This window comes from Diabrotica undecimpunctata, chromosome 11 (genome assembly GCF_040954645.1).
Source record: "Diabrotica undecimpunctata isolate CICGRU chromosome 11, icDiaUnde3, whole genome shotgun sequence".
Lineage (NCBI taxonomy): Eukaryota > Metazoa > Arthropoda > Insecta > Coleoptera > Chrysomelidae > Diabrotica > Diabrotica undecimpunctata.
The window spans coordinates 6,765,454-6,837,542 of record NC_092813.1 but is presented as its reverse complement, the minus strand read 5'-3'; the positions used below and the strand labels follow the sequence as shown (position 1 = coordinate 6,837,542).

At 32.0% G+C, this 72,089-nt stretch overlaps 2 protein-coding genes across 2 annotated transcripts; both read left to right on the top strand.

The window, feature by feature from the left end:
• Positions 1–52,898: 52,898 nt before the first annotated feature.
• LOC140452619 (uncharacterized) lies at positions 52,899–54,353 on the top strand. The gene has a single exon (XM_072546938.1). The coding sequence runs from the start codon at positions 52,899–52,901 to the stop codon at positions 54,351–54,353; it is 1,455 nt and encodes a 484-aa protein (XP_072403039.1).
• Positions 54,354–54,453: 100 nt separating this feature from the next.
• LOC140452618 (uncharacterized) lies at positions 54,454–57,148 on the top strand. The gene is made up of 4 exons (XM_072546936.1): positions 54,454–54,714; positions 54,810–56,305; positions 56,488–56,564; positions 56,643–57,148. Exons 1-4 carry the CDS (start codon positions 54,454–54,456, stop codon positions 57,146–57,148), a joined length of 2,340 nt encoding a protein of 779 aa, XP_072403037.1.
• The last annotated feature ends 14,941 nt before the right edge of the window (positions 57,149–72,089 follow it).

Here is a 72,089-nt window from a genome sequence, read left to right as displayed (position 1 = left end):
GGAGTGTCCCAAATATAGTACTGAAAGACTAACTAATAAAATCCCATCAGTTATAAGGGACATTTTTAGTGAGTGTACCAGTGAAAATATTGTGAAATTTTTAAGAGACGTTTGGTTTGATTAATCATTTTTTACAGACATGCGAATTACCTTGTAATTTCAATGGTAAGATTTATTTACATTTTTTATAAAATGATTTTATTGATTTATTGAAAGAATTATTATCAAATTTAAGGAGAAATATGAGGTTTATGCAAAATGGTACACTACCACATTATAGGGAGAGGGCAGTGAGAACATACTTAAATACAAACTTTCCTTAACGTTGGATTTCTCGTGGACTTGTGGTAGTCATATTCTTTGGTCATATGGTGAGATATTAATATAATTAAAATCCGAAAAGAGTACTTAATATTATACGTATAACACCTATAATAAATACTGCAGCAGTTTCTTTAGAATTAATGATGCTCTTTAATTTAAGATGATCTTTTATGCAATGTATTGACAAATGAATTAAAGAAAATTGTAAACATATCGGACACTTACTTTGACAAAAAGTGTAATGTTATTTAGTTTAACCATTTCTTAATTTGGTTTGTAAATAGAATGTTTTGATTATGACTTTAATGTAATATAAAACGTAAAATGTTTGATGTAAAATCCAATTATTCTGTTATTTTGTCAAATCCTTTTACAAATTATCCTGCTGATATATTTATTTTATTTAATATTTTGTTAACTATTAACTTTATTAAAGGTATTGCATACCAAAATTTAGAAGTATTGATGTTTTTTCTTTCGTTGCCTGAAGTAATTGCATTATATCAGAATTATGCAGTTGACGATTATCTCGAAAACTGTTGAGTTTTGAAGTTATTAACAGGTATACCTTTTTTTTGTTAAAATAATGTATCTTTAATATTTTTTGTCACAAATATCGATAACTTGAAGAGAAAAAAGGTTAGGTGCAAATTTATGCTACATATGTAGCATATGTGTCCCGTCTATCAGCTATATCAAAGTATGCATAAAATTATAATTCCTTATATTCAATAGTACCTAGTTCTAAATTTTTATGCATAAATGTTCACAAACCTGAAAGCTCTAGCGAAAAATAAAATTTGTAATTTCCCCTTTAACACCCCGTATCTTTCTTAATACCAACATTTCATTAAAGCAATTTGGCTTAAATCGTAATATTTTAAAGCGTAGAATTACGGTTTCTTTTTTACAATTACTTAAGGACCACCCTGTATAATAATGGTTGTTACGAACATGCTTTTGGCATGGCTCATATAACGGTTACAACTCTAACAAGGCATTAAGAGCATTCGCGATCCATCGAGTGAGAGACAGAACAACAGGTCACGTAGGCGAATTAGAGGTGGGACAACTCCCGAATGTTCTGGAACTTAATACTTTTGGTATATATATGACGCGATGTTAGAAGTAGAGTTTAGTTGATAAGAGAGTACCGAACTGTAAACTATAAATAAATATATTTTTATAAATTCGAACCGCTCGTTTTATTTAATCTCGCTACAGTTGGTGTCAGGTGTGGGGTTTGCAAATAAATTCAGCAGTGACTTTTGAAAAAGACTTTTGAACTTTTGAAAAGTATTGTTCGTCGGGAACATCGTACGTGTGTGCCTGACCAAAGATGCTGCTAGTACAACTTTCAGTAAAACAGTTGCGTGAGCAACTGGAAGAACGCGATGAAGACTGCAGCGGGTCCAAGAAGATACTCCAAGAACGATTGAAGACTGTTCTCAACAAGAATGAAGAAGATCCAGAGACATTCCAGTTCCAGTCAGCAGAAGAAGCAGTTTTAACGAAAATAAAAAATGTGTCGCAAATGATAATTGAAGAAACTTCTAAAAAAATTGAAGAAAATTCTAAAATTATTAAAGAAACAGCTAGACAAAACGACGAGAAATTCGAAAATATGTCTAGAAGATTCGTCGAAGTATGTAATCAAAACAATGAGAAATTTGAAGAAGTCTCAAGAACATTTGATATGATACAGAAAAATGTAAACGACAAGATAAAAAACGAAGAAGAGAAGATCAAACAATTAGAGAGCATGATAACTAACACAAAAGTGCTACCACCAGTTAATACAATAGCCTTAGATCCGGTAGTGAAAGAAGAATCACCTAGAGACGAAACGACACATAATATGAGATTCAAATTGCCACCATTTGATGGAAAGTCCTCTTGGTCCATATACCTTAGACAATTTGAAGCTATTGCGACAGCCAATCATTGGACAGAACAAGAAAAGGCTGTTTTCTTGACTGCTGCTTTACGAGGTGATGCTGCAGATATCCTAAGATCGATTCCTAAGAGCCAAGAAAAATGTTACCAGACCTTGTTCACTCGACTAGACAAACGTTACGGAGATGCCCATCTCCAACAAGTCTACAAGGCGCAACTAAGAAGTAGAATTCAACGAGCAAGTGAAAATTGGCAAGAGTTTGAAGCAGATATTGCTCGTATAGTGCGGTTGGCTTATCCGGAGGTACCAGACAATATTTTGGAAGAAATTGCTGTAGATACCTTCGTCAATGGGTTACGAGAAAGTGAATTACAGAAAGCTTTACTACTAGCAAGACCGAAAGTTCTAGATGAAGCGCTCGCTATTGCCTTGGAACATGAAACAGCTAGTCAAACATCACGGAGCCATCGAGTAAGAACCATTGAAGAAGGCGACGAACCAAACGATGAACGTCTAGAAGAAATGGTACGAAAAGTAGTTCGTAACACGATGCCGAAGAGACGCGAGCCCAGATGTTGGAATTGTGGTGACGTAGGTCACATTCGCCTTCATTGCAAGAAAATGATACAACAGTCGGAAAACTAGAACGGGTCGACACCAAGGGGCAACTGCCGACCTCGAGACACACAGCCCCATAGTAACTGTGAATATTACGTCCTCAGGTGGAATTCATAGCTTGTACATCGAGGGTCGTATCAATAATAAATGTAGATCGTTTTTGGTAGATACAGGTGCAACGAGAACTATTGCACGGCCAGAAGTAGTACGAGGCAATCTTAAATTATTGCCTGCAACAGTAAAGCTTAGAACAGCAACTGGTGAGATAATTAATACATATGGCGAGGCTAATATGTCAGTATCCATTGGCCAGACCACAGTGAAACATAGAGTATTAATTGCAGATATCTCCGACGAGTTCATATTGGGGATGGATTTACAAAGGAAAGTTGGGGCTGTATTGAATGTCAAAGATGGACTTCTCGAGATCAGTGGTGAATAGTTGCCGTTTTATGAAGACAAAGAAAATGTTATCAACTTAATAACTACTTGTGACGTAACAATACCCGGTAATAGTGAGAAAATTTTGATGACCAGACCTGATGGTTACTGCCGAGAGGGAAGTTTAAGGATGGTCGAAGATGTGAATAATGCCGAATTCCTAACGGCAAAAGCTTTGGTGAGAATTCGAGATGTCGTTCCTGTAAGAGTTATGAATTTAAAGGTAACTGCTATTAAGTTAATTAAAAGAACTTTGATCGGACAGTGTGTTCCCGTGGCTTCGATTTGTTCCATGAATACTAATGAGAAAACGTCGGAAGCTAAGTATCCAAAGGAGCTTGTTGAGACGATGATTAAAACGTGCCAAGATCTTGATGATGAACGAACTAAAAAAGTGAAATCTATGCTGATAGAATTTCAAGATGTTTTTGCCTTGGATAAGAAGGATAATAGCAAAACAAGCATAGTAAAGCATAAAATTAATACCGGAGACGCTCAGCCAATCAAACAGCAACCTAGACGACTTCCATTTGCGAAAAGAGATGAAGCCGAAGACACCATCAAAGAATCTAACAGAAGTCTTTCAACGATTGCGGGCAGTGAATTTGAAGTTACGTCCAAAGAAATGTCACTTGTTTCGACGAGAAGTGAAGTACTTGGGACATATTGTAGCAAGTAATGGTGTAACAGCTGATCCTGAAAAACTTGCAGCAATTAAGGATTGGCCTGTACCAAGAGATAAACACGAAATTATAAATTTTCTTGGCCTATCTACATATTACCGACGTTTTGTAAAAGGATTTGCCAACATCTCCAAGCCATTAACAAAGTTGACAGAAGAAGGCAAAGAATCTACATGGAGCGAAAAGTGTTAAAGAGCTTTCGAACACTTACAAATGGCTCTGACCAGCGCACCGATTTTAAGCTACCCTAGGTAGGCAGGAAAATTTGTGTTGGACACCGATGCAAGCAACAGTGCAATAGGAGCTGTTCTCTCCCAAATCCAAGATGGACAGGAGAAAGTCATCGCTTACTTTAGCAAAGTCTTGTCGAAACCAGAAAGAAACTATTGCGTTACGTTACTAGGAGAGAATTGTTAGGCGTAGTAAAGGCTTGCGAGCATTTCCATAAATACTCGTATGGCAGAAAGTTTCTTCTTCGCACGGATCACGCTGCTCTAAAATGGCTCCTACAATTCCGTAATCCAGAGGGCCAGATGGCAAGATAGTTAGAACGATTACAAGAATATGATTACTAGATCGAACACAGGGCTGGCAGAGTTCATTCAAATGCTGATGCCCTTTCGAGACGGCCGTGCAGTGCAAATTGTAATCACTGTCTTAAATTAGAAGAACGCTTTGCCCCGTGAGACGAACCACCGTCATTAATGATCAATGGCAGCCTCAACAGCTACAAGACGCTCAAGCAGATGATCCATGTATAAAAAGAGTATTGGATTGGATGCGTCGAACTGAAAGACCTCTTTGGCAAGACATTAGTGCATGTAGTCCAGAAGTCAAGTGTTACTGGAGCCAATGGAATTGCCTAGTACTGAAAGATGATCTTCTGTATAGAACCTTTGAGAACGATGTTGGTACAGAAACTAAGCTTCAGTTGATTGTACCTAAAAGTAAAGTGTCAGAAGTATTGCGTCAGTTGCATGACGGTGCATCAGGTGGACACTTTGGTATCACGAAGACTCTGCAAAAGGTTCGAGAACGATTCTATCGGGTGAACTGTAAAGATGATGTAAGAAGATGGTGCCGGAAATGTGAACTGTGTGCAACCAGTAATGGTCCGGCTGGTAAAAAGAGGGCACCCATGAGACAGTACAATGTTGGTAGTCCTATGGAAAGAATAGCAATCGACATTGCAGGTCCACTTCCAGAGACAAATGCTGGAAATAAATATATCCTGGTAGCCATGGAATATTTTACGAAATGGACTGAGGCCTATGTGATACCAAATCAAGAAGCTGCTACCATTGCAGAAGTACTTGTTAAAGAATTCTTTAGCCGATTTGGTGTTCCCTTGGAGATCCACTCCGACCAAGGGCGGAACTTCGAGTCAACCCTTTTCCAAAACGTTTGTAAATTCATTGGTGTCAATAAGACCAGAACGACACCCCTGCATCCTCAATCAGATGGAATGGTCAAGGGAATGAACCGAACAATGGGTAAACACCTGTCCAAAGTTGTATCAGAACATCAAAGAGATTGGGACCAGCACATTTATTTATTTCTAATGGCATACCGCTCGGCTGTGAATGAAACTACAGGCCAGACTCCAACCTGCCTGATGTTAGGTCGTGAAGTTCGTTTGCCCTGCGACCTAGAGTTTGGCTGCAGACCTTCCGAAGAACATGTTGCAAGCGAAGATTATATCGACCGCCTGAAGTTAAGAATAAACAACATTCATGAACTTGCCCGACAATACATCCAGTTAGCCAGTGACAGAATGAAAGATCAATACGATTCTCGATGCAAGAATGAAACCTAAGAAGTAGGTGATGAAATATATTTATATAAATTCGAACCGCTCGTTTTATTTAATCTCGCTACATGGTGATAGTATGCAGCCTTGTCTAGTGCCTTTCTTTGTTTTGCAAAGGCATTTGAATATTTTTTGAAATGGATTAAATTTGAAATATGTATTTGAAAGGAAGGTTCTCAGAATGATATTTAGACCTCAAAGAGATGAATTGACAGGAGAATGGAGAAGGCGCCGCAATGCTGAATTGGTGACTATATTCTATGTGAAGTTGTTATGTTCCCTGTACTTCAACTTTGGCTCAGTTATACACATTTATTTTCAGGTTAACTAGGTGGTAATGAATTTCTATATTTCCTATTATACTCCAGATGGGATCCCATTGTACTGAATCGAAAGACTTTGTGTAATCAACGAAACAGAACAGCATTGGAATATTTATTCTCGCGCTTTTCCTATTTTCTTGTCTGGTGTTATATATCTGCTCACGTGTTGATTTCCCTGGTGCGAATCTGTATAATTTTTAATTATCTCTTAATAGAAAACAGATAGATAAATACTAGCTAGATAATAAAAAGATAATAATATTTGTCAATAAAAAAACAAAAAATACTCAATACATACAGTCAAACTTAAAAACTAGGACGCCAATTAGTCTAAATAATATCTTTTATAATTAGAAAAACTGTAAACCAGCAGTACAAAGATTAATTGCAAAACAATTACGTGGGTGACTATTAATCGAATAATGCTAATATTCTGTGAAATGAATGATTCACTTAAGCTTCGAAATTTAATAGCTGCTTAGTTACTGTTTGTCATTTGCTACTGTAGTTCAGTTGAATGCACACCAGAGGACACGACTTTTATTCTCTATAAAATGATATGTGTTCGTTGGAGAATTAAATAACGTAACTCTGAATGAAATGCAAAAATTTATTTAGATGTTAACAGTTTAGGGTATAAGACTATACCAACTTAAGAATTACAAACTATCCTAAAAACCTCTCATAGTTCTTGATAATATCGTAAACACCTCGAGATACTCAGCGTGTATGTTTATCATCTTCTAAGTAGTCTGAATATTGAGATAAAACACACACACAGTGGCGTGCTCGCCATAACACCTCCCTCCTGAAGACCGAAGCTGGGGTGTCCAAGAAGGGCTTCTTTTGCAGCTTCGAAGTTTTGACTTGTAGTGAAGAGCCTCTCATACTCCGTACAGGGCAGGTAGGTCCACATGGAACAAAAAAACCAACCGGCAATAACTTATTCTACTTTTGTTGTTATGAGAAAGCCGTAGATGAAGTGTACCACAAGGTAATCGAATTATATATTACAGTTATTATTGATTAAAATTCCTTTTTAATATGGATAATTAAAGCTCATATCCACTACTTGTCATGTTACACTTCAACTTCGTTTAGTCAATCGCATCATAAAATGGTTTTACATTATTAAAATGAAATTTTCGAAACGATATAAATTTCTGTCATTCTCATCGTATAGATATAAAATATTCTTATTGTTAACGTCTAAGATTTGCTCATTAGAGTAGGAGAAATTATTTAAATTTAAGTTAGTTTTAATATTCTCAAATTCGGTATATTCATTTTGTTTTTGATGGACATGGTTTAATCGAATTCTTGGCAGAGCTTCTAATTGTAGTTTACTTACAATAGTATCGATTTTTTCAGTTACGTCAATAACATTATTACTTCGGACTTGATGTTCGTGTATATTATTTACACTAAGTATATTATGTTCCTGATCAGATTGAAACAATGGGATTTTCTCGCGATTAGCAAATAAAGTATTTAAACCAAAGTCAATAACACATTTATTCTTTTCTAAAAAATCATAACCAAGTATTCCATCAAAAGGAGAATTTATGTCAACTATATAGAATTTTTGAACACCCGAAAATAACTTAAAGTTTACGCTCTTTGTAACTTGAATTGGTTCGTTATTAATACCAAATATTTCAAAATTTTCATGATTAAAGTGATAAGAGTCTAAAATTTTACCTGGTTTCAATATTGATATAGCTGCCCCTGAATCAATTAATAATTTTATATTCAAATTTTTAATATGCGCGTAAAGAAGCGGTTTATTTGCTACTTGGTAAACTGTAACGTTGTCAGCGGCACTTGCTCTAAAAAAATCCTGATCAACTTCGATTTCTATTTCTTTTTCTGAACTATCGTTGTCGCAATAGGTATTATGAACAACATTGTGAGATTGTGGTTTACGATAACATTTTTCTGCTTTTTGTCCATATTTATGACAAACAGTGCACTTTGGAATGGTTAATTTAATTGGTGGATTTATCGATTGATTTGTTGAACCGGGATCAGAAAATGTTTTTTGCGTACCTGCAGTACTTGAAAAAATTTCATTGTCATTATTTATATTTAATTTAGAAAAATTGTCATTTGTTTGTTTGAAATATTGTTGGTTTTCATAATCGTTTAAAATTTGCTTAATTTGAATTAACGAACTAGGATTTAAAGAGCGAAGCATTTGACACAAAGGTTCTTTTATGCCCGTAATAGCGGTCAGAATTGCAGTTTTACTGTGAAAATTATTTAAACATTTTTTCTCAACATTGTTCAAATTTGAATCGTATTTGATAACTTTATTGATTCTTATTAATTGTTTTTCAATTCTATCAACGAAATTTGTAGGCTTTTCATTAGAACGTTGCTTAAAATGACATAACTCAAAATTTAGACACTGCAAATCCAAATTTTCACCAAACTGAGAAAGGAGAGTATTTTTTATCTCTGGCCATGTCGAAAATTCTTTCGAGTCAATGAAATCAAGAGCTTTTCCCTCTAACCTGCTTTTTACAATAAAAGGAAAAATTTGCAATTCCGCTGGGTCAAATTTTGCAAAAATGAAATCAACAGAATCTATAAAATAATGTTTTTTGAAGAGGACCCATCAAAAACATTTATAAGCTTGATAGCTTTGTCACAATTAATATAATTATTAGAAGTGGTAGCGGAAATTATTGGCGTAGTTGCTGTTACGTCGTTAGTTGCCATTGTATTATCAAAAATAAATTAAACAATTAAAAAAAAAATGCAAATACTACATATGATAGCTTAAAAGTTTGAAAATTGCGAAACAGAGTAAATAAAAAAAATGAAAACAAATAAAAAATTAATATAATTCGACTAACCTCAAGTATTTCCGTGAGAACGTGGCTTTACACCAGAACTGGTCGAAAACGTTGCAGCGTCTCAGATCAAGTGGATTTACACTGGAACGGGTAGAGAACGGGTGAAGAACGTTGTACCTTCTGGATCAACTGGGTTTACACTGGAACTGGTCGAAATTCTAAACTGTATGTAGTCGGAATGGTAGCCGAGATGTTGCTTCTTCTGTGGAAATGCTTCACCGTTTCCAGGGTCGAGTGGCTTTTCACTAAAGCTGGTTGAGAAGATTTCACGAAGTTGCTAGTTGCGCCTCCCCAAAACTTCCGAATTACTTTGTGGCTTTACACAACAAGTGGCCTTACACTTGGAATTCTTCGAAGTTGCTTACGGGTTCATTCAGTTTTCCTTCCTCGTGGCCTTACACTCGGAACTCAAATACTAAGTCACTAATTCTCCAATTTTCCAATTAACGATAAAAATCGATTAAAAAAAGGCTTTACTTTTTTTAATTGGAAATTCTACTGACTGCGCTACTTTTATTCTCTATAAAATGATATGTGTTCGTTGGAGAATTAAATAACGTAACTCTGAATGAAATGCACAAATTTATTTAGATGTTAACAGTTTAGGGTATAAGACTATACTAACTTAAGAATTACAAACTATCCTAAAAGCCTCTCATAGTTCTTGATAATATCGTAAACACCTCGAGATACTCAGCGTGGATGTTTATCATCTTCTAAGTAGTCTGAATATTGAGATAAAACACACACACAGTGGCGTGCTCGCCATAACACACGTATATTGTATATTTTACTAGTGTTGAAAAATTTCGTCCAAAATGATGGAAAAAAGTGAAGAAAACGTTGACAGGTGCTTTTATCTTCAACGCAGCAATACGTTACGTTCGACTTGGGCACCAATTCGAACAAAGGAAGAGCCTCTTTACTGTGTAAGCGATAAATCGTTTAATTTACCATTCGATAAAAGTGCTTCTGTCGAAGAGCCACAAAGTATTTCAAATGGAAATTGGAAAAACTATTGTTACATTTTATCACTGCTGTTTGCCATAATAGTCGGAATAGCATTTGTCACTTACCACAAGAACACAAGTGCTTTAAATAAGGTAAAACTTAAAAAAATATATAGTAATTTACTAAAAAATAAATGAAAATCTTTAATGTTGCTGCTATATTATTTTGCATATCATAGGTAATCACTATATATTTTTTTATTTCTTTATTTTATAGAATCAACTTTAGTTTTATAGTTTTTTTTTGTTTATTTAGAAAACCGCATCGACCAAAAAATAGCCATTAGCGAAAAATTAATGGAATACATTAGGTACAATTACTGCCTTACAATTTGGTTTATTAAATATTGTGGTACTTATTAATGTCTTACAAGAAATTCAGAGTGTTGTTAAAGTTGTAGTTTGCACCTAGAGCTTATAGAAGTGCTCCTGGTATCTTGTTGTTACTTCGTTGTTGATTGTAGAGAGGATATTTACTAGGGATGGGAAAAACCTACCGGTTTTAACCGAAAACCGGTTTTTTTACTTCGCAATAACCGGTTTTACCGGTTGTTTTTTTGTCCCGGTTATAACCGGTTTTTTATTTTTAAAGTAAAAACCGGTTATTAGGTTTTTACGGTGATTATGATTAGGTTAGGTATTTTTTTGGATCCCAATCATAATTATTATTTTCAAGTAATTATTCCAAACAAAACCATAATTCAAATTTTATTTTATTTTATAAATACAGGAGCAAACTGAAAGTGCAAACTCTCATCAGCCAGAAACAATTAAGTTTTATTATATTATTTCGTTGAAAAGGTATTTGTAATCATAATATGCCCATATACCAATATGCCCAGATATGCCCATTATGTCTACTTGTGATTTTAATTATTTTTTTTCTTATAATGGTTTAATTTAGGGTAAACTAAAATATATTAGACGAAAATAAAATTTATTTTTTTAATAAATATACAAAATTTTAGGCGTCCTATATGTAGGACGATGGGCACTTAAGGGTACCTACATTAACTATACACTTTTTGTATGGTATACCAAAAAACATTTGACATGGAGTCCTTTGTCGCATTTTGAACATCTGGTGGTTGTTTTTTCATGGCAATGTGCACAGCGTATTTGCCTATTTTGAGGAATTACCAAATGATCCATATGATCAAACCTAATGTCTAAAACTTTGGTGGATGACTTATGACCTTTCGAATGTGTTCATTTTTTTTTTATTTTGCGTTAATAGCGCAGTGGCTACTCGTCTTCGGAATTTTAGCTGATCTAGGGCCCCACCTCTTTGTCTATGCAACTGTCAAGCATTTTGCAGAGCTACATCAATACAGTATGCTGAAAGCGGAAAATACCATTTCTTGCCCATCAGTGAAATTCTATAAAGGCTCAAATTTTGGTCATATCTGTCTACTCGTCCCATGTTTGCATTGTACAAATTTACCAGATGTGGCTGCGACACCTAAAATATGTATTATAAAATGTCTTGAAACTAAGCATGTTGTGGAAAATCAAAACTAAAGGCGTTTGTACTAATAATCTAAAAAACTATAACTTACAATGTGAGTGAAAGTGAGACAAAATATATTTAAATTTATTCTTTGACAAAGCTGCAGAAACCAGTACATTTTGACAGTCTTTTTCGTCTTTCCAGAACATTCTCCGCCTCGGAACTGGCATATATCCACTGAGTAATAACACACCAATGAACGCTTTTATCTCACGTTTTTCCCGTTTTTTTTATCGCAGTTTGCCCTGCATATCGATTTTATTCGACAACTATTAGGTCCAATATTTTGTCATCAAAAAATAAAGAAAACATATCTAAAGGGGTTTGCAGAGGTATTTCTTCTTCATCGTTACTAAATTCTTCACCATCATACACCAAATCTTCGGTTTCCCATTTATAAATCTTTTTTCTCTATTGTTTTCGTTCTCTTTGATGGCGTTTCATTTTCTTCCACTGATGGGACATCTTTGTCATCTTCTGTATTAGAGAAAATGTTTTGCCTTGTATTATATTTATGAAAATTTATTTCAGCAGGCGCTCTAAGCTGTTTAGCAGGTAGATTATTTTTTATGGTAAGTGCGTCTTCGTCACCAGAATCTTCATCAGTTTGAGAATGCGTGGCATTTTGTGGCGGAGAAAAAGTCAATGACCCAACGTTCTCTATCATATCTTCCTCGTCCTCCATCATAGCCAGAGCATCATTTAGAGAAAAACCCCTGGAAGTGTAAATATACATGACATATGCTAAATTGTTAATATATTTTGTATAAAAGCATGTAATTTACGCAAAAATAAAGTTCTGTATGTAGTACTGTTATGTGCCCAACGTCCTACATGTAGGACGCTGTGGAAAAGAGGTTCAAAAATATATCATAACATATTTGTACATTACTGTTAATCCTATACTACTAAATATACTTCTTTTAACGTTAAAATGCACATCCCAAAATATTATTTATATAGTTTTAAAAATAAAAATTTTGCTTACCTTGCGAAGGAAACACCATACTGGCCATTTTCAAATTTACACAATTTTTGATGTTATCTAGACAAATATTATGGTGTAACTAATAGTCGTTTTATATTTTATTACATGGGGTGGTTCCTAGAGATCGATTACCTGTAGTCAGCATTTAGTTACTGGGCAAGAATGAGACAGGATCGGACTTGCTTCAGGCGTTCTATATGTAGGACGTTGGGCATATCTGGGTTAACCGAAAACCGGTTTTTTTACTTCGCAATAACCGGTTTTATCGGTTTTTACCGGTTATTAGGTTTTTACGGTGATTATGATTAGGTTAGGTATTTTTTTGGATCCCAATCATAATTATTATTTTCAAGTAATTATTCCAAACAAAACCATAATTCAAATTTTATTTTATAAATACAGGAGCAAACTGAAAGTGCAAACTATCATCAGCCAGAAATAATTAAGTTTTATTATAATATTTCGTTGAAAAGGTATTTGTAATCATAATATTTACATAAGAAGTGATCTTTTACATCATCTATTTTTCACACTTGACTCTTGACATTGAAAGTGGGTGAATGGTTGTTTCTAGTTGTTTCTGCCAAGTGATCCGTTTTCAGTCATATAATATAACGTATTTGTAACCTTCTAACCTATACTTTTTTACTTAAAATATTACTTCATATTCTTTTATTGTATATTATTGCAATGTATATATTAATCTTACGCCATATTATATTTAATAATAATCACTAAATATATATTAATAATAAAATAATAAATAAATATAATAATTAATAGAATTAAATGGTTTTATTAAAAATTGTGTTTTATTTATATTGATATTGATGTTCTTTCGATAGTACTAATTTTGATCATATTGATATCGAGTCGAATGAAGTTTCGCAAACTAAAGTGCATTGTAAATGTAACTTTGTAACTATTGGATTAAAAAACCGAAAACCGGTTTTTGTCATCTGATATTCAAACAATGATCAGAAGACATGGTGAATTCAATCACCAAGAAGAACTAAACAGGATATACACCAATATGAACCCGAAATACAAGTTGTATATAAAGAGGCAAGACGTATCGTCAACACAGGACATCATCAGACTAGCGGAAGAATATGATATGGTCCAAAAAGAAAAATACAACAGAAACAATACACGGTGTGACTGGACACAGGCAAATAGTCGTAATAACAAAATACAGAATTTCGACAGACAGACTTGTTGTTGGAGATGCGGCCGCAGAGGCCACAATAGAAGAAACTGCAGAGCTATCGCTGTACTCTTCTGCGGCCATTGCGGAACCCGAGGAACAACTTCCAATAACTGCCAATGTAGAAGCCGACCGGAAAACTCCAACAGGACTGGACAAGAAGGAGGCAACCCAGTCAGCATTTAGAGTCCTCCCTAACAACCTCCAGCTACGCACACTATACAGATCAACGACCCCACACAACGATAACGTTCAGCAACGGTAAAAAGTTAAGAGCACTAATAGACACAGGAGCCCAAAATTCGTTTATAGGACAAAAAGGTAAAAAAATATTGGAACAATGTGGAACAAAAAGCGACAGAAAAGCTTTAAAGATCACGTTGGCAGATGGAAAAACCAGCAACATAGAAATCTGTTTTACAGCAAAATGTTCCATAGACAACGTTTGGAGAAAAGCCAAGCTACATTTTTTACCAAACCTAGCTTCAGAAGTAGTACTGGGAATGCATGAAATAACAAGATGGGGCCTTGATTTATCAAACATCTTAAATAGAAATCGCGTAAGAAGGAGAGAACAATACCCAACCAGTACAGAACACGGATCCAGATCGTACAATGCAGAAAATAACCGAATACCGACCAATTCCAGGGTCAACGAAATACCAACCGCAAGATATCCGCTCCAACAGAGAAGCAAAATATATAACAAAACGACCCACCGACTACCGACCGATACCGCGGTCGAAGACCAGACCGAAAATATACCGACTACCGACCCATACCGCGGTCGACAACCAGACAGAAGATATACCGAACTACCGACCGATACCGCGGCCGACGACCAGACCGAAGATATTCCGTCATACATACCGGAATTCACGAACAGTCCGAAACGAGAGCAGCTCGACATCAGTACTACACTAAACAATACCGAAAAAAAAACAATTACAGGAATTGTTACTAACAGAATTGGAGACATTTAAACAAATTAAAGGAACAACACATCTAACCGAACATACAATAAAACTCAAACATAATTCACCGATCAAACAAAGATACAGGCCCCGAAACCCGGCAATGCAGAAGATCATAAACGATGAGATAGATAAGATGCTAGAAGAGAACGTGATAGAAAAATCCAATAGCCCGTACAGTTCCCCCATCGTCCTAGTAAAAAAGAAGGATAACAAAGGATACAGATTTTGCATCGATTTTAAGAAAATCAACGACATCTCAGAAAAAGATGCCTACCCATTACCGTACATCAATCATATCCTAGAAAAGTTAAAATCTGCAAAATATTTTACCACGTTAGATCTAAAAAATGGATATTGGCAAGTACCACTTTCCGAAGCAAGCAAACCCTTGACCGCTTTCATAGCACCAGGAAAAGGACTATTCCAGTTCAAAGTACTTCCATTCGGATTACACGCCGCCTCCGCTACTTTTCAACGATTACTAGATACAGTAATCGGCCCAGTAATGGAACCACATGCATTCGCCTATTTAGACGACATAATAGTACTGGGGAAAACGTTCGAGGAACATATGGAAAACTTAAAAGAAGTACTTCACAGACTACAGCAGGCCAAACTACGAATTAATATAGACAAATGTAAATTCTGCAAAGAAGAGATAAATTATTTAAGCCATGTAGTAAACAAAACGGGAATAAAAGTGGACGACAACAAGACAAAAGCTATAGTCGAATATCCCGCACCAAAAACCATTAAACAACTACGCCGATTTTTGGGCATCATCTCATGGTATAGGAGATTTATAAAAGATTTTTCACGAACTGCAGCCCCTTTAACAAAGCTACTAAAGAAAAAACAACATTGGACTTGGGACAGAGACCAAGAGGAAGCATTTAACAAAATAAAATTACTACTGACACAAGCTCCAATACTGATCTGCCCGGACTTCCAGAAAAGATTTTTTTTACAATCTGACGCTTCGAACCACGGTTTAGGAGTAGCTTTAGTACAAACAAACGACGAAGGACAGGAACAAGTCATCGCTTACGCAAGTCGAACCCTAACAAATGCCGAAAAAAATTACAGCGTTACAGAAAAAGAACTACTAGCGATCATCTTCGGTATAGAAAAGATGAAACCCTACATCGAAGGATACCCATTTTCAATTATCACAGATCATCAAAGTCTACGATACTTACAAACAATGGAAAACCCTACAGGTAGAATAGCTAGATGGGCAATGCTGCTGCAACAATTTGACTTCGATGTAATTTACAGAAAGGGCTCCCAGAACGTCCTGGCCGACGCGCTCTCTAGAGAACCAGTAGATCTGGTTTGCATAATAAACGTAGAAGATGTAGAACCCGACGAATGGTACAATAAAGCTTTAAATAAAATCAAGACAAATCCGCAACTATTTCCAGACTACTCTATCAAAGATGGACTTCTCTATCGACACTTCTGGGACAAATACGATTTAAAAGAGACAGAGGTATCCAACTCCTGGAAACTATGCATCCCAAACCATAAGAGACAACAACTCCTGGCAGAAAACCACGAGCAACCGACCGCAGGACATCTAGGAATAGCCAAAACAATAACCCGCCTAGCTAGAAAATACTACTGGCCAGGGATGTTTAAAGATGCCGCAAAGTTCGTCAGGAACTGCAAGACTGTCAGCAATTTAAGCCGCAACAAAGCTTAACTCCAGGCCGCATGCAATCTACACAAATTCCGCCACATCCATGGCACACCGTTTCAACCGACATCATAGGACCCCTTCCAACATCCAGCAAAGGAAACAAATATATAATGACACTGAAACAAATATATCCAGGACACCTTTTCAAAATGGGTCGAAGCCATACCGATCAGAACAGCAACGGCAAAAATCAGTCTGTCAGAACTTAAAAGATAAAATCATTATGAGATTCGGATCACCCAAAGAGCTAATATCAGACAACGCAAGAACATACGATAACAGGGAAGTACGAAAGTTGCTAGACGAATTCCAGATTTCTAAAAGAAACATTCCGCCATATTCTCCCCAGAATAATCCAGTAGAAAGAACAAACAGAGTAATCAAAACAATGATAGCTCAGTTCTGCGATAATAACCATAAGAAATGGGACACGAGCCTCCCAGAACTACTATTCGCATATAATACAGCTAAACACGATTCAACGGGTTTCTCCCCAGCCTTCCTGAACTTTGGACACGAACTAGAAATTCCAAGTAAAGTCGTAAACACCCCAAACGACACACAACATACCGATCAAAACATAAAATGGCATAAACTACGAGAAACATTCGAACTAGTACGTACAAACCTGGCTAAAGCTTTTACAACTCAAAGCCATTACTACAACTTACGACGAAGAGAGTGGAAACCCACAATAAACGACAAAGTCATGAAAAGGGAATACCAACTCTCAAATGCCGCCAAAAATTTTAACGCCAAATTAGCACCAAAATTTTCAGGCCCATATACTATAACAAAAGTGTGTTCTAATGTAATATTCAAATTAAAACACGACGATAATAACCGTACAATAACAGCTCATATCAAAGACCTAAAACCCGCATTTACCGATTTCCCTACTCCTTAATCAGTCCAAGCACTTACAGTCAACACCAAGTAGTGACAGTATATTTTAATACAGTTTACAGTTACCTTCAAATACAATGTCAGACACGTTAGAAATATATTACAGTGACATAGAAATGGACGGCACAGTTACGCCGCCACCATACACCGTATCAGAATTAATATCACCATTAGGGAACACACCAAAACCTAACACCCCGGGCAAAGGCTGCGAGCCCCTGATAAAGGCTATTTCCAAATTCAAGAACCTTTTCGATGAACCAACCATGGGCATCACAAAAATTCAGAAAGTCCAGTCAATTCCAGTGTCAATCCCGCTGCTCTCACTAGTTCCGCCGCAGCATAAAGGAAAAAAAAACAGACTGAGACTCCCGAACCAGGTGCTGAGGATAAAAACCAATAATTGAAGCCCCACGAAGGAAGACGTTTTTTTTTAGAGAGAGGAAGACGATTTTTTGTTTAAGAAGACGATATTTATATTTTTTTAGGGCGGACATTTTTTATTTCGATGTATTGTAAATTTTTTTAGGGTAACCAAGTACCTGGCAAGGAATAAAAATAAAAAAAATTTTGTTCCAAAATTTTTTTTTCCCAGAAAGAGGGGGTGTAACGATGAGTCCAAGCCATCACCGTTAAACCAGCGTGCGCGCGAACCAACCCATGAAGTAGGAGTGTATCGACAGTAGAAAGGGCAAAGCTCCGCTATATAAACGGCAACATTTCCTCATAGAGAGAGAATCGACAGGTGTTGACTGAAGGTTCTCTTCTTCCCTACCCCGGCTTGTGGACGTGTTGAGTTCACAAGTTGTTTCCTTTCCTTTTACCGCCGCTATCCGAAGTGCCTGTTGAGCTCTTCACTACCCGTACTCTGAAACAGTCGTGTTGAGACTGTCGAGGAGTGTCCTATTAACCCGAATCACTTAAGGGACGTGTTGAGTTCCTTTCCTTTCTTTGTACCTATCGTCCGCTGTTATTAAATCGATACAACGTTACCGTAAAATTTCAAATACACATTCGCTTGCCGATAAGACTGGTTCCATATGACAAGGTCAAACTTAATTTGAATAAATAGGCCAGGTACTGAGAAGATTAAACCAAATTGTAAATATGTACATAAGATTTTTGTCAATTTAATTTAAGGAAGACAATAAAGTTTTATTTTTATTTTGAACTCTGTCTCTGACTGTCTAAAAGCTACCCGGATAGTGACTCCCACGAGAGGACGTCACAAAAGAATAAGGTAAAACTGATAAATGTTTATTTACCTATGTACATAATTTTTCTTTACAGCCTTTAATACTTATCAACGAGGCCGTGCCACAAGAGACTGTAAGTGAATTTAATAATTTTAACAGTAAATAGTAACAGACATTTGTGATGTCTCTTTATATAGACATAATCTATATTTTTAAAGCAATCGTTTGTGTTTTAAATATCTTCTTTGTTAATATTATTTTGCGTATCATATTCACAATATTTTTTAAAATTTTTTATTATTTATGTTAAACTCTAGATATCCCAAACAACAGTTTCTATCTTTCACTCAAAGCTGTTTTGATATTTTTTAATCTTAATTTTAATCTTGTCTTATAATTTATTTCCAGTCCGCTTTTTACGCCGCATCTTTTGACTGCCTTATATACCATTGGGTTAAATTATTATTGATATAGCTAAGACAGTGAGTTCTGTATAAATAATATCTTTGTTTCTTCAATCAGGAATTATTCCTAAACTTTTTTTGGCTTCCTTGTATCGAGTTCTTTTACTATTATTTATATTAAATCCCACGTGTCACTAAGTAAAGTTATTTTTTTACTCAAATTTTTTTGATATTTATGTATATTTTAACAGAACTATATGCCTTTGGCGTCAATAGTCTTACTAGTTTTTCGTACTTTATACGGCCGTCCTTCATACGTTTAATTCTCTCTGTTGTTTCTATTTCTTCTATTTCAGTCTGAACGGCATCAATCCACTTCCTTAGCCTCCCTACTGTTTTCTTCCCTTGTTCTCTGCTTGCAGAACTCTTACAAAGTTGCTTTCTATTGGCGCTTGTAAAACATGTCCCAATCTTCTACCTCTCTGTGCCCCAATTTTCTGTGTTATTTAGGGTCCCTTATAAATCTTTATTAGCTCCTAATTTGTTTTTCGAACCCATTCCTTTATTCTACCGTAAACTCTTCCCACGATTTTCCTTTCCCAAATCTCTAAATTTTCTTTTTTCACATGCATACAACCCTGTTCTCACTACTGTTTTATAATTTTGAATCTTGCCTCCCCTTTACACGTTTTTTGGCTTCAACAGTACGTTTATTATAATTCTCGTTTTTTGCTACCTTTTAATTTTTAATAATTTTTTTTAGTGCTAGCTTAAATAAGTCTATTAACAGGGGGTCTCCCTACTTTAATGATAAGTCTTCTTCCAGTCTTTCATCTCAGTTTAGGTCTGTCTTTGGTTTTTTTACCTAGTGGCATCCAATCCATTATATCTCTTATCAGATTGATCTTCGCTCTTCTCATTATGTGTCTATACCATCTAGTTCTCTGTGCTTTTATTATTCTATATTTTCTTGACTCATTCATTCTTGTATTTCGTGATTAATCCATTGTCTTGCATCCTCTTCGCTTTCACTCTTCGGTCCTAGTATTTTTCTCATAATCTTCTACTTAAAAATTTTCAGTTGACCTTCTTCGTTTGCAGTTATAGTAAATGTCTTTGCAGCACATACCGCTTTTGGTCGTGTGGTCATTTTGGAGATTTTCATTTTTATGTTTTGGTTTATCTTCTCATCTCTAAATATTTTTTTATTTTTATAAGACTCTGTATTTCCCGCTTGAATTCTACTTTTCATATCTTTATTCTTTACACAGTTTACTTTCTTTATTCTTGACACTTTAATTTCTTTTGTTCTAGTACTCCCAAATATTTGACCGTTTCAACCTCTTCGAAATAGTGTTCTTTTGTTCTCGTATTCCCAAATATTTGACCGTTTCAACCTCTTCGAAATAGTGTGTGTCTATTGTCAGTCTTGTCATTTGTGTCTTTTTTTTTCTTGCTTAGGTTTATATATTTTGTTTCATTTTCACTTATTTCCAGTCCTTTCAGTTAGGCTTCGTTTTATATTTCTTGGAAGACTTTCTTCAATGCCCTGTTATGTTGTTAATATGGTTATATCATCCGCATATCCTATTATTTGTACGGCATTCTTCTTTATGGTTCATGCGTTTGACATTTATAGGACATTCCTTAAAAAAAATAAAAGGTAAAAATACGAGTACCTTTTCATCTATTCGTCATCTAGTAACCCCCACCTATATCTTAAAATTTTTTTTAACCAAACTGGGCTATATGTTAAGTACTCTTTTTGTGGAAAATTTTAAGTAATGAACAAATATTTAAATTTTTTTTTCTTTGACCCGGAAAATTGTGCTATGGATCCAAAACAGTACTTTTGAAGTAAATATATTAATCGTTTTTCGTCAATTTGGACTATGGACGTTTTTCTATTAGTTATTATTAGTTATTTCTTGAGATCAATTTTTAGAATGTGTTGGTTCCTGCGTGCAGCATTTAAACTAAAGAAAAATTCGTTGCAGACAGAAATTCTACTCCAATTTCCAATTTTTTTCTATAAGCTAAGCAGTGTAATCTCGTATATAATCCGGTTGCTTTTGCATGCCTTGTAAAAAGCACTTCACATATCGCAAATCAAGGATTATTTGTCACCATAGCTTTAATAGTTAATTTGTGCACAACATATTCTGAAATTATTTTCTTATTGGCGTGAGAAACTTACAACACTATGTTTATATGGTGTTCAGCTGTAATTTAGAAGCTCGTTGGTTATTCCGCCTGGTCCTGGTGACTTTTTATTTTTGTGTGAATTTATGGCTATTTCTTCTTCCTGAAAACTGATTTCTATTTCGTGTCTTAACCTATTTCAACTACAGTTGCGTCATCTCCCTTTGCCAGAAAATTGTCGGAAAAATTGCAACATTTATTGGTTTATTTATCCACCACGAAATAAAAATCAATTGCATTGGTCTCTTTTGGCTACAAATATGGCAACATGAATAGATATGGAACCGAGTTAGAGCAGTGTTGCATGTAGGTGGCAATCCAATCATGTATTTGGTTGGGTTCCTCCATAGCAAGTAGTTTAGATAGGGCAACAACGGTTAATGAATATAGTTGTAGCTCTAATTGTTAAATTGTGGGTATTATTTTAAACCTGTTCCAATTTTTTTATAACTATTTGTAGTACTGTCGCCAATATATTTAAAATCTGATCCAAAACAGTATTTTTGAAGCAATTTTATTTTTTTTTTCATCAGTTTAAGCTAAGTTTTTCTTTTAGTTAATTCTCAAAATCAGTTTTCAGAATATGTTGCTGCACAATATTCATTTTATTTACTCATTTTATAGTTTCAATTTTAGTTTTAGAGTATTTAAGAGTTTTTTTTTTATATGGGGGAGACATACACAAACAGTAAGATAAATATTGTTTTAATATATTATTGATAAATATTATTGTATAAAGACTGTAAGTTTGGCGTTAGTACATTTTTTAAATTGTCACGCGATTCTTTTGTTCTGGTACACTGGACACTCGACAATTAAATGTTTCACTGACAACCGAGTGTTGCACTTGGTACCTATCGGAGCAGCCTCCTGGTTGAAGATATGCTTGTCGGTAAGGAAGTATGTCCTATTCGGAGTAGGTTGATGATGACTTGGTCTTTTCTATTACTTGGTAAAACCAGTTTGGTTCCTACTTGTCTTAGACATTCCTTGAGTTTGTTGGCAGAGTGATCCCAAGTAGTTTGCCATGCTCTGTATATGTGGGCTTTGATATTTACTTTGTGATCAGTCCAAGGCATTCGATTTATAATTGCAATACTTTGGTCGGTTGTTGCATTACTTGCCAGAGAGTCCACTTCCTCATTACCAATTATTTCCATATGGGAAGGTACCCAGATGAAGGAAATATCTTTTTGTTGTCTGTAGATAAGATAACTTCTTTGATTTTAAGATGTATGGCGTGAGTTGTATATAGCTGTGTTATTCCAAGTAATGCGCTTATTGAATCGATGATGATAACAAATTTGCTTTCATTGATAAAACCACATTTTTTCATGGCCTGGTGAATTGCCGTAAGTTCTCCGGTATATATACAACAATTTGTTGTGATTCGTACGGTAGACTTGACGTTTTCGTGGATGTAGGCTGCAGCATGTCTTTCATCACATTTGGAAGCATCAGTGAAGATTTGATGGGTTATTGGTTATTTGGATATTACATTTTTATAAGCTTGCTGTATAAGAAAAGGATGTGTGGAATGTTTCGGCAGTTCTTTTAGAGACGTGTCTATGTTTGGAAATTTAATTATCCAGGGAAAAAATTTACATGAATAGGCATAGTGAGACTGAACTGTTCTAAATTAACACCAATACGTTTTATTCGCTCAGGAAATTGTAGTTTTTTTTATTGCAATGTTTCTGTAAAGATCGGACGATATATTTGTTCTGCAAAGTAATGTTGAGTAGGTTACGTTGCTTTTGTTTGCTGATATTCTGTCAACGTAATTTAGTGATAGGAGTTGCCTTCATTGGCTTAAGGGCAGTTCATTAGCCAGATCTTGTAAGCTACTTACTGGTGTAGTTCTTGTAGCACCTAAAACTAATCTCAAGCATATAATTTGAATGTAGTCAAGTTTTTTTAAAGATGTTTTGTTAGCAGTATCCTAGCATAAACAGCCTTAGTCTAGTTTACTTCGTATTAGTGATCTGTATAGAGTAAGTAAGGTTGTTGTATCTTCCCCCCAAGAGGTATTTTATAGCATTTTTAGTAGATTAGTTCTGGATTGGCAAGAACATTGCAGATTGTTTATGTGGCTTTCCCAGTTTAAGTTACGTTCAAAAGAATCTCTTAAGAAATTTATTTCTTCTGCGTGTTACAGGACAACTCCATTTAGTGTTAATTGAACATTAGGATAATTTTTTCTTCTACCAAAAATTAAATAACGTGTCTTTTCACTAGAGAATATAAAACACGTGTTTTGCGACCAGCTTTCAATTGAGTGTAGGGTAGTTTGCAGTATATGTGTTCCCAGAGTTACATTGTTTGTGTTTAGATAAATTACTAAGTCATCTGCTTATAGGCTAGCAAATACAGGTAATTTTATTGGATGTATACTAAGTGACAGAGAAATCCGAACACCCAGTTTAAATGATTTTATTTTAATAAAATTTTGTATAAGTACTAAATGAAGCATAATAAGTAAATGATTCAAATTTCAAAATGATTGCATTGCTCTAAAGCCCTTTTACCTTTAATAATGTGTGGATGCACCCCGATGTGTTACGCATTCTCTAACGCGCCTAGGCCTGCTTCTGATCAGTGGTCAATGTCCTCTTGTGGTATCTCATTCCAGGCAACCACCAACTCCTCTCGAAGTACTTGTAGAGTCTGAGGACGACGTTGCAAATTGAACAATCTCCTACCCATGATATCCCACACGTGCTCAATTGGGGATAAGTCGGGAGATCTTGGTGGCCATGCTAACAATGTGACATCATTATGTTGAAAGAAGTCTATTGTGACTCTTGCAACATGTGGTCGCAATTATCTTGTTGGAAAGTTGGATTTGCCAGGGTGTCAAGATAGGGTAAAAAGTGAGGTTCTAGAACTTTTTGGATATAACGCTGCGCGTTCATGTTACCTCTGATGAAGATTAAAGGTGACCTGGAACCATAAGCTATAGCACCCCAAACCATAACTTCAACAGTGTGATGAACATGTCTTTCAACAAAAAACTGTGGATTCCTCCTTTCACCACGTCATCTTCTAACCCTCGCTCGACCATCGTGCATGCCTAAACAAAATCGAAACTCTTCACTAAAGACAAAACTGTTCTATTCCTGATTCCAGGGTGACCGTTCTCTGCACCACTGAAGGCGATTACGGCGGTATTCTGGAGTTAAAGGGAGGACCCAGTGTGGTCGGTATGAAAACAGGCCAAAACTTCTCATTCGTCGGTAAACACTTCGCATGCCAATAGGTCTTCCGTGTTCTGCAAACCGTTAATTTGCAATGGAGCTGGTAGTGGAGAAACGGTCTCTTAAGGCCAATAATCTTAGGCGGCGATCTTCACGGTCTGTTGTTCTACGGCGGCGTCCAGTGCCTCTTGCTCTTTGCGTACAGCCTTTTTGAAGCCATGCTTGACAACATCTAACCACGGTATCTACACTTCTTTGCACTCTAACTGCAACTTTCCGAAAAGAAAGTCTAGCTTCCCGAAGTCCCATTATACGGCCCCTATCAAACTCAATAAGTTGACGAAATCGTACAGGTCTCCGTATTCTAGGCATCGTAACCAATCGTAAAGAATGTCAAGAACCACAATCCGCCAAATTTGGATCTTTACTGCGGCTGAAATATTCATTTTTAGATTTTTAGTGAATTTAAAAACAAAAAGTATAAAAACCGGAATCTCCAGCTGATAAGGCTAAAAACTTTAACTTAAAAAGTTTACTTGAAAAAAAAACAGGTGAAAAAACCTTTTTTTTTTAGTAAGATAAATAAATTACACTAAATTTTATTGAAATAAAATCATTTAAACTGGGTGTTCGGATTTCTATGTCACTTAGTATATAATACTATTTATTGCAATTAGAAAGATAGTAGGATTTAGAGTAGATCCTTGTGGAGTGCCGTTTTGAAGTACTCGTCAGGAAGATGTAAATCCATTGGTTCTAACTCGAAAAGTTCGTATTTCTAGAAAAATTTTAATAAAGGACAATATATGCCCTTGAACATCCCATTCTTGAAGTTTTTTTAGTATAAGATGTCTCTACATTGTGTCAAACGCTTTTCTTATATCAAAAATAAGGTAATCAGTTTTTGGTTGTACAGAAAGGATTCATGTATACTTGATTCAAGTGTTATTAGATTGTCTGTTGTGGATCTACCCGTACGAAATCCAATTTGTCTGATACTTATTAGGTTATTGTTTTCGAGGTGCCATTTAAGACGATAGTTAAAGATTTCTTCTAAAAGTTTGCAGGTACAACACGTAAGTGATATTGAACGATAGGAATTTGGATCGTCTTTTGGTGTAATATATCTTTAAGGATTGAAATTATAGTTGCTTGCGACCATAGATCAGGAAACTCATAGTGAATAAAAATATTGTTAAAAATATCAACTAATATTAGTTTTGCATTCAGAGGAAGATTTCGTAAGAAAAGATGGTAAATCTCATCAGGCCCTGGACTCGAATTTTTAGCACTTAAACAAAATTCTAATTTCTGAAGACTTACTGGTTTGTTTAGTTGATAGCCGCTCTCTGTGATTTGTATATTTGAAAACTCAGTTAGTTTTTTGTGCTCTGTAAAGAATAGGCTGTAATTGGAATTAAGTGCTTATATATCTGCTACTATTTCTGGAATATCTTCTTTGTTTGAATGCGTTTGGTTATTGTATGAAAAAGTATTATTACTGCAGAAATAATAATGTTGTTAAATATTTCAAGATTTTGGTTTGCGTTATTGGTTAAATTAGATTTGTCTGTGTGTTCTTCTATCAGTTTTCGATATAAATCCCAGCCAGCTGACTTTATTTTTCATGTCTGGTGAATTGGAAAAGTTGATTTCTCATTAGTGTTTATGGTTATCGTGATAGGGAAATGATTTCGATCATGTAAATACCCCAATGTGTTTCAGTATAATAAATGAGCTAGCGACAGAATGCATAAAAAGAGATCTATGGCAGAAAATGTACCATTGTATGAATTTAAACTAGTAGATTTGCCAGTGTTTAGTTAAACTAAATTTAAATTATTATTGATATTATTTAAGAGATTGCCACATTTGTTGGTTTTGTTACTTCCCCAAGTATCTTCCCCCTGAGAATTTACGTACATTGGCTCAGAGGATCTGAAGCCGGACCTGGCCACTTAATAAAATTGTATTGCAGCCCAATTACTTGTTTGAAGCAAGAACCCGCAAAAAGTTGTTGTCGATAATCGATAGGTTGAATTGAAATCAATAAAATATTTTGCTTTTTAAACTTCTTATTTTAAGGGTATTAATAATGCAGTTTTGTACTCACAGAATTCTACGATTTTCAGTGCACTGTCACATTTAACTTTAAGTTGCAAACAGTATAAAAATTAGATTATATTTTTAATTTTAACTACTAGTCAGTAACAATTTGTCAGAACCGATATAAAGCTGTATGATCAGCTAGATATCGGGGCCGGACTCTTCGGCTTCATTTTGTTACACATGTTTTCTCTCGATATTTGTTTCATCTTTGGCATTAACTTTGAGCTCTCTTTTAAGTTCTGTTTCTATTATTTATCTTAAAAGCTAGATAAAACAAACAGAAGTCTTACACTCGAACTTTGATTTATATTTTTTAATAAAAAATCTATATAGAATAGAGTTAAACAGATAAATATTTATTTATTTATATAATTTGTCTTTACAGTCTCTAATAGCCGCTACTAAGGGCGTGACACAAAATACTCATGTAACTGAATTTAATAATTTTAACAGTAAATAGTAGCAGACTTTTGTGATGCATCTTCAGACATAATCTAAATTTTTAAAGCAATAGTTTGTGTTTTAAATGTCTTCTTTGTAAATATTATTTTGTGTATCATGTTCACAAATTCACAATATTTTTTTATTAAGTATATTCGGGCGCTTAACGATCCTTCCACTCTACTCAGGAATGTGCATCTTCTTTTGTTTTGTTTTCCTATTAAAGCCTCCGCGTCGTCTTCTTTACTTCTCTGCAAATATATAATGACTAGAAACTAATTGATCGAGAGTAGTCGATCTATGAGAATTTCAATACGCTACTCGTGACAATGGTGTGGCACTAGTTTGGTGACGCCCACCTCAGTATTTTACTATAGGAAAAAAATGGAATACAACATCAGTACAGAAACTTCGCTTTTAAAATGTTTATATACATATATATATATATATATATATATATATATATATATATATATATATATATATATATATATACATATATATATATATATATATATATATATATATATATATATATATATATATATATATATATATATATATTTATATATATATATATATATATATATATATATATATTGAAAAAGTTGTATTTTATTAATTTTATTTTTATTTATAATAAATGTTGTAATTTTTAAAATATGTGGTTCGTTGTTTAATTTAATATATACCTCAGCTAGCTCAATTACGTGTTCTAAGCAATCTGTCACTGTGTGACGTCGACTCTGTAGTCTCCTGGTAGAGTTCAAAAAGAAATTAAACCAAAATTTACTTTAGACTTTCAATAAATGAACCCAAATGAAGCACGTTATTTATTAATATTGAACAAATTTAATATAAACAATAAAATTCGTGTTGCAACTTATGTTGCCTTTAAAAATTTACAAAAATAGGAATCGTATAAATCTTAATGTGGTTTAGTGTCGTGACAATAAAAATTTATTACAAAATGTGGAGACTCTCTACAAGTACCTAAAAACTAAATAAATATTGCAACTTTATAAAGTGTTTAAATGAACTATAAAGAAAAAGAAAATGAACACTTTATTCCGCTGACTTTTAACTTGCATTCAAATATAATCAAAATTTCAAATGATCCCCAAAATTATTATCCAACCTCACTTTAAAACAGTTCTGATTTATTTAAAGAAAACTAACTACTCGCAAAATAATCGGTGAAACTGAATATCAATCCTCTCTTCGGAAGTTAAGGTACGTACTATTCTATTTTTAATTTAATGATCATTAATATTTTCAATTTTTTTAAGGCCTATCGCAATTATGTTAATCCATGAATTTTAATTTTCTCAATTTAAATGACATTTCTGTACTCAAATAATAATTTATAAGTCAAATTGTTTCTCTTACTCTCTGGAACAAATTCTGGATATCTCTGCTGTGGAAACTGTGGAAAAACTAAAATTCTAATTAGACGAGTTAAAAAAAACTCCCGACCTATTCCACAGTTTCAGGCCTCTCCTTCGTCGAAAAATCCTCGTCGGCCTCCCCAAAAAAACCTATTATCCGTTGCTGACAGCAACCAACGTTCTGTTTCTTTTCGTCTTCTATTTTTTTTTAAACCATAAAACTGTCCTGGGTCCTGATTCTAATTGAGATTTCGACTCAAAACATGTCGAAATTAATATGGCGACGTCGAAATGCGACTTTGCGAACCTTGTGGATTTCAGCTGAACTAACCAAACGACGTCACTAGTTTTCGACTTATCGAAATTAATTTTAACTTCAAGAAAGTGGTTGAAATTTCATTTCGAGTCGAAATTAATCTGACATGACTGACTGGACTGGGAGAAGTGAACTTAGGTTCAGTTTAAGTAGGCGGTGTTTTGATCCTTGCAAGGAAAACTGAGGCAAAAAGTATCAATATGGCTGTGTTTTACGGACATTTGCTAGTTTTGGAGGAATTAGAGAGGTTAGATATCCGACGTTAATAACGGAGGATAAGAAGAATGTTACGGGATACTCAAAATTCTTTTTCACTAAGTGATGCTCAATTTAGGCAGCAATTCCGGATTAATAAACAAGCTGCAAATTATTTAATAAGGGTATTAGAACCATATTTGGAAGAAGGTGTTTATGCCTCTAGGATACCCAAAATGTTTAGGGTTAGTATTACTAAGCTGCAGTAAATTTAAAAATATATTAGAATATAACCACTAAGTCAAATCTTAGTGGTTATAACTTAAGGATCTCCCACATCGCCTTTTTTTCTTGCCATCTTTTCTTTCAATTCAAAATATAATTGAGAATGGCCTATATTTATAATTTAACAACTCAAACAAGAAAAAAAAAAAGACGTTCACGTGACGTAAACAAAACAAACATTCAACAAGCGTAGTGCAGCCAATAAACAACAGGGCCAACCCAAATTTTCAGCAGTGTCAAAATGATAAAGTAAATATCCCCAGTTTTAACTACAATCGAAATAAATGAGAATCGCTAGCGATTGTGACTGTCATGGCCTAGTCGCTTTTAAATTTCGACATCGTAATGAAATAGAATCAGGGCCCTGTTCTGACACATTTGTCAATCCACATTAATTTCTCATAATCACTTTAATCACATCTAATTTGGGAATTTATAAAAAAAAAATGTTCAGATATAATACTTATTCTATTACAATGCTAATACAATTTATTCTTTTCATCTCCACATCATTGTAATTTCTTATTTAACAAAACCCCTATTAATTTAGCTCCCACAGACTTGCTTGACAGTTTATTTTCTGACGTTTTTTTAAAATTTCTATGTTTAAATATTTTTTAAGAATTCTTCTTTTTTTTTTGTTCTTTTTAAGGTTTAGACGATTCACCTATACACTAGGCAACTATACTATTTAGAAATTATTAACACTATTAACACTATACCAGGTAAGTCAAAATTAATTTATTTAACAATTTGATGGCTTCATGAAATTCATGAATAGCAAACACATATAAAAATCCATTTAAGTTGTATCCTTTTTAACATATTGAAATCATTTCAACTTCCCCCCAATTTGGATTTTGTTCAGTGCTAACTATCAGCACCTACTAAATCTAAATTCTTACCGGTAAACTGAAATATTTTATTAATATTAACATAACAATAAACTGACTTTTATTAATAAGCATATCTCTTGAATATTTTTTTTTATAATTTACTCTATGACAAATACAGAATTCTCCAAACAAAATCTACAAATCTTTCACTAATTATATCAACTTCAGAATCAAATTTCCAAGTACTTTCCCAATGTCTTTACTTCTTTTCCTGTACTATTTATTTCTTGTACTATTTTCGTAGAAATTCTTATAATTGTTCCCCTATATACTATTTCATATACTATTTCAGTATCTTTATTCATTGCCGCATTATTATTTATTCTTTTTATATCCGCATATAATATTCATTTCATCATGTCTACATATAACTCTCTATATTTCATATTTCAATGTTTCATATAATTCTATTTTTCATCTTATTTCCGCATATACTATTTATCATTATAATATTCCCTATTTCCCAATTTCTACAAAATATCGATTTGTCCATAGTACTTTGCTCATTTATTTATACTTGTAACTCCTATAAATCTACTTGAAAATAAATCAACCTTTTTTGTTTATATAAATTCATCATTATTCTGTACATCTGTTAATTATCCTTCTATTTACAAAACTTATATCTTATAATACCAAATTCGTGTCATAATATTGCCTACCCTTGTATGTTTATTCATAATACTTATAAATTCCCTCTATATTAAATATCCCTCTAATTTTATTAGTTTCTGGATGTCTTAGTTCATAACTGTTTACTCCATGTTCAGTACTAATGACATAAGGTTCTTCAAATGGCAAAAGTAATTTTCCACACAGATTTTCATCCCTTTTAGGCACCTGTAGTGACCTGATAAGTACCTTCTCCCCTTTTTCAAAAGTAACTCTTTTCTTTTTCTTCTTATTGATTCTATTTACATAACGATTAGCATTTCTTATTAAATTTTGGTTCACCTTCTTCATTACTTCTTGAATGTCCCCTGTATTACTGATTTCACAGGGTCTTTCTGGATACTTTCCAGACATTAGGAAATATGGGCATTGTTTGGTGATTCCATGTGGTGTCTCATTTAAAAATCTTTCAACTTGTGGCAAATTTTCCTGCCATAAATAATGTTGTCTAGCACACAAAATTCTTAAGAATTTTACCACCTCTTTGACGTATCTTTCTGCAGGATTAGATGCGGGTCTTCTGATACTAATGAAATTTAATTGGATTTTCTTTTCTTCACAAACTCTTTTTAATCTTGGACTTTCAAAATATGTGGCATGATCTAAGATAATTGTTTCTGGAGTACGTACTTCCTCTATGTATTTTTCTAGATAGCATTTTACGGTTTTTACATTTGTCCTTTCGCTGGGATATAACTTTACAAATTTTATATGTATGTCAATCATTATAAAAATATTTTTGCAACCCTGTTCACTTATGGCTAAATTACTGACAAAATCGATAGCAACTAATTTTAAATGTTAATCCATGAATTTTAATTTTCTCAATTTAAATGACATTTCTGTACTCCAATAATAATTTATAAGTCAAATTGTTTCTCTTACTCTCTGGAACAAATTCTGGATATCTCTGCTGTGGAAACTGTGGAAAAACTAAAATTCTAATTAGACGAGTTAAAAAAACTCCCGACCCATTCCACAGTTTAAGGGCTCCCCTTTGTCGAAAAATCCTCGTCGGCCTCCCCAAAAAAACCTATTATCTTTTGCTGACAGTAACCAACGTTCTTTTTCTTTTCGTCTTCTATTTTTTTTAAACCATAAAACTGTCCTGTTCTGACACATTTGTCAATCCACAGTAATTTCTCATAATCACTTTAATCACATCTAATTTGGGAATTTATAAAAAAAAATGTTCAGATATAAAACTTATTCTATTACAATGCTAATACAATTTATTCTTTTCATCTCCACATCATTGTAATTTCTTATTTAACAAAACCCCTATTAATTTAGCTCCCACAGACTTGCTTGGCAGTTTATTTTCAGACGTTTTTTTAAAATTTCTGTTTAAATTTTTTTAAGAATTTTTTTTTTTTGTTCTTTTTAAGGTTTAGACGATTCACCTATACACTAGGCAACTATACTATTCAGAAATTATTAACACTATACCAGGTAAGTCAAAATTAATTAATTTAAACATTTACTAATCTTTTTCTCTCTTTTATTTCAGAGTCGAACCCACATTGTGATGGCTTCATGAAATTCATGAACAACAAACTCATATAAAAATCCATTTAAGTTGTATCCTTTTTAACATATTGAAATCATTTCAACATATATATATATATATATATATATATATATATATATATATATATATATATATATATATTATATATATATATATATATATATATATATATATATATGTATATATATATATATATATATATATATATATATATATATATATATATACATCCTACTATCATTTTCGCATCGATACATTATGCTTTTACCATCAATTTAGCATCGTCTTGCAAAGTAGCATCTGTATATCGACGCTACTTTACAAGACCTTAATAACTGTTTTCCCGTACGTGTTACAAGAATTTTAACCATCTCATTGATTAGAGTCTTGATACCGTGTTGGTATTTTAAAATATCCGCTTTCTCTTTTTATCCCTTACTGAGTTATATAAGTTTATTCCAGAAAATGTTTGAGTCTAAAATGATGGTACAGTGAAAATATTATATATATTTAGTTCAGGGTTTTACCGTTTACTCGCTGCCATTATATACATGAAAATGTATATCCCACTTTCATTATCAATCATTTTAGCATCAGAAATTTGGCATCGTTGTTGAATATAATATTACCCACGACGAAATAGTAAATTTAAGAATATATATATATATTTTTTTCATCTACAAATCATTCTGGCATCATGTTTGGTTAAAAGTAACGGGTTATGATATATTGCAACTACCTATTGTATCTTCGCTCCAATTCGTCCAGTCGCGACGTACAGCACCTCAAATGATAGGATTTAACCAATAAAATACAATAAGACAGAAAAATCAAATATAGCAGCATGTCAAAAAGGCCTTAATTATATATCTTCATTTCTATAAGTCCAATCGTGACGTACAGTATCTCAAATGACAGGATTTAACCAATTAAAACCAATGAAATAAAAAAATTAAATACAGCAACATGTCCAAAGGGCCGTAGTAACGTATCTTCGGTCCTATAAGTCCAATCGTGACGTATAGTACCTCTAATGATAGGATTTAACATAAATAATACAATGGGACAGAAAAATCAAATGCAGAACAATGTCAAAAGGGCCTTAGTTGTGTATCTTTAGTTCTATTACTCCAATCATGACGTGCAGTACCTCAAATGAAAGGATTTGACAAATAAAATACAATGAGGTATAAAAATTTAATGGAGTAGCATGTCAAAATGGCCTTAGTTATGTATCTTCGGTCCTATTAGTCCAATCGTGACGTACGATACCTCAAATGATAGCACTTAACCAATAGAATACAATGACATAGAAATCAAATACAGCATCACGTCAAAAAGGCCTTAGTTACGTATCTTTGTTTTTAGTGGCCCAATCGTGACGTACAGTACCTCAAATGATAGGATTTAACCAATCGAATACAATAAGATAGAAAAATAAAATACATCAGCTTGCCAAAAGGGCCTTAGTTATGTATCTGCGGTCCTATTAGTCCAATCATAACGTTTCGTACCTTAAATGATAGAATTTAACTAATATAATACAATGAGATATAAAAATTAAATAGAGTAGCTTGGCAAAAGGGCCTTAGTTATGTATCTTCGATCCTATTAGTCCAATCGTGACGTAAAGTACCTCAAATGGTACCATTTAACTAATAGAATACTACGACGTACAAATCAAATACATCAACACTAAAAGGACTATAGGTATATATCTTTGCTCCTATATATGTTATGTCAAAAGAGGCTTAGTTGCGTAAACGAATTAACGCACAGAAGTGTGTGGCATATTACGTGACAGGATTATTAGCGAATACCATACGATTACGTCATACATCTCTTTGCATACGTCCACTTTTAGTTAACTACTTAGTATGTATTCAGTACTTTGCTTTACGGTTGTTGAGGCATTAACTCTTAAACAGAAGAATGTTAAAAATCTTGAAAGCTTTGAGATGTGGTGCTACCGCCGTATACTAAAAATAAGTCGGGTGGATAAAATTACAAATGAAGAGGTAATACGCAGAATAAATAACGATCCAGAAGTTATACTGAATATAAAAAAGAGAAAACTTGAATAGTTTGGCCACCTGATGAGAGGACAAAAGTACACATTCCTACAAAATATAATGCATGGAAAAATCCAAGGACGCAGAAATCCAGGCCGTAGAAGAATGTCCTGGATGAGAAATTTAAGAGAGTGGTTTGGCTGTACCACTAACGAATTATTCAAAACAGCAGTAAATAAAATTAGAATCGCCCTAATGATATCCAATCTGCGATAGCAGAGGCACTCAAAGAAGAAGATATGATAAACTCGAAAAATCTCCAACGTTCACTGTTAGACATATGCCTCCCATTTAGTATACACATTTACTGCTCCTTGACGCTGTGACGAGAATGAGATAGGATTTAACAAATAGAATGACAGAAAACTAAAAAAGACAATGTGTCAAACGTGGAATGCGTCGCAGAACGTGAAATATTAGCGTAAAATTATATGATGCCATAGACGGTTCTTTAATACCCAGCAAACTCGCTTTGTAAAGTTACATAGCAGGGATCTGTGCGAGAAAAAGTCGATCATTCGTTTTATAACCCAAAGGGGACCATAAAATATTCAACGTTAAAATTTGACATAATGTAACGGTATGACAAATCTTTTTTCTCCCGCATGTGCTTGCCTGTGTACCTATACAAGGGGAGTCGTGCATAACCTTTAAGTTGATCGTAATACATGCAATAAAACATAAATGCACATAAAACTGCAACAACAAGTATGTTGACGACTTGGGTTAGTATATACAGTGCATTCCGTACGTTTTTTAAACATGGTTAGGAAATTGTTGACTGGAGGCTATTAAAGAAGTTCTTAAAATAATTGCGGGTCACCTCCTTTTCTGTAAATGGAGTGAATATTGTTATCGATTTAATTTTTTTCTTCAGTTGAATAATTCCTGCTGGTATTTGGTCTAAGCTTACTTCTTTTTCTCATTCAAACTGTTTCATAGCTAATTTTACTTCCTCTTTATAGTGCCCTGTTCACCTGTTTTGGTAATTTCGGCCTATTTCATCTCTTATAACATAAAACAGTTGTTTCAGATATCTTTATCGCGTTTCCTTTTTTTTATGGATGAATATGCTGCCGTTTTCATCTCCTACTATTTCATATGGAGCTACACGATTAACAATTCCAAATCAAGAAAAGACAAATAACACTCCGAATTATACTATACAACTAATAGTCGAAAAATAAAGAGCAAGAGGTAGATAATCAGACAATTAAGATGAGCGCTACATGATGTACGCAATGCCACATTTGAACACTACATTAGTACATTGTCTAAAGAAGATAATTCACTATGGATAGCAACAAAACACTTAAAGAGACCTGATCAATACAACCCACCAATTAAGAAAGATGACGTTAGTTGAGGGAGATCAGACCAGGAAAAAATGTCAACATTTTCAGAATACCAGATAATAATAATCAAGCAATAGAACACTGAAAACTTTTGTTTTTAACTGTACGCCTGTGAATGACTTATTATTTTTTAAATAACACTTAATATTGCACTTTTTTATTGTATTTTTTTCATCTTTCAAGATAATTCTTATAGGAATATATTTATTTATAACATACGGTCTTATGGGAACAAGAGTTGCAGTAAAAGATTTTTCTAAATATAGAATGTAAACCATATTTCTAATATATTTGTGAAAAAGAACCAGTTTATAATATTCCGGACGACGTAATAAAACCTTATTTTAGACTATTGGTCGATGAATTGAAATCATTGTTCAAGAAACGAATTATTCATGTGCAGATGTTTTACTATAAAAACATGTACAACCAAAATCTCGATTAAAAAAATTGCAACCAGTTACTCACGATGAAACTTAACCCCATTATTGATTTTACAAGTAATAAAATGGGTCGACAAAAGACCAGTTTTAATCCTTACAACATTTAAACATAATAGTTATATCTTGGTTTAATCAGATGAAAAGAAAAATTATACACAAGTACTAAAACCACAAACTATTCTCGATTATAACTTGGTAAAAAAGAGTGTTGATTTTAGTGATTAAGTGGCTTCTTACCAAAGCCCAATACGCAAAATTCTGAAGTGGTACCGGAAAGTGGCAGTGGAATTAATATTTAATACCGCATTTAATACCGCAGTAGTAAATGCTTAGTTGCTAAATAATAGAAAACGTAAAAAAGCGACAACCTATCCTTGAGTTCAGACTGGAGTTCGCGAAGGCATTTGCAAATAAAGAAATGTTGTAACCCTCACGAACAGTTACACCCAAAAATACCATCTCAGGCAAAGCGATGTAGATAATACAAAGAGAAGAAAGTGTACAAGATGTAACAAAATTTTAAGAAGAAGCATGACTAGTAGAAAGGACAATAGAAAAGTTAAAAAAGTTAAAACATACTCTGAAGAATGTGATGGCAAAACTGGAATATGTCTAGTGTGCTTCAATGGAGCACATTAAAAAACAATTTTACTTATACAGGAACTATTATTGAGTAAAAACGTATTATACCTCAAGTGGCCTTATAGTATTGGAAATCGTAAGTTGATAGTTTTAGTAGAACATTTTAATTGTTAATTACCTCCGTAAAAGTGAGTTATAGTATTTATAAAAAGATGGATGTAAATAATATGCCTTCGACATCTAAAAAAGCTAAATGTGAATATAAACGTAGATTGACCACTGCTGAATTACAATCATTGTTAGAAGCATCTGGCGAGGACGATGTAGATTAAATGAATGGTGGAAGTGACTCTGATTGACTCTGACGAAATATTTGCACAAAGTCGGTCAGAAATATCGAGGATTGCGTTTTGGAAAGAAACAACACAAACAGAATTTAAGACTTTTCTCGGACTTATGTTCCATATGGGGACAATTAAGATGAACCGTCTGAATGACTACTAAAAAAGTATGGGTAACTTCTATAATAGTGTTGACTTGACTAGATAATTGCTCATAGCCCATATTAAGAAATAAGCGAATAGATAATCCTCACTTGTCAAAGAAACTGAAAAAACGTGAAGTGGTCTAAAAACTAAAAAGTCCCCTATTCAAACTGGTTTTTAATAAAAAATTTAATAATATGTTAAAGTTTTTTTAATATACCCTAAAACTAAAAGCGAAAAGAATCGATTGCAAGTTACAAAATACTTGTAGAGTCATACTGTTTGGACAAGTACAGTTGTTTAAATAATCGCTTTCTGTCATAAACAAATTGAATAAATTGTAAAATATTTTTTGATCTACTTGATATTTAGCACACTTTAATAACTCATCAATTGCCATAATTGCCTGTCGTTAGGCCAAAAACAAAGTTATTAACATTATTTATAAATTACTACAAACATAATATCATAGAGTTTACGGTTTTTTGGAATTATATCAATTATTTATATATTTAAATTTGGTATTTCTCTACATAAAAAACTTTTTATGGTCTACAACTATTATTTGAATTATTTTTCTTTAGAATGTATACAAAACGTTTTATAAGCAAAAAATTATTTTTTTTTGCCTTTTAAGATTGTTTAAAAAAACAAAGCAAAATCAACTGTACGTCTTTACGAATTTTTCGTCAGCTACCCCTCATACTATTTAGAATTTAAATTTCTGTATAAGATTTTTTTAAATTATTTAGTCAAATATTATTTTTTTATGTGATTAAGCCACAATTATTGGTCGTTATTGAGATGAAAATTACATTTTTAATTAACTAATATTTAACGTTTTGATTTCCACTATTATTTTACAATAGCTTTGTTTATTGTACTAATTATGTAAACATGTGTATACACATTTTGTACAGAAAAACGTTATTTGAGAACGATTTCCGGAATGGAAATCAAAATTTCAAACATTATCACAATCACAACCAATAATAAAGGCCTTAATCCCATAAAACCATAATATTTATCTCAAACTATTCATCGATAGCTTCGACTACACAGGTTGTAAATTAAAATTTATGTAAAATATTCCCCTACACGATTCTCTGGGCAAAAATATCTAGGTTAAATAAATATAACATCTAAACGAAGAAAAAAACCTGTTGAGACTGCAACTTGTGAGCAGGTAGTTTCAATGTCGTCATTCGAACTTGACCCAAACAACCGATCGATATTTAGGTATCTAAAATATTATTTTAAGGATTAATACCGGCAACATCTACTGGCTCTAAAATGATGCCAAATACAGTGATTTTACCGCTCGATGTTAAAACGTAGGTTTGATGTAAAAATTAAATATATAAAAAAAATCGGAATATTAAAAAACCGACAACAGTGCCAAGCCTACAAAGGTACCCTAAACGAACATACACAATTTATAAATAGAAAATGATAGCAATTCTTGGTGACGCTAAATTACTGCAACGTGAAAAGAGTTCTAAAGGATAGCGGGATGTATATATATATATATATATATATATATATATATATATATATATATATATATATATATATATATATATATATATATATATATATATATATATATATTGTTATGATATGTAAAATCGAGAAAAATATTGGTTTGTTTAAAATATTTCAAAGTTCAAAAAACATTAAAATAATTCAGATAAGTAGGATAATATCCAACAAATATTTCGAAGAAGGAGAGTTATTAATTTCTTGAATTACCTGTACTAAACAAAATGTAAGCTTTGCATAAATTATTTCTTTGTTATACTTGAGTGACCCGCATAATTTTAAGTGAAATCCCAAAGACAATTGAAATACATTAATGCAGTGATTAAAGACAATAGAAGGGATTATAGAAAGAGGTTTTTGGTTAGTTTTTAAGAATTATAGAAAAATATTATTTGTAAATAAGTTTTAGGAAATTTATAATTATAGGTAAAAATTTGTTTGTTATCGAAATGAAAAAATGGGGGAATTGTGACGAGTTTTGATTGGCGGAGATTGAAAAAGGTGGGATGAGTATGTAGGAAAAAGTTTAGCGAGATTGAGGAGAGAGAAAAGATAGAGCAGTTGGTTTTCCAAATCTGTAAGAGGAACAGTGATTGTTCTCTGGCGGTTCCTGAAATGTAGCAAGCAGTAGTGTTGAATGTTAGTGAGTTTTTGTGGAGTTAGTGTATCTGACAGAAGCTGAAGCAGCAAAATATTGTAAGTCATATTTCTCTACTTATATTCCAAGAGTCACTGTTCAGGCCAACGAGAGATTCAGTTTATCGTAAAGAGAAGATATTCCAAGAGTCATTTTTCACTCGGGCCAACGAGAGATTCAGTTTATCGAGAGGAGAAAGGCTATCATAATTTGAATGATTTGTGCTTTTGAAGGAGATCATTAAGGACGATATACTTGCAACAATCTGTGTAAGATTGCTGATTACATAGGGAGCGGTTGAGAGGAGATAATACAGTCTACAAGGAACAAGGATTTGGACCACTCATCATCAGAGAGAGATATTTTTGTTTTCTGCAGTTTTTTTTTCTTTTATTGATAACACAAATTTTTACACGTAATTTAGAAAGGATATAAATATTTTGATTAGGAGAGTTAGAATAGTTTGGGATTTTGAGTTTTCAATTAATATTGTTTGTATCATTAATTTTGATTGTTCATGTACGGAGAACAAAATTTTGAGAATCCTTATATGAGATTTGTTTATTGAAAACTTTTGAGTGTGAATTATTTCATTATTTTTATTTCAATATATAGTGTTAGATCATATGTGTTTTTTATTATTCCGGTATTCTCTGGACCTTACCTTTCACATGTAATAGCATAGATATTGAAGCACGAATTTAACCCTGAGATAAAAGAATTAAAAATTGTGATAGAGTCATAATCATATCATCTAGATAATTTTAATTAATCAAAAAAATTAATTAGCTAATTATTGCTTGGCGCACCAAGACTTTAAATATCACAATAACTGGCTTCCAAAACGTGGTGCTTAAAAATATCGCAGCTTTACACTTGAAGGAAGGGAAAGAGATCTGGAATAAGTACAGGTGATCCAGAGATAAAAACATATAACATTGAGGGAATTTGAATTTGAAAGTATTTTGACAATTTTTCCAGGGAATATAAATTTGATTTATTGATTGATCGTAGTTAGTGGATATTTACTGCTATTGAATTATTTGATTTTATTTTCTTTACCAATCGTACATTTGATATTTATTTTGAATTATTTGAATTTTACTGATTGCATATTTGATATTTGTCGTGAAAATTTAATACATTTGGGGAGAAATATTGTCGTGTTCTGAAACATATAGAGTGTTGTAAAATTTCACATTTGGCGGGGACAAAAACAGTAACGAAAAGAAACAACATGTCGACCACAAGGAGTCAAAGCAAAATGCAAGAAAGGAAGGAGGATAACAGAGAAGAGGAAACAATTGTTGAAGAAGGATCGGATAATGAAGGAAATGTTACAATAGTTGAGGAGAAAAAAGAATTATCAGGAATAGATAAAATATTACAACTAATGCAACTCCAGTCACAAAGAATGGATAAAATGGATAGAAATCAACAAGAAACATCACAAAAAATGGATGAAACAAAACAAACAATGGAAGAAAACCAACGGGAAACAAGGCAAGCAATAGAACTAAATAACAGGAATATAGAGCAGCGTTTGGAAAACTATGAACAGGAAATTAAAGGATGTGTTGAGGGGATAAAGAAAGAACTAATACAACAGATAGAAGAAATAACCCTAAAGAATGCAAAACAAGAGACAGAGATTAAAGATATCCAAGATACAATGAAGGAGATACGAAATTTCCAGAAAAAGGAAATAGAACAGTTGGAAGAAAAATTTGAAATGGCGCTACAAGAAGACAAGAAAGAAATAGAAAAACAAATTGAGGATATCAGAAAACAACGAGAGATGGGAGACAGGAGAGAAGTACTCATCCAAAGTCCGGGTGACATAAAAATACAGTTTGGCGGGGATATTAGGAAAACACACCCAGTACCGTTTGTTAAAAATTTGAAAACCAAATTACAACATATTAGATATTTTGACGATTGCAAAGAAACAATTAGAAACCATTTAAAAGAAGGAGCAGCGTTATGGTATGAAAGCAAGGAAGATGAGTTTGAAAATAGTTTCTCAACTATTTCTGGGGGAAAAATAAACAGAGAGAAATCAACCAAGAGCTACAGAATGGAAAATATCACGAAAAAATGGGAATATCTGAGGAAAGATATGCTTTGCAGATATATAACAATTCAAAATATCTAGAATACAAATATTCTACCGAACAGCTGGTAGAAATGATCAGCAGACATTTTGAGGAAACGTTGGAAGATCACGTGATTTTGAGAAACTATCAAGATATTGATAGTTTGTGCCAATTCCTTCAATTAAAAGAAGCGAAAAGAAAAGAAATGAGAAATAGAAGACAACATGACCAATATAATGGACCGGAAAGAAGGTATTCATCAAATTATGACCAGAGAAACCGACATCCCAGACCAACAAACGAATATAGGCCGAGAAATTACAATAATTACAATAGACAACAAAATTACGATAACAGGAATGACACACAACAGAGAACATATGAAAATCACAACAGGAATAGAGATGCACAAAATCCTCCGAATAGGAATACTAACGAACAAAGGGACGATAGAAATAACCAGAGCTTCCAACAACAAAATAGAAGGGAGATGAATCATGTAGCAATAGGAAACGACAGACAAATTTCTAATTCTAATCTAATATTTTTAGATGCATTTATAAAACATGAAGCGATTAAAATTGTGATTGATTCTGGATCGGAGATATCGCTAATCAATAAAAAACTAGTAAAATAATTAAATTTGGACAGATTTGTGTATAAGATTCCTAGGGTTGATTTAGTGGGTGCAAACAATAAAAATTTGACGACAGTAAACGAAGGCTTGGGAGTACAGATAAGAGTGGGAAACAAATTCCATATTATGAAATGTGTGGTGATTGAAGATTTAAATCATGATATGATAGAGGGAATTGATGAATTGAGGAAAAAAGATATCACCATAAATTTTTCGGAAAATAAACTGGAAATCAGAGCAGAACCAGACAACACAGGAGAAGAAAAGCAAACAGATAGGAAAACAAATTCTGGAAGGATCAATGCACAGGAAAAACGCAAAGAAATCGATATGACTGTAGAGGATAAACCGAAAGTACAAGAACAAGATCTAACAGAAAAGAAAAAGAGAAGGAAGAAAAAGAAGAAGAGTTCGAAAAGAAAGCAGGAAAATAAGATGGAGACCAGAAAAAAACAGGAAATAGAAGGTACAGAAGAATTGTTGGCAACCGACGATAAAACAGAATGGAAGCAGGAAGAAAAAGAAGGTATCATCAGAGAAATGAAAGGAATAGAAACATGGTGCTCGGAATACCAAAGGGAATTAGAGGATAAAAAGAAAACAAAAGAAAAAATGGCACTGATGGACGAGAATCCAGAATTTTGTGAAGAAGTATTATGGACAGTGAACACATGTGAACAAAAGGTGGATGAAAGAAAAATAAATTGTGGAAAAAACATGGAGAAGGAAATAGAGAAGATTTTAGGAAACCATGGAGATTTTGTTAATAAAGTAAATCAAGTGGTAAAAAATTATGAACTTTCTTTTAAGGGAAAATACTTGGAAAAATTTAAAACGAAAATATATCCAATCCCGTATAAAGACAGGCAATATACGGGGTATTTTAACATTCACGACATTTGTCAGTATCATAAGTAGATTTTAATAACATAGTGAAATAATTTGATCCTAGAAAACTTTTGTCAATTTTAAAATTTAACAAAGAGTTTTCGGCAGATCAAATGGCGGGGATTTGTTATGATATGTAAAATCGAGAAAAATATTGGTTTGTTTAAAATATTTCAAAGTTCAAAAAACATTAAAATAATTCAGATAAGTAGGATAATATCCAACCGACATTTCGAAGAAGGAGAGTTATTAATTTCTTGAATTACCTGTACTAAACAAAATGTAAGCTTTGCATAAATTATTTCTTTGTTATACTTGAGTGATTAAAGACAATAGAAGGGATTATAGAAAGAGGTTTTTGGTTAGTTTTTAAGAATTATAAAAAAATATTATTTGTAAATAAGTTTTAGGAAATTTATAATTATAGGTAAAAATTTGTTTGTTATCGAAATGAAAAAATGGGGGAATTGTGACGAGTTTTGATTGGCGGAGATTGAAAAAGGTGGGATGAGTATGTAGGAAAAAGTTTAGCGAGATTGAGGAGAGAGAAAAGATAGAGCAGTTGGTTTTCCAAATCTGTAAGAGGAACAGTGATTGTTCTCTGGCGGTTCCTGAAATGTAGCAAGCAGTAGTGTTGAATGTTAGTGAGTTTTTGTGGAGTTAGTGTATCTGACAGAAGCTGAAGCAGCAAAATATTGTAAGTCATATTTCTCTACTTATATTCCAAGAGTCACTGTTCAGGCCAACGAGAGATTCAGTTTATCGTAAAGAGAAGATATTCCAAGAGTCATTTTTCACTCGGGCCAACGAGAGATTCAGTTTATCGAGAGGAGAAAGGCTATCATAATTTGAATGATTTGTGCTTTTAAAGGAGATCATTAAGGACGATATACTTGCAACAATCTGTGTAAGATTGCTGATTACATAGGGAGCGGTTGAGAGGAGATAATACAGTCTACAAGGAACAAGGATTTGGACCACTCATCATCAGAGAGAGATATTTTTGTTTTCTGCAGTTTTTTTTTTCTTTTATTGATAACACAAATTTTTACACGTAATTTAGAAAGGATATAAATATTTTGATTAGGAGAGTTAGAATAGTTTGGGATTTTGAGTTTTCAATTAATATTGTTTGTATCATTAATTTTGATTGTTCATGTACGGAGAACAAAATTTTGAGAATCCTTATATGAGATTTGTTTATTGAAAACTTTTGAGTGTGAATTATTTCATTATTTTTATTTCAATATATAGTGTTAGATCATATGTGTTTTTTATTATTCCGGTATTCTCTAGACCTTACCTTTCACATGTAATAGCATAGATATTGAAGCACGAATTTAACCCTGAGATAAAAGAATTAAAAATTGTGATAGAGTCATAATCATATCATCTAGATAATTTTAATTAATCAAAAAAATTAATTAGCTAATTATTGCTTGGCGCACCAAGACTTTAAATATCACAATAATATATATTGAAATGATATTGTTTATAAAAAATAATTTATAAGTTATATACTACATAATATTAGATATTAAAAGTAGTTGGTATTTTAATAAGTTATATACTAGAGAATTTCATAAAAATATTATTTATGTGAGGGCATTTTTAAGAAATTAGCATATAATTATTGTAAAAAGTTGTATTTTAATGTTGTAAATATATTTAAGTGAGCCATGTGCATAGGCAACCAACTATACAGTAAGTGACTGACAGAAATTAAGAATTTTTAGGAATATAAAGTGGGGTTATAATAATAATGTTAGTTTAAAATGTTTAATTTATATATATTTAATGATTTAAATGTTTATTCTGATCTGAAAAGCCTAAATGTCAACAAAATTATCAATAGAACATTAATGAATTCTCCAGAATGCAGAATTTGACCTCTGTTTATGTTGGAACATTCTGAAATAATGATTATGTTGGTGGATCGAACAGATATTGTTTTCGAGAACATCCATATAGAAGAAATAGAACTAAATCGAACATGATTTATTGCCAGATGATTCTAGAACAGAAAAAAAGATATAAATACCCGGTGATTTGGATTAGAATGGATCAGTTATGAGTTACAGTTACTATGAGGCCAGTTTATTAGGAAAGTTAGTAGATACATTTAGTTAGTGAAGTAAATTGTTCAGAATTTTCAAGAAGTCAGTCAGAAAAGTTTAGTAAGAAATATGAAAGTTAGTTGGAGTCAGTGAATCAGTTACAAATAGTCCAACTGTTTAATATAATTAAAAAAAGTATATTGGAAGAAATTAAAATTATATTATGATTGGAGATTAGTATAAATCAACTTATAATAATTGGATATTGGTATATGGAAGAGAAGAATAAATATAAATGCTGTTTTGCTGGTTTGCTTGGTGGTTTATAAATGCTGGTGAAGAAAAATATATCTTAAATTGGTAGAAGCTGATAATTGGAAAAAGTAATTTCACAAAAACAAGGATAACCGAAGTACGAAGACATTCAGTGGTGATTAGAATCTATATACTGGAAAACAGTTCATTTAGGCATTCAGTGAAGGAAAGGTACAAAATTTTGTTAATATAATTTAGTTAGTGTCATAACAATTTCAATTTTGAAGATAGTTTGTTTAAATTTTACATTGTTTATAGAATTTAATTAGTTTTATAAGATATCAATTTAAAGATAGTTTATTTTAAATTTACATTGGCTAGGTTAGATATATATATGTGTGTTTCATAATAGTTATAATAAAGATAATTTAAAAAAGTACTTACAAACTAATTCTTTGAGAACCGCGATAAAAACCCTATATTATTAAAATACTCATTGCTCATCACTCAAACAAACAACACATCATAACAATTTGGCACCCAACGCGGTGGCTCTCTATTTAAAAGAATTAGTTTGAGAAGATAAGTGCTCTCATATAATTAAATTAATTATCAGTAGAAAGAAAAAATTATAGATTTTATTTTTAATTATATTTGAACAAGTAAAGTCTCAAAATGTCTCAAGGAAAGAAAGGTACAAGAAGCAAAAAAAATGAAGAAGATGTGGAAGTAGAAACACAACCTATACAAGAGGAGAGTTTAGTTCAAGTTTCACAAGATACTGCAGAAATGAATCCAGAAAGAAAGGAAAATGTCAATATGGCAGCTTTGATGTCATTAATGATGCAGATGAACAAGACAATGGAAGAGAATTCAAAAGAAATCAAAGAAGACATGAAAAAAATGGAACAGAAAATGGAAGAGAATACGAAAAAAATGGAAGAGAATTCAAAAGAAATCAAAGAAGACATGAAAAAAATGGAACAGAAAATGGAAGAGAATACGAAAAAAATGGAAGTGAATTCAAAAGAAGTCAAAGCAGACATGAAAAAAATGGAACAAAAATTGGAAGAGAATTATAGAAAATTAGAAAAGAAAATAGAAGATAATAATAATAAAATTGTAAAACAAATGGAAAAACAAATGGATAAAAAACTTGAAGCTGCAGAGAAGAAAGTAGCAAATGAAATAAAAAATATACAGCATGACTACAAGAAAAGGATAAAAAATAAGAGGACAGAAGTAAAGAGGATTATTCAAGATAATAAGATAGATATAGAACAGAAAATAGAGTTGCAGAAATGTAACTTAGAAGTAAAAATTAACGAAGACAGGAGAAACACAGAAGAAAAATTAGACGATATACAACAAAATATCCAAATAAATAGTAATCAAATAAGAAATGTGGAAGAGAGAATGGATGATATTTCACAAATGAGAGACATAGGGAAACCCTACTTAAATTTAACAAATGAGACTGGGATTAAATTCTCTGGTAATATAAAAAATTTGCATCCTAGAGTATACATAAATAGTTTAAAACATAAATTAAGATTTGTGAATAATATTAATGATATTAAAGATTATATTAGAGTGACATTAAATGACAATGCAGCAACTTGGTTTGCTAGTATTGAAAATGATTTAGATAATTTTCAAACATTTGAAAATAAATTTTTAAATTATTATTGGGGTGAACTAGAGCAAGCCAAGTTTAGAGAAATTCTATATTTTGGAAAGTATAATCAAAATTTAAAATCAAATATGGTAGATTATGCATTGAAACTGATAACAGTTGCAAAATATTTAGAACCACCACTTAGAGAGGATGAAACAGTCTTAAATGTATCTAAACATTTTGATGCTGATGTTGTGCAAACCGTAACTGTACAAAATATTCAAACAATAGATAGTTTTATTAATTTTATTCAAAGAATACAAAGAGGCAATATGACAAGTAATAATAACAACAGAAAAAACAATAATAACTTTCAATATAATAAAAATGATAATCAACAATATAGACAATCATATAATAATTATAGATATGGTAATAATTTACAAAATTTTAATAATAATAACAGTATCTATAATAGACAACATTTTAATAACAGTACTAATAATAATAGACAAGATTTTAATAATCGAAGAAATACAGAGCGACCTAACTATAACAGACAGGTAAATTGTGTACAAAGGAATAGGAGCTGCGAAGACAGGGAACGAAATAGTACAAGGCAAGAAAATGTGAGTAGAAGTCATAGTAGGGAAAGACATAGGACGTCAGATACAATCTGACAATTCTAATAATCAAAATTTTGTGCAGTAAACTTTCTGAATTACAAGTTAGGCCATTGCTATTATGAAAAACCTTCTGAATTTATTTCTTTAGATGAAGAGAAAATTATTGAATCTATTAATTTAATTTATATAAATGCTTTGGCCAAAAATAAAATGATTAAAATTATGATAGATACTGGTTCAGAAAGTACTTTAGTCTCGGAGAATTTTTTTTTAATACATTAAAACTATCAGATATAATAAAGATTCCAAAAATTAAAATTGTTGGTGCAAATAATAAGAAGTTGGGTGAAATTGATAAACTAGCCAATTTTTAAATTAATATTCTTAATAAAGAAATTAATATGCAAGGATTTATTGTCAAGGATTTATGTGTTGATATATTAATGGGAAATAATGAATTGGAAAAGAAGAAAGTAAAGATAGATTTTGAAGAAAAAATGGTAACTTTGGAAGGGCAAATAATTAAATTTATGCAGAAAGATGAGGTGGAAGAAGGAATAAGAGTTGATAGGATATTATTAAAAGAAAATAATGATGTTTATGAAGAAGAAATGTATTTTGATGATAGGGAAATGTCCCAAAAGAATGTAAAGAATAATTATTGTAGTGAATATTTAAGGAATGGAAATTTTAAGCAGATGGATGCCTACGAGGCGGAGTGCGTAAAATTGGAAGCAAGGAATAATGAGTACATAATGAAGAATAATTTTATTTGTAAAGAAGAAGATATGATAAAAGTTTTAAATTGCCCTGAAGAATATAAATCAATAGTCATTTCCATATTGCAGCAACACAAGGGACTTGTCAATAAAGAAAATAGAATTGCACAAAATTATATCCATAGTATAAAAGTTAAAGAAGAAAAAGATTTTAAAACAAAATCATACACAATACCATATAAATACAGAGAAGAAGTAAACAGAACGATTAATAATATGTTAGAAGATGGAATACTAGGAAGAATTACAGGAATGTCATTTTTCACTAAAATCGATTTACAGCATAGTTTTTGGTTAATACCTCTAGAAAGAAAAAGTAGACAGTATACAGGATTTCAGATAGATGGAGTAGTATATCAATTCAAAGTAGTACCATTTGGACTTCAATCATCTTGCAGTGCTCTATGTAGATGTCTTCATGATATTTTGGATCAATATGAACATTTTGTAATTCACTACATTGATGATATATTAATTTTTTCTAAAACTGCTGAAGATCATGAGAAACACCTAAAAATTATAATAAATAGATTAGACAAAGTTGGACTAAAAATAAATCAAGAAAAATGTACAATTTTTCAAAAAGTAATGATATATCTAGGTTATAAACTTAACACTAACAGCTTACTGATATATCCATTTTATTCAATAGACTTGATTTGTTAAATAGATGGTAGATTTCATTATTTTGATTCAATTTGACATCATATTTATTGTCTGATACATATGGAAATTATTTTGTACCCTAAAAATCATAATTTGGGGTTAGATACAAAATTGATTCTATAAATAAATGTCTTTCTAATATAATAAAGTATAAAACTTACCAATTTATATGGATGAAAGCCTGTTGAATGGAAATAATTCCTAGATTTGTATCTTAACATCCATTGTAAAATGTAAACACAATAAAACAACACACAAACTTTATTTGACATGACAGTTTGACCATAGAATAGCCGAACTGTGCTCCGTTGTTCTCTGCTTTGACATAGACAGCGAACAGGGATGTATTTGATAGAACAATTAAAATAGGAAATTAAATTATTTCATTTATTATAATTACTAAGGTATGTGGATAAGAAAATTAATATTTAAAAAAATAATAAGTAAATTATTTATTTTAAATTTAATTTTGGGGTGTTGAAATGATATTGTTTATAAAAAATAATTTATAAGTTATATACTACATAATATTAGATATTAAAAGTAGTTGGTATTTTAATAAGTTATATACTAGAGAATTTTATAAAAATATTATTTATGTGAGGGCATTTTTAAGAAATTAGCATATAATTATTGTAAAAAGTTGTATTTTAATGTTGTAAATATATTTAAGTGAGCCATGTGCATAGGCAACCAACTATACAGTAAGTGACTGACAGAAATTAGGAATTTTTAGGAATATAAAGTGGGGTTATAATAATAATGTTAGTTTAAAATGTTTAATTTATATATATTTAATGATTTAAATGTTTATTCTGATCTGAAAACCCTAAATGTCAACAAAATTATCAATAGAACATTAATGAATTCTCCAGAATTCAGAATTTGACCTCTGTTTATGTTGAAACATTCTGGAATAATGATTATGTTGGTGGATCGAACAGATATTGTTTTCGAGAACATCCATATAGAAGAAATAGAACTAAATCGAACATGATTTATTGCCAGATGATTCTAGAACAGAAAAAAAGATATAAATACCCGGTGATTTGGATTAGAATGGATCAGTTATGAGTTACAGTTACTATGAGGCCAGTTTATTATGAAAGTTAGTAGACACATTTAGTTAGTGAAGTAAATTGTTCAGAATTTTCAAGAAGTCAGTCAGAAAAGTTTAGTCAGAAATATGAAAGTTAGTTGGAGTCAGTGAATCAGTTACAAATAGTCCAATTGTTTAATATAATTAAAAAAAGTATATTGGAAGAAATTAAAATTATATTATGATTGGAGATTAGTATAAATCAACTTATAATAATTGGATATTGGTATATGGAAGAGAAGAATAAATATAAATGCTGTTTTGCTGGTTTGCTTGGTGGTTTATAAATGCTGGTGAAGAAAAATATATCTTAAATTGGTAGAAGCTGATAATTGGAAAAAGTAATTTCACAAAAACAAGGATAACCGAAGTACGAAGACATTCAGTGGTGATTAGAATCTATATAGTGGAAAACAGTTCATTTAGGCATTCAGTGAAAGAAAGGTACAAAATTTTGTTAATATAATTTAGTTAGTGTCATAACAATTTCAATTTTGAAGATAGTTTGTTTAAATTTTACATTGTTTATAGAATTTAATTAGTTTTATAAGATATCAATTTAAAGATAGTTTATTTTAAATTTACATTGGCTAGGTTAGATATATATGTGTGTTTCATAATAGTTATAATAAAGATAATTTAAAAAAGTACTTACAAACTAATTCTTTGAGAACCGCGATAAAAACCCTATATTATTAAAATACTCATTGCTCATCACTCAAACAAACAATACATCATAACAATATATATATATATATATATATATATATATATATATATATATATATATATATATATATATATATATATATATATATATACATCCCACTATCGTTTTAAGCTCTTTTCACGTTGCAGTAATTTAGCATCACCAAGAAATGCTATCATTTTCTATTTATAAGTCGTGTATGTTCGTTAAGTGCACCTTTGTAGGCTTGGCACCGTTGTCGGTTTTTTAATAATCCGATTTTTTTATAAATTAAATTTTTTACACCAAACCATCATTTTAACATTGGGAGGTAAAATTACTGTATTTGGTATCATTTTAAAGCCAATAGATGTTGCCAGTGTTAATACTTAAATAATATTTGATAACATAAATATATCGATCGGTTTGGGTTCAAATGAAGACATTGAAACTACCTGCCGACCGGCTGGGGTCAACCAACTAGTTTTTTTATATCAACGTTCAGTTGTTATATTTATTCAATTTAGATATTTTTTCCCAGAGAGTTGTGTAGAGGAATATTTTACATATTTCAATTTCCAAGCTGTTTAATCGAAGCTATTAGTGAATAGTTTAAGATAAATATTAGATTTTTGTGGGATTAGGTCAAAAATATTGGTTGTGATTGGGATGAGAATCACATTTTTAATTATTTAATGTTTAACATATTGATTTCAATTCAGGAAATCGTTCTCAAAAAACGTTTTTTGTACAAAATGTGTATACACATTTTTACATCATTTGTACAATAAACAAGGTTAAATATTGGAAATCGTATCGTTAAATATTAGTTAATTAAAAATGTAATTTTCATCTCAATATCGACCAATAATTGTGGCATAATCACATAAAAAATAATATTTGACTTTGACCATGCCATAAGAAAGTAGTTAACGGAACCTCGCTAAATAGTTTTAAAAAATCTTACAGAAATTTAAATTCTAAATAGTATGAGGGGTAGCCGACGAAAAATTCGTAAAGACGTACAGTTGATTTTGCTTTGTTTTTTTAAACAATCTTAAAAGGCAAAAAAAAATTTTGCTTATAAAACGTTTTGTATAAATTCTAAAGAAAAATAATTTAAATAAAAGTTGTAGACCATAAAAAGTTTTCTATGTAGAGAAATACCAAATTTAAATACATAAATAATTGAGATAATTCCAAAAAACCATAAACTCTAAGATATTATATGTTTGTAGTAATTTATAAATGTTAATAACTTTGTTTTTTGACTAACGACAGATAATATAGCTACTTGAAATCATGGCAATTGAGTTATTAAAGTGTGCTAAATATCAAGCAGATCAAAAAATATTTTACAATTTATTCAATGTGTTTATCACAGAAAGCGATTATTCAAATAACTGTACTTGTCCAAACTCGTATGACTCTATAAGTATTTTGTAACTTGCAATCGATTCTTTGCGCCTTCAGTTTTAGGGTATATTAAAAAAACTTTTAACATATTATTAAATTTTTTATTAAAAACCAGTTTGAATAGGGGACTTTTTAGTTTTTAGACCACTTAACGTTTTTTTAGTTTCTTTGACAAGTGAGGATTCGGTTATTTCTTCATATGGGCTATGAACAATTGTCTAGTCAAGTCAACACTATTAGAGAAGTTACCTATACTTTTCCAGTAGTCATGCAGACGGTTCATTTTAATTGTCCCCATATGGAACATAAGCTCGAGAAAAGTCTTAAATTCTGTTTGTGTTGTCTCTTTCCAAAACGCAATCCTCGATTTTTCTGAACGACTTTGTGCAAGTATTTCGTCAGTCACTTCCACCATTCATTTAATCTACATCATCCTCGCCCGATGCTTCTAACAATGATTGTAATTCAGCAGTGGTCAATCTACGTTTATGTTCACATCTAACTTTTTTTATATGTCGAAGGCATATTATTTACATCCATTTCTTTATAAATACTGTTAGAGACTGCGAGCATCGGCAATGAGTTTAGCGAGGCAAATTACATTGTAGCGTGGAATTTGCTTTGCGAACGCTATAATAACGAAAGACTTCTTGTTCATAATCATGTAAAAGCATTATTTAATTTAGATGTTAAAACATGTGAGTCGTCAAAAATATTACGGTCTTTGATAGATTCTATTTCAAAACACTTAAAAGCATTAAAACAATTAAACCAACCCACCGAACATTGGGATACTTTAATAATTTACATAGTAACCTCTAAGTTGGATAATAAAACAGCGCGAGAGTGGGAAGAATTTAGATCGAAAATGCAATATCCAACAGTGCGAGATTTAAAAACATTTCTAAAATCAAAGGCTGATTTGCTGGAAACAATAGAATCTAAACGCGATACATCTTCAGAAAATACCTCCTCTTTTCATAAAAAACAATCCACAATATCTCAATCGTTTGTCAATACGGAAAATGTTTCTTTAAGGAACAATAATACAGCTGATCGTTCGGGAAATAACATGACTTGTGCTTTCTGCAAACAAAATCATTATATTCGAAACTGTGCAGAGTTTCTTAAACTTTCCCCAGCAGAAAGAAATACGCATGCGAAAAGACTTAGATTATGTATAAATTGTTTACGACCTGGTCACATAAATACGGTTTGCAGATTAAGCAACTGCAGAAAATGTAACGGTAGACACAATACATTATTACATATACAAAATAATGAATACAATAGACGCGAAAATAATACAGAGAACTCAAATGTATCTCTAACTTGTTCAAATATTTCTCAGGAAAACGTTTTACTTGCCACAGCTTTGGTACAAGTAATTGATAAATTTAATAAACCTCATACTGTACGCGCGTTGCTAGATTCAGGTTCCCAATCTAGTTTTATTTCATCAAATTTATGCGATATACTTAATCTCGAAACAGAAAATATCAATATGGCCGTGGTAGGTCTTAATAGTAGCAAATCCCATATTAAGAAAAAATGCGAAATTTCTGTGGAGTCGCTACATAGTTCATATTCGGTAAAATTATCATGTCTTATCATAAACGAAATTACTGGAATCCAACCAACTACTGTTGTTAATATCAATAGGTTAAATATTCCAAAAAATATAATTCTTGCTGATCCAGAATTCCACAAACCAGGTCCCATAGACTTGCTCATTGGAGCAAATTTATTTTGGAATTTGATGCAAATTGGACAAATACGTCTAGGATCAGATCAGCCAGTATTACAAAAAACTTCTTTTGGATGGATAATTTCTGGAAACATTACAGAAAATTCGAATGTATCTCACTGCAATCTGTCTTTAAATGGTGATATTCAAAAACAACTAGAGAAATTCTGGTTATTAGAAGAATGCTGTGTAAAACCCGCAATATCCGAAGAAGAAGCGTCATGCGAACAACATTTTATTGAAAATACGAAACGCGATGTAGAAACGGGCAGATTCGTAGTATCCATTCCGTTTAAAACGGGTACAGATGAATTAGGTGATTCGGAAGAACAAGCGCGAAGGCGATTTTTATCATTAGAACGAAAACTTAAGCATAATTCGGATTTACGTAAAAAATATGTCGATTTTATGAATGAATACAAAGCGTTAGGTCATATGACCAAAGTAAATAAATTGAATACAAATGCTATTCACTATTACTTGCCACACCATGGAGTACTTCGAGAGGAATCTGTTACTACAAAGCTTCGTGTTGTCTTCGATGCTTCGGCCTGCCTCCACAGGTCTATCACTTAATGACCTACAAATGGTAGGCCCAACAATACAAAGTAGTCTTTTGTCAATACTCTTAAGATTTCGAATTTATGCATTCACGATAACAGCCGACATCGAGAAAATGTATCGGCAAGTAATGATTAATCCGAAAGAGCGATCATTGCAACGAATATTTTGGCGAAGTAATCCCAACGAGGAATTAGAGATATACGAATTAAACACGGTTACGTATGGTACTGCTTCAGCGCCTTTTCTAGCAATTCGTTGCATCATGGAGCTAGCCTTAAATTGTGAAGGAAACAGTCCAGATTTATCTCAAATAATTAAAAACGATATATACGTAGACGATTTAATTACGGGTGCTGATTCTATTCAAGAAGCGGTGAGTTTAGGCGTGGGTATTTCAAAAATTTTATCTGAAGGGTGTTTTAAATTGCGAAAATGGCACTCAAATTGCGTGCGTACGTACCTTCACAGAAGACCAATTCACCGGTTCAATTCAGTGAAGATCAAAACACAAAATCATTAGGTCTCGGTTGGTCATGCGATTCTGATTCTTTGACGTTTAAAATTGAACCAAATGCTATAGACGGTCGTGTAACTAAAAGAATCATTCTTTCGGCTGTGGGTCAAATATTTGATCCACTAGGCCTTTTAGCGCCTTGTATTATTAAAACGAAGATTATACTTCAAAAGCTTTGGCTAGAGCGATTAAGTTGGGACGAATCAGTTCCTCAACCGTTACATGGTGAATGGCTTAAGTTCAAATCTGAGATTCCTAAACTTAATTCATTAATTATTCCACGTCACGTAACATTACCAAATGTACGATCAATTGAATTACATGGTTTCTCGGATGCTTCCGAGCGCGCGTATGGAGCATGCATCTACGTACGTTCTATTACTCGAACTAATCAAGTTTCAGTTAGGCTTCTATGCGCAAAATCTAAAGTAAGTCCGTTGAAAACTATTACGATTCCCAAACTCGAGTTATGCGCAGCTGTTGTTTTATCCAAATTATGTACAATTGTTAAGGATGCACTTAACAACACAACATTTGAAAGAATTACCTTATGGACAGATTCCACAATCGTGCTCGGTTGGTTGAAAACGGAACCACACCGATTAAAAACGTTTACCTCGAATAGAGTTGCCGAAGTACAAACTTTAACTAGTTCTTGTGATTGGCGGCACGTTTCCTCAAAGGACAATCCCGCAGATTTAGTGTCACGCGGTATCAGTCCATATGAGTTGGAAGTATCTAATTTGTGGTGGTCTGGTCCAAGTTGGTTAAACAAATCCGAATGCGATTGGCCTCAAGAGGTAAAGTGTCCAGAGAACTTGCCTGAATTAAAGTGTGCCTCAAATGCATTCTTAATACGTGCGTTGGAACCAGTAGTAGATATAAGTCGCTTCTCTTCATTGAGCAAGCTAATTAGAACAGTAGCCTTTGTTCTAAGATTCGTTTCAATGATCTCAAATAAAGATTCTAGACGAACAAATGGTCCTCTTAATACTGAAGAATTAAGAAAGGCATACAAGCTTCTTCTCAAAATGTCACAAAGAGAGTCATATACCGTAGAGATAAACAACTTATTAAACAGACAAGAAATCAATACTAAAAGCAAAATTCTTAATCTTAATCCTTTTATCGATCAGAAAGGTTTATTAAGAGTTGGTGGTCGTTTAACAAATTCAGATTATTCGTATGACAAGAAACATCCCATTATCGTGTCGGCACACAATCCGTTAACCAAATTAATTTTTAAATCAGAACATTTAAAATTGATGCATGCCGGCCCACAACTTTTGCTTAGTTCTTTACGTCAGTCCATTTGGCCGGTATCAGGAAGAAATCTTGCTAAATTAACAGTTAGACAGTGTGTGACTTGCTTCAGATTTAATGCGAAGAACACAAATCCTATAATGGGTAATTTGCCGAAACTCGATTTGATGCTGGTTATCCATTCAAGGTTTGTGGGGTAGATTATGGCGGACCTTTTATTATTAAAAATCGATACGGTAGGGGCAGTAAAACTTCAAAATGTTATATGTCACTGTTTGTATGTTTTGCTGTCAAAGCAGTTCATATTGAGCTAGTTTCTGATCTTTCGACAGATACTTTTTTATTAGCACTAAAACGATTTATTAGCAGACGCGGAAAACCTCAACAAATATATTCTGACAATGGTACTAATTTCGTTGGCGCGAATCACGAATTACAAGCGTTAAGTAAGTTTTTGATTTCAAATCAAAATTAAATTTTGGAGTTGTGCTCATCCGAAAATATAAACTGGCACTTTATTCCAGCACATTCCCCGCATTTCGGTGGCCTCTATGAGGCAGGAATTAAATCAAGCAAAAATCATTTAAAGCGAGTTGTAGGTAATAATATTCTAACATTTGAAGAATTATCAACAGTTTTTGCACAGATCGAAGCGATTTTAAATTCCCGACCCCTCTCACCACTCTCTTCCGATCCTAACGATGAAAATCCATTAACTCCTGCTCACTTTCTCATCGACCAACCATTAATAGCAACACCAGAACCCGACATCACAGATTTACCTACTGGAAGACTTTCTCGTTTCCAACTCCTGGAACAAATGCGACAGAACTTCTGGCGACGATGGTCGAAAGAATATATATCCGAATTACAGCAGAGGGTTAAATGGAAAAAGACGCAGAGAACTTTATCACAAGGCTCCATGGTACTCGTGAAGGAGGATAATATCAATCCGTTGAAATGGAGACTGGGTCGTGTTCTGGAGTTACATCCTGGAAAGGATGGAATTTGTCGAGTGGCATCGATCTGAACTGCAACTGGTGTCATTCGTCGAGCTTTTCCAAAAATTTGCCCAATACCAATTCAAGATTGAAAGCAGGTCCTTTCAAGGCCGGGGGCATGTTAGAGACTGCGAGCATCGGCAACGCAGCTTACCAGCCCGATGGTCCGTGCCGAGGTGGCGTCTTAAATTCAAAATTCAACAGAGAGAGACCTTCACCGACCGCCGTGGTGTGAAGACACATTTTTATTCATATTGTAAATTTAGTAAATAAACCCCTTATGCGTAAGCGAATGCGTTTTAATTCGACCAAATAAAAATAATATACAGTCCACTCAGTTCATATACAAATACTATATATATATATATATATATATATATATATATATATATATATATATGTATAAGAGTAAGAAAAAAGAAATTTTTTAGTAGTCTTTAGTCGTTTTTGGTAGTCCTATGGGATCTAGTCTTTCACCCATTCTAAGTAGCTATATCATGAATGATGTTATCAGTGATTGTATCAACAATTGCACTTTTTTCATTCCTTTTTTTTAAAGATATGTAGATGATTTAATTTTGGCACTTCCTAAACACAAAATTATTGAAATAGTCAACATTTTCAAGTATCATAATCAACATATACAATTTACAGTTGAGGAAGAGGTAGACAATTCTCTAGTTTCTTAGAGTAGGTTTCAAGTCCAGTGCTTTATACAGGTTGGTGAATTGTTTGCAGTTGGTTAGTTTGGTATGGTTGATTCGTAGTCTTGTAATAGCCGATGCTTCTCTTCTAGTTATGAAGTCTAGGGAGAGATGACCAATAAAAGATTGAAGTTTATGAAAAGTTGTTTTGCTCTTTTGCTTTAAGTTTTGTCAAGTATCCTCTACCGACTTTTTAAAAACGAATTTCGAGATTCGTTAGCTAGTTGAATTGGAGTGACTTCAGTCACCCCATGGTTGGTAGCTTCTTTGGCAAAATTATCTGCTGTTTTATTACCAGTAATTCCGGTGTGAGAAGGCAGCCATATGAGAGAGACTGTTACATCGTAAGCAGAGAGATTTTGGTATATGTCATGAATGTTTTGAACTAATAGGTGCTCAGTGAAAATTGTATTGACTAAATGGATATATGAAAGATATCTGAACAAATGGCAATATGTCTGTTTTGATGTGAGATGCATTTAAAAGCCAACACAATACTATATAGTTCACCTGTGCAAACGTTGCATATTAAGGGTAACCGAGATGATCTTACAAGTTCATGTTTAGTGGTTACTGCACAACCAATACCAGTGGTAGTTTTAGAAGCATCTGTATAGAGAATTAAATTCTAAAAATGCTTTCTTTATAAGAAGGTTAGAAGATTCAAGTTTGTTAAAAATAGTGAGTGAGGTATATATTGAAGGGAGATCTTTAGCCCAGAGGGGAAGTAAAGGTAGAGGAAATGAACTAGTCAGAAAAAGGTCAATATTTTTAAGTAGTGGACAAATTAATTGAGGTATAGGTTTTAGATAAGGTGTTGATTATTGTTAGTGGAAGAAGACGGCATTGTGGCAATTAGGGAATGAACGGGATTAAATGGATTTGCAGATGTTGATGTAGCATACGAAAGTAGAAGTGATTATAGTCTTAGGGTAGGAGAAAGTTCATTAGATTCACGGTATACACTCTCAATAGGACTAAAGCGAAAAGCGCTCAGACCTAGAAGTAGTTTTATTGGCACCCCATTGAAGATGACTGAGGGTTTTAAAATGTTCAACCTTTTAAAACAATTGATTTTAAGTTCAGAGATTTGATTTTTTCAATTTAATCTGGAGTCAAACATAAAACCGAGAATTTTACAATAATTAACACCAGAAAGTAGAGAATTGTTAAATAAAATTTGGGGTAAGGGAGTGGAAATCCCTATGGAAAATTTTATTAATTTGGTTTTGCTCTCAGAGAGTGATAATCCTAGTTCGTTAAATCTATCTTGAAGTAGATTTACTACACTTTGTATAAGTTTATATGAGTATGGGACAGATTTAAGAGGGCAGTAAATGATTAGGTCATCAGCGTATTGAACATATTAGATGGGAGGCAAATTTCGTTGATGGCAAGAATGAATAAAGTTAAACTTAATGCAGATTCTAAAGTAACACCTTAATTTTGAGGAAGAGATCGAAAAAGTTTACCCTTGGCAAGGGCTTTAAAGATTCTTTCTTTCAATTAGATATTTTTTTACAAATGAGAAAATATTACCATTTAAATTATAGTGGGAGATTTTGTCAATGATTGCTTTTCTGGAGACTGAATAAAATGCCCCTTCAACGTTAAATATAAATGCTACATCTTGTTCATTATAGATTGCTTAAGAAATGTGTGTTTGAAAAATAAAAAAGTTATCAATAGTAGACCGATTACGTCGGAAGCCGGATTGAGCGTCGGGAATAATATTATACTGTTTAACGAACCACGTGAGTATTTCATTGATCATTGTTTCGAGAAGTTTGCAGGTAATACAAGTAAGAGAAATCAGACGAAAGATATTGGAGTTATAGAGGGCTGGTCAATTTTTGTGTGTTCTAGATAAGGTTATAAATTTCGAGAAGTTTGGAGAGAGATGTATTAGAGAGATTTTTTAAAAATATATAAGGGATATCATCGGGATCATCAGCAGATTTTGTACATGAAAACAAGGTAAATTTTAGTTTATTTAGGGTCAACAAGGCGTTTAAAAACTTGACATCGTGTGGAGTTGACGAGATGGTGGAGAAAGATTGAGCGCGTAAAGAACTGGGAGTAAAAGCCATATTACTTTTATTGAATCTGTCTTCAACCCCATTAGCGAGTGTGTCGGAAATGAATTGACTGTCAAAGATAACCGTGTTGTTGAAGATGATAGGAGAAATAGTTAGGATATAGGAATAAAGGATGACTAAATTCATAGGATGAAGGTTAGTTTTATTGCCTTGGATTTGTGAAACAGTTTTTTTATAAATGAGAGTGGAGTTATCATATCCACTGGTAACTTTAACATCCTAATATATAAGACTAAATAATGTAAACTAAATTGTAACATATAACTTTTATCGGGTTTTTACCCAGATATTTAGTGGCTCAAAAAATGTACACCTAGACACTCATGATGGAATATGGATTCCGAAAACAATTTGTCTTCATGACATAGCCCGTTTGGGTTTTTTTAATTTATGTACCTTTTATAAAGGATTTTAACAATTTTTTTTTTGTAATGATCTTTCTTTTATCTTAGTATAGATTAGGGCAAGATCTTTCATTAACGATTGTCAGCGGTATGTCAGTGGTAAATTTACTGGCTTCATTTAGAGGGTCGTTGGTGCCTAAGGAATTTTCGAGAAATTTTTCAAGATAATTCTAGAAAACCCTAATTTTTGTGTTTTTATAGGATTTGAGTGCAGCTTTTAGTTCGAAATAGTTTATACGAAAGTTCGGATAATTGGTATCTTGTTGTGAAACTGAGGATGAATAATGAAAGGGCGAAAGAAGAAAAGAGTATATATGGTTAGGTTCAGATTTGTTGCAAAACTTTTATTTTTAATTTTCTGCCAGAATCTTAGCTGTCTCTTAATTGTGAAGGATAAACTTTTGATTAAAAAAGAGATTGGATATTTTAAGATTATTTTTTATTAACAATTTTTTTTCCACACTGGACTTGGGCTAGTATTTGATGTACATAAAGTTTTCTTACTTAATTAAATATCGTGTCTAAATTTGGCAAAAGATGAAGTAAAAATATACAGAGAGCAGAAAAAATTAATAAATGGAGAGAAAGAGAGAAATTCTATTCATCATGTATGCTGTGATTAGATTTGACATCAGAAGATTTATCAGAGGATGCACTTATATATACTCTTGTAAGTCGGAGATAGGCTGTTCTTTTAACTTTTTTAAGATTCTAGTGATACGGTTTTTTAGTGATCTTTTCCTTGTACCTATGTAGAGCTGCAATAAGTCCTTTTGAATACCATCTATGTTGGAGGATTTTTAAGCTTCTTGTAGTGGGGTGATACATACAAAAGAGTTCTCAAGAAATGTAATAAGTTGCGTGGAATTGAGTGTAAAATTAGTCGGATTATCTTTGTAAATCATTTCTATAGCGGAAATATAATAAGGTTTCATCGAGTAATCCAATCAAAGATTAGATTTGGACATTTTTTGGCTGGTTTGGGTGGCATTGAAAATTTCGAAGGAGGAAAAGAACTTAATAGAGCAAGAATACCGGATGAAGATAGAATGGTAGGAGTATCAGGAGGACTGTCATTGAAGTGTCCCCGTTTTTGTCCTACTGCAAACATGGGCTTTGAATTAGTACGACGAGAGATGGATAAATCCATAATGGCAGCCAGGATGGGTATTCAGTTAACGGAGATGGACTCAATTTCCGAAGATAGAAATTCTTTTGATGAAGTTAAGGATTCAGGATTAAGGACTCCTTAGAGTCATCTGAAAATGAAGAAGAGGGAGGAGCATTAGCTGCAATGAGTGTGTAATCTGGTCAACTGGAGACTTTGCAATCAGACTCCACGGTACGACCCGTAAGCTTACAAAGAAAACACTATATTCTGTCAGAGAATAAAAATATTTTAAAGGATGTATTTTCATGGTTAATTAACAGAGAAGATTGCACTTCAAAGTTCACCTTGTGAGCTATTACAAATGTTACCCTAGGAAAACTCATGATATATGCCTATTGATCATCTGATGTTCCGTATTTTTTAGGGACTGCTCGATTAGTGAATGCGGGATGGAAGGAGATACATTTGAAATAAGGATTCTTTTGGTCGCAGAAAGAAGCTTGCAGATAAAGATGACGGTGGAATTAATTATGACGTTTGGTGTATTAGTTGATCAACGATGTCGGTAGAAGTGAGGAAAATGCAGATTCGATTATTCGAAATGCGAGATGTAAAAGTAATACTTTTTGGATAAACTATTTCACCAATTTCTTTAATATATTTAAATAAAACAGTATTCAAAATGGAGTGCATGACAATAACTTGTTCCCTTTTAGAAAACAAACGGGAAGGAGGTCTAGAGACTGCGTCAACGACATATGATTTTGGGTTGGAATTGAAGTTGTTTTGTGTAAATGTAAATATTTAATTGCTGTTCATGATGTGTAGTCCTAGTTACTTAGACTGTAACACAATACCTAAATGTGAGTACCTAATTGGAAGAGGGTCCAGAACTGGAAAGAAAGAAAAAAAGGATCTCACCTATTTCTTGGGATTTTCACTGGTTTTCTTTAATTACACCTATATAGCTGCAATTAAATTCGACTATTGAAATATAAAACCAAATTTGATACTCGTTTTCTTATCACATTGTGATTAAAGAACTTCGCTTCGTATTGTTAACTCGTCGATGAATTACTTTATCTGTTTAACCCTGTTTAAATCTTTAAAATCCGTGAGGAACTTTAAAAAGGGTGTTTAACCTTTGACAGTTATTTGACGTTTTTTGAATCGATTATTTGAAACTTTATTTATAAACTTCAACATTTTATTAAAAAAACAGTTTAAAAAAGTGCTTTTTAGCTTCTAAACATTTTTACTACTTTTGATATTTTTCATGTCATACGGCTGTACGTAGGCTCAATGACAAGCTGGTGTAAAAGCACAATTAAAAAAAAAAACAGAAATTTCCATAACCAATAACAAGAAACAAGCTGAGATATTGCAGCGGACAGATCTCCCTTGCATTTTTCTGTGGCGATATTTTACGAGTACCATTATTTTAATGTTTCAAAACTAATTTACTTCTTCACTGTGTATGCTATTTATAAATCGAATTATAAAATTAAGATATTCTTTTACAATGTGTTCAATTTTCAGCTCTTAATGCTAATAAACAATGAAAATATTGGCAATTTCTTAAATAAAAAAAAATGCTATTTGATTTCCTCTGGGCCGTAGAAGGTTTTGGTTTTTGTTTTAAATGTTTTTTTTATTAGCTTTATATTGAGCCTACATACAAGTGTATGACATAAAAAAGTCAAAGTTATTAGAAATTTTTATATGCTAAAAATTTGTTATTCTTCAAACTGATTTTTAAAAACAAATTTAATATAATCTTGATGTCTTTTTTTAATAATTTAAAACGAAGCCATAAAAATCGATATCTATTTACAAAATAACCCTAGAGTGACTGTTTGGACAAGTACAGTTGTTTAAATAATCGGTCTCCTGGATAAACAAATTGAATAACTCATAAACTGTACTTATGGTCGTTCTGTATGATATTTAGCACCCTTTAAAAACTCATTAACTGCCATAATTTTAAATAGTTGTATTACATATCGTTATGCAAAAAAGAAAGTTATTTATATGTATATTATTTATATTTATATTAACATTTATAAATTTTACTTTAAAAATAAGGGTTTTTAAATTATCTCGGTCAATTCTTTATGTATTTTAATTATAAAAATCTCAATATTAGAGAACATTTTATGATCTATAACTTTTATTTTAATCATATATCTCTAACATGAATAAGAAACGTTTTATGCGCATAAACTTTTTTCACTTTTTACGATTGTTTAATAAAAAATCAAAGCAAAATTAGCTGTAGTCTTCACCTAATTGTCATCAGCTACCCCTCATATACCTTTTAGAGACTTTAAATATCTCTTTAAGATTTTTTCACCTTTTCTTAGAGTTGTAGATCATAAAAAGTTATGTAATTTTTGAGAGTATCCAAATTAAAATACATGAAACTATTAACAGAAATAGTTGCAAAAAAAAACCTTATTTTTGCAGTTATTTATAAATTATAATAACTCTTTTTTGCGCAAAGACATGTAACATAGCTCCTTGAAATTATGGAAATTAATAAGTTATTAAAGTGCGCTAAATATCAATCAGAGCAAATAGTTTATAGGTTATTTAATCTGTTTATAAACATTTATAATAACGTTGATATCGTTTATGCCACAAACTTATTTAGAGGCTTATGAAAAACTGGTGAAAAATACACTTTCTAAAAAAAACAGAATCTTCTATGACCATTACTAGGCAAGAGAGCATTTGATATTTAAAACCAAAGCATTTTATTCTTAAAATCATACTTCCATTGTCTATTAACAGTAAGAGCTGAAAATTGAAGGGACCCTAAATGAAGATCTGAATTGTGCGTTCCAACTTACATATGGCATATGCGGTAAAGAAGTAAAAATTTATAACCCGTTAAAATGATGGTATTCGTAAAATACCGCTTCGGAAAAGTAGAATGGAGAACCATTTGAGCTCGGTTTTTTTTTTTTTAGATTTGAACTTTTTCAAAATGAAGCGCGATTGCAAAATTTGCAATATCTTGGCTTCTGTGGCACGTAAAACATAATTTTTTTTTTAAACTGGGATAGGTCAACAAAAAGTTGTTTACATAATCGCTTTCTACGATAAACAAATCCTCACTATTTTTATTAGTTACATTACATACCATTATGCAAAAACAAAGTTATTAAAATTTATATATTTCTACAAAATCAAGGGTTTTTTGCAACTATTTTGGTGAATTCTTTATATATTTTAATTTAGAAACTCACAAATGGAAGAACTTTTTGAATCTACAATTTTTATTTTAACTATTTTTCTCTAACTGGATAAAAAACGTTTATAGCCAAAATCACCTGTATGTCTTCACATATTTATTATTAACTAACCCTCATATATCTTTTAGAACCTTCAAATATCTGTATAAAATTTTTACGTGAAACCAATAATTTTTTCCCAGATGGACCTTTGTATAAATTGGTTCTCCGATAAAGATGAACTTATTTCTACTTTTCAATACAATAACTAAAAATAGCTAAAGAAATACATACATATTTAAATATCTAATACTTTGTTTATGTTTATTAACTTGATATTTATTCACTAATTTGTTTTTTCGAAGTTTATTATATCATAATTATAATACCAACGAAAACGTAAAATTCAAATTAATGCATCTCGAATATGACGCGTGCACCGTGGCGATAATAAAAAATGATGAATGAAAAAAAAAATTAAACATTTTTTCAAGTTAATTACGTAACGAAAACGGTGTAAAATAAAAGAATATAAAAAAAGTTTCTATTTACTTACCAGAGTGTAATATCCATCTTTGACAAGCCGAAGGATTTTTGTCGGAAATCTGAACATTCTTAATCCATGAATATTGTATGGTGATAAACCACATTTGTAATAACAACAAATATTTCCGGCCATCTGTAAAAAACCATTTATTTATTATGGAAGTAACATTATTTTAATTTAAAATCACTTTTTTCAAATATTATCGAATGTATGTATTATCCGGTAAAATATATTTCTAAATACCTAATTTGTTCATTTCTCATACAATGTTTTTTTATGTTTTAAACACATATAATTAAAATGTTTTACTTACCTCGGACCAAATTTTTGTAATACACTTCCAAATAAAATAAAATATTTAAATTCTTTAAACTTATTTAGATATAGGAAGATTTAGAAGCCACAGTACGTTTATGTACAATTTTATTTGACACGATATTTACTAGTTGATAGTAATAACTCTATTTTAAATGAATATCTTAAGTGATTCAAGGTCTGTTTTTTGTACCAAACATTTTTATTTGTAAGTAAACCTGTTGCTACTATGTCAGTGAAATATTGCAACGCTGGTGAATTTAATTCAGTGGATCAAAAATGGACGTTTAGTTTAGTCCTTAACTTTTTCACATTGCACCATCTAGTATAATGTATATCAAACAAACAATGGTATATTAAAATCTATTGAGACAGAAAGAGTGGTGACATCTAGTGACTGTCTCAATTAGAATCAGACAAATTTATACATTGCGTTGGCTAACTAGTCCTATTTAAACAATGATACTACCATCGCTTCAGTTTGCTTAAAAGTTGTCCAAATACTTCTAGTCATCACATATACCTTCTCAAATTGTTTCAGTTTTTTTGAATTTTGAGTTTATCTTTTGGGGTTGCAGATCAACCTTAATATTTGACATCGCTGTACTGGTTGTTGCTACCCACGACAAAATCGTTGAGTAAGCTTTGAAAAACTGCCAACATGAATCACTTGTGACCAAATCGTAAAAGAATTCAGTGATTATAAAATTACAATATAAATACTCTGATTGGAGTATGAATCCTAATTAGACATAATTGTATAGCGTTTAATAAATATTTTGCATCTTGGTCGTTCTGTTAGTTCTGTATAAAACAGGTTGATTTTTATTCTTAAATTGACAATTTACAGTATGAAAATATTATACCCCTCCAGTACCCCCTCGAAAATTTTAAATAACAAAGGGGGTAGTATGACACATAGTTAGAAAGGGATTTTAGTCCTTTGTTCATCAATATAAAGTATTTTAAGTTTGGTGCAATCATAACTGGGAAAATTGATTTTTAAGATGTAAAATTTTGATAATGTCTCTATCACAAAACTTTAGGTTCAATGAAGACAATAATGTCACATAATATTTAGAATGTATTTTTCAATGTACTTTACAATTAAATTAAATGTTAAAAATGACCACCATTCACTTAAATCAGCAATACTGTTTGGTTTATTTAAATATACTTTTGATTTTCAATAACCCCATAAGACGTAATTGAGAGGAGTCAAATCGGGGGATCTAGCCGGCCATTCGATCGTTCCAAGTCTTCCAATCCACCTATTGGGAAAAACCTCGTTTAAATAATTTCTAATTATACGTGGAAAATGCGTCTTTTTGGTAGCAAATAGATCAATTTATCTCATTGGGATGATTACCATCAGGAAAAAATTTCGTAATGTAGACACTAAAAAGTTTATTAAAAAATCTAGATAAACCTCATCATTAACTGTCCTCCTTTAAAAAAAATAAGGACCAATAATTTTATTGTTAATGAGACCAGCCCAAACGTTAACTTTTTAAGCCCGTGTGAGTCTCACACACCCAGTGAGGATTTTCTCTGCTCCAATATCTACACTTCTGTTTGTTAACCGTTCCGTTTAAATAAAACGTCGCTTCATCGGAAAACACTATTTTGTTTACGAACTGCAAATTTGCGTTCATTCTGTCCATCATTATTTCACAGAATTCTTGCCTTCTATCAGGATCATCTTCATTTAACTTCTAAACCAACTGAACTTTGTAAGGGTGATATTTTTTTAATAAAAAACTCTGAAAATAGATAAGTAAATTTTACTTACATGATTGACAGCGGCATGTTCTCGAGTTGTCTTATGAGGATTATCCTCAATCTCTAGAAGTACATCTAACTTTTTTTCATTAGTAAATTTAAAATTTCTACCTGGTTTTTCAATATTTTTTACATGTCCGGTATAACAATACTTCTTTTTAATTTTGCTAATAAACTGCGAAACTTGTTGACCATAGTATTGATTTTTAAACATTTCACAAACCTCCTTTTGAATTCTTGTTTTGTTACTACAAGCAATCATGATTAAAATGTGAGTCTTGGACAAATGAGCCATAATTAAATTTAATACCCGCACAAATATTATACGGACGTCTTTTAGTGACTTTAAATACCGAAATGACAGCAGCCTGCTAGATTCATATCAATTGTTTATTTGGCTTTTTGACTAATATTTTATTATCTTCAAAGTTTTTTCCCTAATGTTTAGCAGAACAGATACGAATTATTTCTAAAGTATATTTTAATCGACTAGGCAATATTTCTGATTTAAAAGTTAGGATAACAGAATAAATTAACAAAATAACCTCCGTGGTCATAAAAAATGTTGTACGAGAATTCCAAAATCGCCTCGTTTGTTGTCAAGAAGTGAATAATGGTGATCAAATTGAACATTTAATTTAATTGTAAAAATCAATGTTCTCTCTTATTATTGAACAAACTCAAAATCTCCCTTTCTAATAAGGTGACACACGACCCCCTTTGTTATTTAAAATTTTGGTGCTTATAATTCAAAGGGGATGCTGAAGGGGGATAATATTTTCATACTGTTAATTGTCAATGTAAGAATTAAAATCGACCTGTTTCAAGTTTTTTTTTCAGATAGTACATAATAACGCTAAAAAGAATGTATTCCGTATATATGGACCGCATTGTATATTCATGCAACATGTAAATTTTGTAATTAATGATGTCTCAGCTGATCATCGGCAAAAGTAATGTTTTTATGTTTATAAAATTTGTTAATATATGTCTTCTTAATAATTTTGAAATATATTTTATAGATTGCATTTAATAAAGTAATACCCAGGTAGTTTTCGCTATTGTTAAAATCGGCACTTCTAAACATTGATATAGCTTATACCGTTTACCATTTATCAGGAGTTTGGAGTCTAGTCAACTTTGATTTTTAGAACCTTAGAAGTTACTTTAGAAGCTTTATTTGGTTTGCTCATGTATGGTTTACTTTTGATTTCCAATTCAATATAAAGTTTGTTCTAAGTACTCTTGTCTACAACACATCAATATTATATTACATATTCTCATCTTTTTTTATCCATTGTTGTTTGTTAATAATTTATATTTTTTTATTTAGCCCAGTCTGGTTAAAAAAAAGGTGGAAAAATGTTTCGCAGATATCTGAAGCTTTTAAGACATAGGTGGGGGATACTAGATGATGAATAGATGAAAAAATCTAGTTTTACCTTGCGTTTTTTAAGCAATAATTTATGGTCATAATTTGATTTTTTGTCTATAAATTTTTTCCCTTATATTTTAAATAAACAATATTTTTGGCATTTTTTTATGTCAAGGATATCTTTATTTTCCCGTTTTTTTAATTAAAATTTATAAATAATTTACAGAGATATTTGCAAAAAAGCAGTTTTGTTGCACTAATTTATAAATTTTATTAATTTTTTTATTAACAAAATAAAATGGTATTATTACATTTAAGCATCAAAGAATTACCATCTTTTAGATTTGTGCGAAATTTCCCCCCCATCAGTCAAATATTTTATAAGTTATTTAATTTGTTTATCCGTGGGGCTAATTATTTAAACTATTGAGCTTGCCCTATGCATGATGCTAGACACATTCAGCAAATTTCATAGGATTCTTTAATACTTAGACTATCTCAGAATGCATATTGAGTTTTCATCGAAATTATTTAAAAAATAAACGTTTGAAAAAGGGGTATGTTTGTTACTTATAAACAATTGTAATAACTTCTATATTTTTCAAGCTACAGACTTGTAGGTACAATTATTGGATAGCTGGTAAAAAAGCTCACATTAAAAAATAAAAAAACCTTTTATGACCAATAGGAACGAAGTTAGTGACTATTTTTAAAAAAATCATATCTCTATTGTTTATAAACATTTAGAAGTAAAATTTGCACAAATTTTGAATGAAAATCTAAACTTTATATTGAAACTTATAGCTATAGAATTTATCTAATTTTTCGAAACGACGGTACTTTCGAAAGAGAGACATAGGAAAGTGGAGAAGATATCTGTTTCAACTTCGTTTTTTTTTCGGCATCGGAACTTCAAATTGCAACACGTAGGAAAAATTTACATTATCTCGCTTTCCTTTGCAGCTGCAAGCCTCTTTTTTATTCTAGGGTAGCTCGTCAAAATATGAATAACTACATAGTTTTCACTAGGCGGAAAATAAGGAAAAACTCGGAAAAATTTAGTCCATTTGAAATTCACCCTAAATACTTACTTTTTTTTAATTTGCTCGAATAGTCTGTCGCAGTATTAATAATGATGACATAATTTTCACCCCCCATAAATCTCGGAAAATCACGGAAAATCAACATATGTTTTTTCATTTTATATCAATGATGTAATAATACTTATATATTTTATAAATTAAATTTCAGGTAATTTTTTACACATTATATTATTATATTCCTTATATTAATTATAATTGTTTGTATTTTTATAATTAACAATATTGATTTTTATTATATTTTTCTTACAAATATGATATACAATATTAATCTAATCTGCCTTACTGCTTTGATAAAATAAGTCGATGTTTTCATCACTTGCCTTATTAAGTTTTGCAATGGTTATTAAACTTTACTTTTTTTATTTTCTTTACAAAGATTGGTTTAAAAGTTAAAATTTGGTTCATTTATTCGACTTCACTGTCAGGTCTGAACCTTTTTGTTGCAGGTTGTTTGTCTTCACTTATTAAGTCAGTCTTTCCATACATTAACATATTAATGGGCGATCTTAATGCCAAGGTGGGTCAAGGTAAGGTAGGAGAACAAGTAGGAAAATATGGGCTTGGAAACAGAAATGACAGAGGAGATCGATTGATTCAATTTTGCCAAAGTGAAGACTTCGTAATAACAAATACCTTTTTCAAATTGCCTCCTCGACGGTTATATACATGGACATCTCCACAACATACCAAAGAAAAAATAGTGAGAAATCAAATAGACTACATTATGATAGCAAGGAGGTATCATAATGCTGTTAAATGTACTAAGACATACCCAGGAGCTGATATTGGTTCAGATCATAACCCGGTAGTTACTGTGATAAAGGCGAGACCAAAAAAGATTAGAAGATTACACAGAAAGGCACTAGATTTAAATAAATTTAGAAACAAAAATATACGACAAGAAACAGGAGAAGAGATAAATGAAAACCTCTGTTCAGTGCAGCAACAAATTAACGATACAAACAACGTTAACCAAAAATAAAGTACATAAATATACCTATACAAACAGCAGAAAAGAAACATCTTACAAAAACAACAACAAAGAATAAGGGGTGGATGACACAAGATATACTACACTTGATGGAATAAAGAAGAAAGATGAAGAATTACCCAGACAAATACAAAGAAATAAATAAACACATTACAACATAAAAAAGAGAATAAAAGAAGCCAAAGAGGAGTGGATTAAAGAACAATGTGAAGAAATGGAAACCTATGAGAAAAAGTACGATGCGTTCAATATGCACAAAAAAGTAAAAGAGATAACAGGAAGCATAAAGAAATGTCAAATAGGTAAACTTAAAGACAAAGATGGAAATCTTCTTGTAGATCTAGAGAATAAAATAAAAAGATGGACAGAATACCTGAATGAATTATTTGAAGACGATAGAAACAACTTAACTCAGATAATCAATGCAACTGGGCCAGACATATTGAAAGAAGAAGTAGAATACGCAATAAGAAACGCTAAAAATGGAAAAGCAAATGGACCTGATGAAATTTTTACAGAACTGATGAAGCTTTTGAATGATAAATCCGTAACCATAATATTAAATTTTGCAGCGATGAGCTAAAACAGTTTCCCCTCCACTTTCCTATGTCGATCTTTCGAAAGTAACTTCGTTTCGAAAGGTTTTAAGATTTGAAAAATTGGATGAATATAATAGCTATAAAATTCAATATAAAGATTAGATTTTCATTTAAAATTTGACCAAATTTTACTTCTTAATGTTTATAAATAATGGAGATATAGGGTAAACCATACAGTTATTGGACACTTAAAAAAATTTCAACTTTAAAAATTCGTAATTCACATTGTTCTCTGCAGATTGAATTGAAATTTATACAAAAGGTAGTCTAAACAGTTTATTACAATATGGATAAAAGGATTTAAAGAAGGTGTTAAATATTTTTTGTCAATATATATTTATTAAAAATAGTTACAAAAATTATAATTATTGGACAGTTTATTTAGTTACAGGACACTCAAAATTAGTTATTGGACGACTGCTTTAACACAATAAAAAACTAGAAACAAATGAAAATTACAGGAAAAACCTAAGATTTCTGTGCGGTATGGGGTACCTATATACAGTTGACACAATTAAATTTTATAAATGTTTTTGTGCTTCTTTGTATTGAGTGAAAAGTTCGTCAATGTCTTCATCCTCACTGTCTTGGTTACTGTTATTAGCATCAGAATCACTATCCTGGAGATTGAAGCAGTTGTGACATATAAATAGATCACCATCGTTAGGTATATGCTGTCTATGATTAACAGGAATACAAGATTC

Bases quoted from the DNA above. Each gene is read 5' to 3' on its own strand.
- LOC140452618 (XM_072546936.1), top strand. From the start codon at position 54,454: ATGTATCGGCAAGTAATGATTAATCCGAAAGAGCGATCATTGCAACGA. The intron at 54,715-54,809 runs GTGAGTTTAGGC...GTACCTTCACAG, and splicing joins CTGATTCTATTCAAGAAGCG to AAGACCAATTCACCGGTTCA. The intron at 56,306-56,487 runs GTTTGTGGGGTA...ATTTATTAGCAG, and splicing joins ATGCTGGTTATCCATTCAAG to ACGCGGAAAACCTCAACAAA.
- LOC140452619 (XM_072546938.1), top strand. From the start codon at position 52,899: ATGCAATATCCAACAGTGCGAGATTTAAAAACATTTCTAAAATCAAAG.